Source organism: Rhinopithecus roxellana, chromosome 21 (genome assembly GCF_007565055.1).
Source record: "Rhinopithecus roxellana isolate Shanxi Qingling chromosome 21, ASM756505v1, whole genome shotgun sequence".
NCBI lineage: Eukaryota > Metazoa > Chordata > Mammalia > Primates > Cercopithecidae > Rhinopithecus > Rhinopithecus roxellana.
The window spans coordinates 77,895,989-77,955,289 of NC_044569.1; the positions used below are offsets into that span (position 1 = coordinate 77,895,989).

Here is a 59,301-nt window from a genome sequence, read left to right on the forward strand (position 1 = left end):
CAGGTGAAGGAGGCCTGGAGAGAAACAATGAGAGCAGAAATGAAGACCGAAAGGCAAAGTGCAGACAATAGAAGCAATTGACTATGGCTGTATTCAGGTAAACACTATAAAATTTAAAGTATAAGATGAGAGATTTAAGTAAGCTACAAAGAAAGGAAGCAATTAAGTATTTTAGCAATCAGTTCTATTATGCCACAAATGTGTAGCCATTAACATTATAAGATTTCTCTCATGTCACCTCCAATAAAACTGGGCTATGGATTCCCAAAGCATCTTATGTATGCTTCTGTTCAGCAAGTGGAAAAAAAAAATCTGTTGTTTTCTCCATTCCACTTAGCTTGGCGCCTCATGAGGGTAAGGACTGTATTCTATCCATCTCTGTAACCTCGGTCACTGGTATAGTGCAAGGAATATTGTAGGCCAAAAAAATAAATGCTGTAGAACTGGCCTGGTGATAACATATTACGAGAAAAAAAAAAAAAAAGCCTGAAGTTGCACATGGAATCCAAACACTCCAGTGGGATGGTGGCTAACCCACGTAGGTATGTGAGTAGAACAGTCTTCCAGAAGGGAGTGGAAATACTTCTGTGTCAGTGTGTTTGCAGCTACAAGGTAAGCTCCTTAAGAGCAGAGTTCAAAATTGTTTTGAACACAGTGCCTAGTACAGTGATGAATATGTAGCAATACTCAGAATTATCATGTATTTTTAACTTCTTCAAAACACAAGCAATAATAGCTTAGTCTCTTTCACCATTCTTATTTCATCATAAAATACTCACATATTAGATAAAGATCACAGTTCTCAAAATCATTTAAGATTTTCCCTTGTTCATAAACATTGTTTCTATACAGAGAAAGGCATAAAAAGATGTAATGCTGTTGAATTCTCATTCTAGAATTGACTAGAGAAAAATAATTAAGATTTCCCTTAGATCTAGTTTAAAAGAAAGGAAGGAGAGTTAGGCTGTAGATTATTTTGGTCAATTATAAACAAAATCTCTCTAAACATATAAAACTAAAACTACAGTTTTATTATAAATATCTTTTTCTCAGTGATTGGTTTTTTTAATTTTTTTTTTTTTCAATTTGAGATGGAGTCTCACTCTGTTGCCCAAGCTGTAGTGCAGTGGCACCATCCCAGCTCACTGCAGCCTCCCCCTCCCCAGTTTAAGCAATTCTCCTGCCTCAGCCTCCCAAGTAGCTGGGATTACAGGTGTCTGCCACCACACCTGTCTAATTTTTGTATTTTTTAGTAGAGATGGAGTTTCACCATATTGGCCAGGCTGCTCTCGAACTTCTGACCCCAAGTGATCCACCCGCCTCGGCCTCCCAAAGTGCTGGGATTATAGCCAAGAGCCACCACGCCTGGCCTAGGTTTTTAAATTTTAATAGTTACTTTCAGTCATCATGATTTCTGTTCACATCCTTGAGATCAATTTTGTGACTTCTCCTAAAATCAACGAATCTACTCATGAGTCATATTTCGTATTGCAAGCTATAATCTATTCATCTAGTCAAGGGATTGTCAAACATTTTCTGTAAAGGACAAGAGAAGTAATTATTTTAGGCTTTCTACGTCAACATGGTCTCTGTCATAACTTCTTAGCCCTGCTGTTGTAGAGTGAAAGGAGCTACAATTTATATGCAAATTTATATGCAAATACAATTTATATGCAATTTATTGCAAATTTATTTGCAAATTTATATGCAATTTATATGCAAATTTATATGCAATTTATATGTGTTCAACTGAAAGAAAAAAACAAAAACCACACAGTGGACCGTATTTGACCCAAGGCAATAATTTGCTGATGGCTACTTAAGTTCATTATTTTTACTTTTATTAGGAAAAATTTCAAATATACACAAAACAAAGAAAACCATATGCTATGATTTAGATTTAACAGTTGTTAATATTTTGTCATATTTATTTTATCTGTTTCATTGCTGAACTATCATGAAGAAAATTTCCATCATCATGACATTTCACTCCTAACATAATTCACATATCTGTAAAAATAGACATAATGTGGCCAGGCACGGTGGCTCACACCTGTAATCCAAGCACTTAGGGAGGCTGAGGAAGGTAGAACGCTTGAGGTCAGGAGCTCAAGACCAGCCTGGCAACATGGTGAAACCCCATCTCTACTAAAACTACAAAAAATTATCCAGGCATGGTGGCTCACACCTGTAGACCCAGCTACTCAGGAGGCTGAGGCACGAGAATTACTTGTTCTGGGAGACAGAGGTTGCAGTGAGCTGAAATCGCATTACTGCACTCCAGCCTGGGCAAGGAGCTAGATGCATCCCCCAAAAAATAAAAAGACATAATATAATATAACCTGATAAAATAGATCATACTTTTCTATAGTTCCTATTTAAATTTTCCAAGATATTCAATATCCCAAAATTACTTCTATAGCTCTTTTGTCCAAACCAAAAATCCACTTACCAACCAAACATTGCATGTGATTGTTATATATTAAAAAGAAAAGTGTCTTTAAATCTAAAATGCAACCCCCATCTCCCAGACATACGTGGATGTGACATTGACTCTTTGAGGAATAGTTTAATTTTAAACAATGTGAACAAGATCTACAATCAATATATCTCATGGGAATATTAGCACACTATAGAGGCAAAAAGAAAATTTTTATTCATATAATGCCTAACATATTTACTTCAATTTCTCCTCCAGTTTTAAGTTTTTACCTTTCACCTATTTTTTAAACAATTTGTAGAGTTCATTAGGATAATTTAGACACATATATAAAACTAGAGGTTCACATATAACATTAAAACATAGTTAACAGTAATTTACAGTATATTTCAATATAGCTACAAGAGAAGAATTGTAAGCTTCCCAACACAAGGACATAATAAATGTTTGAGGTGATGGATGTCACAGTTGCCCTGATTTAATCATTATAACAATGCATACAGGTATGCAAACATCACATGCACCCCAAAAATACGTACAGCTATCATATATCGATTTAAAAATACTTTATTGCTAAATGGAAAAAAAACACATTCCAGAGAATTTCTCTGAAATATGAATTCATGCTATGGATGCTATGTAAATGAAGGTGGATAAAACAGTTACTGTCTTTAGGCTTGAGAACTTCTAGATCAATAAAACGTGTTACTTTTAGTTAAATATGCAGATTATTTTGTTTTTCAAAATTACTTTTATAGAGGCTGATTATTTTGTTTTCTTAAAAGGTATTGCAATATTTCAAGCTAACAACAAATGTAGAAATGCAAACACTTAAGATACATTCTGGAGTTTGCAATGCCTTATTAAAAAGAGGAAAATCCTCTTCTCTAGAGAATTTTAGTCTCTATAGAGAACTTTGTCAGCTCACCAGGGAAATTCCAGACAGAAAAATCACCCCAAATTTCACAAAATTTTTATGAAATGAGAACTGTTGCTATGTACGTGCAGGTACACATACTGAACAACGTTCAGAGTAAAGAAAAGGAGTTCACTGAGACGGGAAAGAAGAAGCAACAGTGTGATGTGAGGTTACAGATGAGGTTGCTGGAAGAAAGAATTGAAAACAATGTGAATACGGAAATGAAACAGTTTGTGTTGCCTATGCTGTAAAGTATGTTAACTCATGGCATTGGGAAAGAGTACCACTAAGTCAGGAAAAGGGACAGGACCAACTGAGATAGGAGTACACGAAGGAAAACTAAGTAAATGTGCTAATTGAAAGCTGTAACAACGGTGGAGTTCTCAGTTAAGAAAAGGCATAGGGTAGATTGAGAGAGTTGAGTTTGTAAAAACTAGAAGGAATTAAATCTTGGAGTAAGAGAGAAGATAGACAACAAAAGTAACAATGTCTGCACTGTCCAATATGGTAGACACTAGCCACATATGGTTATTTAAACTTAAATTAAGCAAAGTTAAATATTCTTTTCCTTAGTCGTAATAACCATATTTTAAATCCTCAGTAGCCACATATTATAGTGTAAGTGTCTACCACATCTGACAGCATAGATAGAGAACATTTTCGTATTACAGAAAGTTCTACTGGATAGCACTGTTCTGAGGACATTAAAATGAGTAAGAAACAGAAAAAGGCAGGGAAGGAGGCAAAGGAGAGAAAGTGATTAATAATTTCCCTCTCCCACTGTGTTTAACATCGAAATGGCTCTCATGTGATTTCCAAGACAGACGCTGCTCTGCAGTGCTGGAGTTCTATCACACCTCCTCTCCAGAAAGCTGTTTGAGAGGTTGCTGCCTTATGAATTGCCTAGTCAGATAGGATGGTTGGAGCGAGGCTTTGAGTTAGAGGTGGAGTCAGGGTTGGGTTTAAGGAAAGGTAACTTAATGGATGAAGAAGGCCCCGTGCATGCCCTAGCATCATGCCCAGAATCCAAGGTACATAAACATTGGCTTGCCACTGGAAAGCTGCAAGAGTAGGTCCAGTTGTCTCTGGTGCCCAGTGAGTATTCTGTTATTCATGGTCAGACAACCTGATACTAATATATTGCTCAGACTAAGTCATAGGTTTATGCAGTCTATTTTACTTGACATTTCTCATTAGAGAAAATTGACCAGCCCATCTTTCTAAATTTTATTTATTTACATCTGCTATTTACAATCATAAGCATTCCTATTCACTGCAAATAAACATGGGCAGCCTATCTCCTACCCTCTACAGTCTATGATGGATAATATGAAAATTCAAACCACACATCTTCTTTGCCACAAATCTGTAGTGAAATGACAGCCTTCTTCTATAGACTCTCTGACCCTCAGAGATATTCTTCCTTTTGGAGACATTTTGAGTATTTTTTGACCATAATCAACATCTCATCAGATAGGTCTCTTGTTCCAAGTAGCCGTTTCAAACTCTGAGGGCATCCAGTGTCTATGAGCTTCCTGCCACTCACAATATTTATACTAGACATTGCCAGGGGAAGAGAAGAGAGTCCAAAAATATGTCCAAATGCTGCCTTGTAAAGGTTGCTATTTATTTTCACAAACCTCAGGGCTGCATTCAGTTTCCCATCTACATGTGTAGGCAGCCATTTCTTCAGTGTATTCCCTGTGTTCTAATTGGCTCACTGTACAGGTTCTTGGCTCTGTGCTTGGGAATTGTCATTGACTTTTAACCCACCTCACCTGCTAAGCAGCTTTCTGTGTTTCCATTAGTATTTCAGGCACCAAATCTCATTTTTAAAATTATTATCAGGATTTTAATTGGTAGTCCTCACTATTCACCCTTAATTAAGTTTAGTAATATTTAAATTTTTGTTTTATTGCATCTAAAAAAAATCATAAAGAAAGAAAAATAATTAGGGAAAGAAAATCATTCTTTCAGAGGGAAAATGGAGGATTCCTTAGACTTAAGGCTGGTCAGTTAATGGGAATTGTGACTTATGCAGAGGATCTAATAATTGTAAGCATCACGGTTTTACTTGTTTGAATTAATAACTTTAAAAAGGCCTCACTCGCATTAGCAAATTTTCCTTCTCTTAACAGCTGAAAATAACTGAAACTTTCCCAACATCTACTAAAATGGAAAGCTTGTAATTTTCTACTATGTCCCGAGGGTTTGGCTATAAACAGCAAATCGAATGAATAATATGAGCATTCAAGTTATACCTGCCTGTTGAATATGGGGAGAAACTAAACTACCTGTAAAGAAAGCATGGGGTGAGAAGCCCCCATCACCTGTATAACCCTCCATATTTCTGTTCACTTTAAGAGCCTGCTACTGAAAACCTTCAGTAAAGGAGTGAATCTTCCTTGCCCCATCGAGAGTTGCTTTTCAGCTGGAAGAAGGGTGTGTCCCCAAGTTTTTACCTGGGAGCAATGATGATCTTGTCAAGCATTTCAGTGAGACCAGCCCAAGTTTTTAGGGTGGGGATCCAGACTGGTTATACGTACCTTCAGTCTTTCTCCCAGAGGAAGGCAGAAACACCTCAAAGCCTGCATGTAAGAACATCTACTGAGAAATTATTTTAATCAGACACCAGCTGAGTGGGAGAAAGAAAAAGAACAGAGAAGAACAAACAAAACTCCCTTGGTCTTGGATGTAAGAGAATCCAGCAGAGATGGACTGGCGTTTCTTCAGAGTAGCTGCAGTGCTGTTCATTTTTCTGGTGAGTGGATTCTGGTAAAAACCCTTCACAATCGTGCTCATTGTAGACAAGTGAAAACTTTTTAGAAAATATTAGCAGGCATTATTTCTAACCTAAACCCATTTAAAATGTATGTTAATGACAAGGTGATTTTATGAACTAGATTTTTCAATAGCATTTCTCTCTTTAACTGAAGACTCAAGATCCTGCTAATGCACCAGTGTCAATTCATTGTATTACACCTCTGACATTGAAGTCATTGCTAAGTCATGCTGGGAAAATATTGAATTTAGGAAATTCCTGTCGCTAGTTAGCAGCACTTTGTGGTTCAAAATCTCTTTTGCAAGAGGGCTTTTAAACTAAATATCACAAGTGTGTCTGGGTTTTTAACCTAATTTTTTTTTTTTTTTTTAGTATCTTTGATAGTGGAATTACTCTAATTTTTAAAACATAAAAATGGCATCCACATAATTTAAAATCATAGCAGTTTGTGCCTGGCCTTGCTATCCAAATAAACTCATCAGTTGCATATTTGGTTAGAATCTGTATCACTAAATACAAAGCCCCACACTGTTTATGATTTTATTTAAAACATTTTTAATTTCAAAAAATGACAGTATAGGAGGTTTATAAATGACATATGAAGTGAAGAAGTAGCTACAATTAGAGAGTAAATATAACTATTATTACACTTGATTTTACTACTGGAATGTCAGTGATGACTGTGATACAAAAGTTGTGCACTTGATGGTCAGACGAATGTGATGAAATACTTTATCATTGCCCCCTTACATGTAATTCATTTTCTCTTTGTAGAGACAATACTAAGTGCACCACTAATGTATTATGTCAATTTCACTTTCAGTGAAAATTTGAAAATTGTAATCTCTCTCACAATAAGGTTAATGTAATTCAAAAAGGCAGGTGCCGAGTAAATTGCCCTCCAGCTTGGCAGAATGTGTAATGCTGTGGTTCACATTTGTTTCTACTTGCTTGATTTTTGAACCGGAATGTCGGGTTGGTATAATAAGTTAGATCTTTGATTCAAGGTATGCTGGTTAGTTTGAATTCAGTTTATTAACTAAGGCGGGACATAATCAGTGGATTTAGTTATAAATGAGCATCAGTAAGCTGGTGGCTTTACTTCCAAGCTTTCCTTCAAACATTAGTCCTATCCCATGCTCTTTTCAGTGGATATTTAGGATCAGTTGATTTCATTACTTAGGGTTTGGTAGGGATCACTGAGCATTATACAGTATGTCATTTGAAATGCAAGAGTTTCATATTGTCAGTAATCAAACACTTTGACTTAAAATTTCAAATAAATTTGATCCATTAAGAGCTATTATAGTTTTAGTTGATCAGCTTGTTCAGATAGGTGTACACTAACTTTCATAGAATCTCTAAGATGTACCTTGTTTCTTGACTTATTTATTTCAAATTAATTACAGCATATCAAATGTCTTTAAACAATCACTTTCTATTTAGTCATTCTCAATAAAATGTATCATCATCAAAATCGTATATCTTTGTTGAACTTTCTCTGGCTGTGCCTAGATTGTTTTGTTGTTGTTGTTGTTGTTGGTTTATGGGGTTTTTTTGGGAATGGGAGAAGAGGAGGTTACCTTATTTTATATTGAAATCAATCACGAGTCTCTCACGTGCCTTATGAAAATTATTTCTCAAATAACTTACACTATCATGAATTACAATGTTTCATTTTCACGTTGACATCATAGTTTTTTTTGAAAACATTTCACTTTCTAAGGTTTGGAAGATCAAAATTTATTTTAAGTACTGATTTTGCCACATGGGATAATTTTGGTAATTGTCCTTTGGAGTTTCCTAATCTGTATTTTTCTTTAAAATACTTTTTTTCTTCATAAAACAACCACCACTACAGCAAATTCTTTCAGTTATCTTTCTTCTAGTGTCATTATAAATGTGTGCTTTTACCAAAAAATGAAAAAAAATCTATGTAAAGTCTTCATATTCATCTCTACTCAAAGTCAGTAAGTGGGAACCTGTATTAGGAAGTGTATTTGTACAGTTGTTAAGGCCTTTAAGATATTTAAATTGGTCATGTCTTTTAAGCAAATCCACCTGAGAACTACCTGTTTGCAAGCATACTGTGTATTCAGCTCAATGCATCTGAAGGTTGTGAACCTTGTTCAAATGAGTGGGTTGAATCAGGGAGAACAAAGCTGGAGGAGCTGCTCTTACAGCAAACAAGATGGCTCTATGGCTAGTCTATTGTTCTGACAAGTCTCCTGGACAGACAAGAGGTTACACCTGCTATAACACTGCAAGTCAAACACATTTTGTTAATTCTGCATCTATGTTACTTTCTTCTTTTTGTTTCCATATAATCATTGTATGGAGTAGGGAAAGGAGTTAGAATGTATTTTCTCTAGGCCAGAGAACAATGTTTCCTATGCACCAAATAAAGGAAATCTGTGCGCATGTGTATGACAATGGTAGAAAGTACAGCATGGTCACTGTGGGAAAGCAAAACAGAGCCAGCGGGATCTCTATGGGTTTAATGATTTCTGAAAATTACTTGCAACTTTGCCAGGTCCAATTAGTCCATTTAAGTCGCTACAAATATGAAGATGTCTTTTTCTAAAAAGGTAAATTTCTACAGCTCACGCTCAAAGAACAGAGAAAATGACTTTCATCTATGACCATGAATGATCTGATTATTTTGGTTCATTATATTAACCATTTTCCCCCTCTTTCTAGGGGTTAATATTTCATTTCAAAACAAATAAACAAACAAACAAACAAAACTCCAACCCTCTGACCACCTGATAAACTAACTCCACAGTTTGAACTGAACTGAAATTCTGTAAAATATGAGCAGGAGTTTTTAAGAGTACTTTCGGCACTCAGGCTAAAATGCACAGAAAATAAAACACATTTCACGACATAGTTCCTAAACCTACTTGAAGACATCTTAAGTCCCCATAATTGCATTCATAGATGCCTAAAGGAAAAGAAAGACTAACAAATTAGTACAGACCAAACAGAAGGCCAGCAAAAGAGAGGGCTCTTTGTGCTTTCTTGAGCATGTATTATAGTGATATACAGCATAGAGATTCGTGTTTCAGTAAAATATTTTACAGAGAATGGAAGGAATATTTCTGTTCACCTATTCAGTGAAACTTACAAATTGCATTCAAGTATCATCATTAACAGTTATATGGTGTTCATAAAAGCTTTATTATTTCACTGCAGATTTAGGATTAGCATCTTCTGTCACCTTTACAGAAATAGGGAGTACAAATTTATCATCGCTCAATTGGTTTGAGTTGCCGCAAAGTAAAAACATTGTGTCATCCCTGTTTTAGGAAAGAGTGGAACCTAAAGCACTGAAGAATGCTGTCTTAAATCTGAAAGGCTGACCCTAGGAATAAGATTCACTTGTTTAACAAATGTCATCAGTCTAGAAATTATCTTATCTCTACCCAGAGCACTTAATTTCTGGTAACTCTTTCTCCATGACACATTCATCAAAGACATGGCTGCTGAGTATCCCTGTGTCCTAATAGACATTGCCTAACGTATCAGCAGGAGGCCTGCTCTGCCAGGCGTCGCAATTAGATTTATAATGCTCCCTCAACTCAGGGAACACCCCTGCCCAGTGCTGGGTCATGCCACCCTTGCTGATTATGCTTGATATGCAAATTCCTTCAATGGACTTAGACAGGTCAAATTTTTTTAAATGCCATTGGCTGCTGATCCATGCTCTTAATTGGCCTATGAGGATAGGGCACAGTTTTCCATACTTGTCTAATGAGAAATCATATCTCTACAAATTAATGGTTGCCTGTTGCTCGTAAAACTTCAGGACTGTAAGTTATTTGAGGGCAGGTTCTGTGTCTGATTTGCTTTTGTATCCCTTATAGTGCCCTGCACCAGTGCAAGATTGTTCAAAAGATGTCTAATCACACACAGCAGAGGTACCACAAGGAAATTTTTGAATAGTTTATACAGCTCTTGCCCCACACACTCCAAAAAATTATTACACTATTAAACATAGAAATAATAATACTGGATTTCCCCAGCATTTTAATAGTGTAGTATTAAATTCACTTTGCATTTCATAGAGGCTTACTATAATATTTTTAGGCCTTTAAAAGTATTCATCTAGCGTTGGATCCACATAATACACTTTCAGTATGTACTTGTAAAATACACAAACAAAAAGAATAAATTAGAGAATTCAACCCATTAAGGTGTTGTCAACCCCAGACTGATACCCTTTGTCAGAGCAGTACAAAGGAAATACAAGAGGAGGTTTTTAAATAAAGCAAATTGTGATATTTTAGCTTTGTTTCAAGTGCATCCTTGCGATGTATATAAAAGTTAACAATTACATTAGAATTGAATGCTTAACAAAAACTTAACAATTATGTTAGAATTGAATGCTTAGCAAAAAGTGACTGGGAAGACCATCTCACAATTGTTAAATGCAAGAGATTTTTAAAAATAAAAATAGCTTGTTACCCTCAAACCCATTTTTATTATGTGCAAGGAATCATGAACTTCAATATTAAAAACGTTAAAAATTACTGTAATTGGGGATTTATTAAAATTAGCCTGCAATTTTGTCTCCTGTAGCTTTTTAAAAGTACATAAATGGATTGGTTCCTAAAACAGAAACGAAGGGAAAACTCATTGAGGATGCATTTCAGGTGAATTATTTACTGCTTTCATAGAATTTTAGGACTAGAGGGGACTTTTAGTCTCATATACAGCTGAGGAAACTGAGGCACAGATTGATTTAATGACTTATGCCAACATCCCTATCCACCGGACAAGACAGCTGAGATATACTCAGCCTGACAACCCCTGTGTTCATCTCTAGGTAAATCTCCATCACAGCCTCCATAGCACACACTCCAAACTCATTTGGGAATCCAAACTTCTCCCTTAATTGCCAGAAAATAACCTCACCCTTACTCCAGGGACAAGGTCTAGGTCATTTAGGAGAGTATCCTCCCATTTCCCTTTCCTAATTTATTGATTTTAATCTCCATCCACCTCACCCTTACTCCAGGGACAAAGTCTAGGTCATTTGGTACAATGTCTTCCAATTTCCCTTTCCTAACTGATTGATTTGAATCTCTATCTTTCCTTGCCTTTGTCTTTGAGGTCCTTTCTTTTTCTGCCCGTTCTCTCCTGCTCTCCCCATCACAACACTTCTATCAGAATCTTCCTTCTGAACATCTCCTTTTAAGTCAAAATCTCCTCCTAGCTTCTATCTTAACTTTCGAAAATCGTTAGGTTCCCCTCTCTCAAAAAATGTCATTGAATGCTATATCTAATCCTACCATCTTGTCCCTCTGTTCCCTTTTATCACTAATATCTTGAAAAAGTGACCATCTTTATGTCTTCCTCTCCTCCTCTTATTTCCTAACCCCTTGCTGCCAAGCAAGTGCATGTTCCATCCCGCTAAAAATATTCTCTTGAAGGTCCCTCAGAACCTCAGGATTTCCTCAGAATTCACTCTGCTCAACTTTTTTACATTATCTCTTTCAACCCCATCTTTCTTTCCACTTTCCTTTTCCTCTGACCTCCATTATAATGCATTATATTTTCCTATTGTTTCTTTCACCACTCCTTCTCGTCTTCCTTTTTTTTTTTTTTTTTTTTTTTTTTTTTGAGACAAAGTCTTGCTCTGTCCCCAGGAGTGCTGTGATGCAATCTTGGCTCACTACAACCTCCGCCTCCCGGGTTCAACTGATTCTCCTGTCTCAGCCTCCCAAGTAGCTAGGACTACAGGCATGCACCACTACGCCCAGCTAATTTTTGTATTTTTGGTGGAGACGGGGTTTCATCATGTTGGCCAGGATAGTTTCTATCTCCTGACCTCGTGATCCACCCGCGTCGGCCTCCCAAAGTGCTGGGATTACAGGCATGAGCCACAGCACCTGGCCCTCTCCTTCCTTTCTTTTTATTCATTTGTTGTCCTTGTTCCTAGTTCAATAAATGTAGAAATTCTTCTAGTTTTATCCTCAATTGCAGGCTGCTTCTTGACTGTATCCTCTACTTCAGGAATTTCAAATTCTCACATGATTGCAACTATCATGCCTGAGCAGATGTACCTCAAATCTACATATCCAGCTTGAACTTTTGCTCAACTTTTGATCCATGCTTCCAGTTGCTGCTCATCTTCATCCAGGCATTATCTGACATCTCAAACTCAATGTGTTCTAATCTGCTAAATTCTATTGCTGTCTTGTTCCCAGTCCCACAGTTTAAAACTGCCATCCCCTGAGCTTCCTCCCTCGCTTGAACATCCCCATCCCATTTGTTCTCAAGCCCTGTCAATGCTATGCTGCAGTATCCCATGATCTTTCCCCGTCCATTACCTCTGCCTCTGCTCCAGCGTACCTCCTTCTCACCTCCAGCCTGCTTTGATACAGAGACCCTCAAGAGGTCTGTAATCACCGCCTCTTCCCACTAGTCCCACCGACTGTTGTCACTAATCCTACCAACTGTTGTCAGAGTAAGCTTTAAAATCACAATTTTATCATGCCCTTCCCACATCTAAGTACTTCAATATTTTCCTACTGCACACAGGCATGTAATAATAGAGCTGCAAAGTTACCTGTATAAAATTTAGTCTACTTTTGTCGTTACAAGTGAGGAAACTAAAGTTCAGAGAATTGAGGAAATATATTGAAGGTTTTCCAACTCTGTCAAGACTCAGATTTCACTATTTTGCCTTTGAAAGTCCAAGAGTGACTTTGTATCAGAGTTTATTCTAGACTCTGAACAATAGAAAATAAGCTTACACCAACCCACCACATTTTTAAGCAGACGTGGCAGTTTTTAGATTACAGATCCAATTGAGAGTCTGACTGTATGGCGAAACCTACTTGGTCTTCTGCCCAAGTTGTCTCTCATGGGAAAAAGAATGACCCAACTTCATAAAGCTGGAAATATTTCTTAGTCATCTGCATAGTTTTCCAAAGCAAACAGCAAGCACTGATGCTCCGATGCAGTAAGGGAAGTACAATAACAGATAACAGATGCATGCACAATTCTGCAGCTATGAAGAAATGGCTTTCAAACAGACAAATAAGGTATGCCCATCTCCCATCCCACACTCACAAACAAGAGAGAGGGAGGAGTGTTCATAAATTCACAGGTAGCAAGGAGCATGCATTTACATGAACATCATTTCATCATTTCAGTTCTGCATCCAAGATGGGTTCTACAGATAATATTTCAGTTATATGTTTTAAAATTTGGGTGATTTACTTTTCTTTTTTTCTTCGTGCTGTATTACTATCATTGTATGTAAATATTACCAATCACAAGGATAATAGATTAGTTTAAAATCAGAATTTTTCAAGTTCTTAAAGTTGCAATATAAATTCTTTGTAGCATGTTTTACTTAGTAGCAATTTACTTGAGGGAATAGGCTATCTCATATTTTATTGTAAAACCCACAGCTCAAGTGCAAATTTATGCTAAATTGTATTGAATTATATTTAGCCATAGGTTAATATCCAAGACTCAAATTTCCTCATCTGTAAAATGGAGATAGTATTAGTCATGACTACATGTATTTGTTGTGATGATTAAGTGCATAGATTTACATAAATACATAATCTAATACCTAGTTATTATTTAATAAATTATAAGAGTAATAATAATCACAATTATTAATATTAAATACACAATGGATATGTAATTCTCATAATAAAAACATTATCTTTTTACACTTCTCATATTGATCATAAATATTTATTTTCTGAATTATCTATCGTGACTTTTTTTAAAGTAGATACTCAGAGACATGGTTTATATTTTCCTTTATGATACAATTAAAATTATAAAAAGAACTTTTTTGTATTTTTTAATTACTACTCTTAGTATTTTTAAATGCAAACTATAATTTTCTTATATCAGTGATATAAATAAAATTTTTCATACTTTGCAATTCCAAATAAATTCAATTAAAAGTTGAAAATTTCTTATTTAGGGAGAAATACAAGTATAAACTAATAGTAATAAAGAGAAGAGTAAATTGAAAGGTAAAAACAAAAATTCTTAGCATCATCATCAGACCCAAGACATAAACCAAATCCACCTGCTATTTGGCTGATAAAATAATTTTAATGACTCACAAGCCAATGGTTTCATGTAATTTTTAAAGTAACTGGATGATATAAATTTTAAAGCATTTAATTAAAAAATAACTAGTGTGATTATCTTATTTTTTACAGGTGGTGGTAGAAGTAAACAGTGAATTCCGAATCCAGGTAATATATAACAAATCCATTTTTCCAAATTTTTAAACAAGAAAATAATTTGAGAATAACAATATATTTTCTGAAGAAAATGTATTCTTATAAGTAAAGTTCATATAATGCTAAAATTAATAGATTACCAAAATTACCAATTTTCCCAATTAAATATCCTCTGTTTCTGAGATTATATCCTCTTCCAAAAATCTCAGTGGAATTTGAATTACGAATTCAAATTAATATATACCATTTCTTTATTGCTGTCATTTAAGGTAAGAGATTATAACACTAAAAATGGCACCATCAAATGGCATTCAATCCGAAGGCAGAAACGTGAATGGATCAAGTTCGCAGCGGCATGTCGTGAAGGTGAAGACAACTCAAAAAGGAATCCAATCGCGAAAGTAAGTATCAACTCCAAAGTGTAACATTGAAAATCAGAATGGATAAAGTTTCAAAAGCAACTGTCTGTTAAATATTTTGTGAACATGTCTCACTGAGAAACTACAATACGGAACAGAACTATAGTCATCTAGATGATGAAAACTAAAACTCATAAGGAGTTTCAAATTAAGCAGGTGCTCAGACAAACAGGTAAACATTGACTCACCTCTTTGGTGAAATGCATACACGTGATCATGTGTTATTCCAAATTCTAGATGAAAAAATATCACTATTTTAATAAATAATTTGGCTTTCAGCACATTCAAAGGAAAATTTTCAATGTGTGCTCTTTTTGCCTCACAATGTGTTAGAATTGAATTCCTACTTTTTTGTTTGTTTATTAACATTCACAAGGTGCCCTCTCTCATACCCCTTTTCTACTCATTTTTCTGTATCTTCCTTTCTACATACACACACACACTCAGGAACACCCCCACAAATTCATGAACATACAGATATACACATCCACAGATACACACACAAATAAACACATACATCCACACAGACGTTCACGAAGACTCCCCACTAAGATTTGTTTACAGTCAAACTATATTTTATTTCAAAGAAAGAGTTCTGGTTTCTATAACCATTTATTTGCGTGGTCTCCTTCCTTTTCTGCTGATACTTCCTTCCCATTTTCAGAATTCAGAGCTTCCATTCAAACCCAGATAACACTTGTCACCTAAATAAATCTACTTTCTTTGAAAACTTTACATTGAAAAAAAAATTGAAGATTAAAGTTGCATGATGACAACATTGGTAAACTCCTTAAGAGGGCAAGCAGTTTCCTTCTGTAGCTCCAGTGCAAGCACAGACCCTGCAAATAGTACAAGATAAATTTTTTTTTTTTTTTTTTTTTGAGACGGAGTCTTGCTCTGTCGCCCAGGCTGGAGGTACAAGATAAAATTTTAACTGTTGAATGAATGAAGGTATGCATGATGATTGCATAGACTTAGATATAGTAGGGTGATATTTTGCTTTTTTTCTTGTTTGATAGAAGTAGAAATTGAATTTCTTTAATTACATTGTCAGTTACCATTGAAAATATTAGAGCTGTAATTGTTACTCTTATCTAGGAAAATAATTCTCCATTGTCAACATTTCCTAAATAACAAGGTCATCACATGTAACAACTCTCAAGAAAGCTGTCATATATCAAATATAGAACTCTATTTGCTTCCTGTAATATTTTTACTTGTGTTCCTTCTGCAGATTCACTCAGATTGTGCTGCAAACCAGCAAGTTACATACCGCATCTCTGGAGTAGGAATTGATCAGCCACCGTATGGGATCTTTGTCATTAATCAGAAAACTGGTGAAATTAATATAACATCCATAGTTGATCGAGAAGTCACTCCTTTCTTCATTGTAAGTGGACTTCATGTCAATATTTATGTTCATGCTGAAATTCTTCTCAGAAGCTCTTAGTCTCAGATCATACTTAATTTGATTTCAAGAATCTCAATATTTGGCATTTTTGGTTATTTCTTAATTCATGAGCATCCCACGACTGAAAAGAAATGCAAAGATTAAGAGAGAAGGAAATGTTTCACTTAAGTGTTAGCAAAAATGCTAATGTCTATACTGTCCTCATTGGCAAACTAGAGTATTTGTTTGGAAGGACAAATATCCAACTTTTTAATTTTTCATTTTTTTAAAATTCAGTAAAGAATGTTAGCTTCTTTTAAGTCTAATGTCAAGTAATGATTCTAGAGCTACTGCAGGACTGTTTTCTGAGCAAGTATACTTTACTATAAATTTGTATTCCTCAAGCTCACCTGAGCTCCGAATGCACCTTGAAAATTCATCCTTTCTTAAGTGAATCTCATTCCATTCTTTATAGGAGCTGTCACATAGTTTAAGTATCCTATCTCTTCAAACCCTCTACCTCATTTCCACTTTAAGCAGTTGACATTGTGACCAACTTCACGAAAAAGGCTGAGGCCATCCATTACAAGCTCCCATAATTATTTCTCTCTCGCCCAGTTCAGAAATGTTCTTCATTAAATCCAAAAGCAGGATCAATTGTTTGCTTTTTCCCACAGTGTATTCCAAGACATTTCCATCGTCCTATAATTACCAGTTACTTGGAGAATCATTCCATCACCTCTGTTTTACTGTCTCCCTTCTGCTGACTCCTTGGCTACTCCCATTCCCCTCTATCATCATGGCCAACACTTCTTAATATTAAAAATAGGAATAAAGAAACCCTATTTTGCTCCTGTTACCTCTTCTATTAAAACCCCATCAATCCATATCCCAAAATACCTTCAAATAATAATCGATATTTGCAGTTTTCACTCGCACTGCCTGCCTGTATTCCTCACACAACTTTAATTCTTTAGCCTTCAAATCCAAATCTTTCTTTCTCCCATCTGTACCACAATGATCCCCCACACACTTTAAAAAGGCATGCTACCCCGTTAGCTTTTCTTGGAGCACAATGCATTTTTTAAATCTTTATTTTTTTTTAGAGACAGGGTCTCATTATATTGCCCAGGCTAGTATCACAATGCATTTATATATGGAAATATGCCATTTTGTAAAATAGTACACATTACACTTAGGGACGCTTCAAATACAAATAATAATAATAATAATACAAACCCCCATGTAGCTACTACCTAGCTTAAGAATGCCACATTTGCTTTCCTTTAGTGACTGTAAGTAGGGCTTGTGCCTATGTTCTAGTTAGACAAATAATTCTTTTAATTCCCCACAGTGCTAGTATAATGCTCAAAGTAAGAACTTAATAAATCTGTGTTTCACAATATAATTATGTATCTTTTCTCTCCCAGATCTACTGCCGAGCTCTGAACTCAATGGGCCAAGATTTAGAGAGGCCGCTAGAGCTCAGAGTCAGGGTTTTGGATATAAATGACAACCCTCCAGTGTTTTCAATGGCTACATTTGTGGGACAAATAGAAGAAAATTCTAATGCAAGTAAGTAATGTAGTGGCTTCCAAATCACTCGTAACAGCCAGACACCTAACTGGAGACCAAACTATGTCAAATACACATCATGAACGTAACAGATAAACCATAGAAAATATGCAAAATAGCAAGTCTTTCCTTTCAACTATGGAAGCAGCTCCAAACTGAGAGACACAAAGCGTGATTCCAAAGCAATGAGGAGGATTTTCTCACATAACTCTCAGGCCAGCCCTGTAGAAGAGTCCTAACAAGAAATTTTAAAGGCATTTTGCACAGTGGTGGCAGGGGCATCGGGATGTGAATTCAGCCTCTCAGTCTAACTGTGTGGATGGGCAATCCCACCCTTTTCTGCTCATACTGCGTTCCCCCCTTCCCTCCTACCTTTTTAAAGTTAGCTACTTTAAAATCACTTATAGAAGTCACTTCCACACAAAACTTCATTTTGTGGTTTAACCTGTAAGTGATAAAATTTCTTGTGAATTCCAAAAATCCTACACTTTACTTTTATTCATTAAAATACTGTACCTATACTTCCAACTTTTAAAAATGTTATTATAAAAATGCTCATTAAATTTATACAATCTGGAAAGCAAAGGGGAACAAAAATCTGTTGTCTGCATTTCCTAGTACCATTCTTCAGAGGTATGCACTGTGTACATGTGTTCTATTTAGGTAAACATAAATCACATACTTTTTAACATAAATGGTATCATCTGTTACATACTAATCCACACGAATCTTTTTTTTTTTTTTTTTTTTTTTTTGAGACGGAGTCTCACTCTGTCGCCCAGGCTGGAGTGCAGTGGCGCAATCTCCGCTCATTGCAAGCTCCGCTGCCTCCCCGGGTTCACGCCATTCTCCTGCCTCAGCCTCCCTAGAAGCTGGGACTACAGGCGCCCGCCACCAAGCCCAGGTTAATTTTTTGGTATTTTCAGTAGAGACGGGGTTTCACTGTGTTCGCCAGGATGGTCTCGATCTCTGACCTCGTGATCCGCCCGCCTCGGCCTCCCAAAATGCTGGGTTTACAGGCGTGAGCCACCGTGCCCGGCCCACATGAATTTTTATATAAATATATTTTGAACATATTTCCATATCAGGACACCTAGATTGTTTCACTGCTTTCAATAGTTGCATGGAATTTAATTATATAAATTATATAAGTATATATAAATGTTAATTATCTAGTGAAAACATTTTAAAGGTTATGCTACAATGAATACAGGTGGTGGATGACAGATGTCTTGGAGCATTTGTAGGAAATTTGTATTTGAAATGGAGTTGGAGAATAGAGAACAATTCCAAAGTTATGAATGAGCACTGGCAGTTTTTCACATTTTCCAATAACCCAATAATCTTCATCAAAACTACTTATAAAATTAATGAAAAAGATAAGAGACAAGACAATGTATGTAGTTACACAAGCATTTGTTTACGTCTACTAATTACCTTACACTTGATGAAGGATCACCCAAAACAAAACAGTAATAATGTATATTTATCAAATGTGCATTATTCATTAGGAAGTTTATATAGTTTTCTCTTATTAATGATTTAATTCTCACACGAATTCAATGAGGATGGCAGTAATATCATCCCCATTTTTAGATATAGAAATTGAGGCCAAGATCATATAGCTAGAAAGTGTTGAGAAAGTTGGGAAAATGTTGGTCTGGTCTTATTATCATTTTGTTTTGCCACAGCATCCTTTAAAAAAGAAGAACAAATACTAGAAGAAGAAATAGCCAGAATAATACATTTCCTTTGTTTCCCAGTTATCAGCAATGTCTAGATTCCTAGTAAAATTTGATCTTTTTATTAGGCAAAGATATAGAAAAGAGCCAAGATATTCATGTGTTGAAGCAGTAGAAAGGTAAGACAATGAAGTCCACATCACATGGATCAACTAACTCTTAACACTTTTTTGGAAAGGTGATACACTGTACTGTAACAAAAATGTAAGTCGCCCATTTACAATCAATTTTCCTTGATTTCTAGATACACTGGTGATGGTACTCAATGCTACTGATGCAGATGAACCAAACAATTTGAATTCAAAAATAGCCTTCAAGATTATAAGACAAGAACCTTCAGATTCACCAATGTTTATTATCAACAGAAATACTGGAGAAATTCGAACAATGAATAATTTTCTAGACAGAGAGGTAATTCTTTTTCTTTGTGGATTTTTAGTCTCAAAGGAACTGATTCTAAAAGCAAGAATACTGAAGAGACAAAAAGATGAAGAAAATGATGTTTTACATTTTTACCTGTAGAAGTTTTTCACATAATTCTTTCATGTAAGAAATATTTTTTAAATGAAAAGGGATTTTTAAATTACTTTTTGTACTCTTTTCATGTAGTTAATTAAAATTTGCTTCAATTTAAGAAAGCTATATTGTGAAAGTACATGAAAATATGCCTAAGGTACAATCAAAAACTCTATTTCTCTAAAAAATGTGTTGTATAATAAAATGAATTTAGGAATCACTTGCTATATGTCCACATTTTGGTGAGTTACAATGCATGTGAGTATGCTGGAGGCTCCAAGAATATTTGCATGCTAAGTTCTCTTTCTTTAACCTAGCAGATCTAGGCTCCATTGACAACAGAACCCTTGTTTTTCCTATGTAACATCTATTGATAGCCCACCCATTCATTTACTTTGGGAAATGAACCACAGGATAAGAATGACGGATAGGAATTAAATGACAGCCTGACCAATCTTTTAATTTACAAATAAGAAAATAACTAGTGATTGTTAACAGAGTAAAATCAGCATTGTGAGGTTTCTAGCATGCTATGTGATTTCATGATTTAGTTTTAAAATATGTGCTTTTTCATTACTTTAAAAAATATTGTCTTTTAACAGAATGTTGCTGACCTAAATGTACATTAGGGGCATAAGTGAGGAAGCTTTATTTTCTGATGGTATTCAATTGATTTTGTTTTAATTATTAAAAATGACAATCTTCTTGCTGATGACTTTTAGGTTTAGGATAAATCACATTATTTTAATACTCTTTAACTATCTAAATGTTATAAGCTTCTAGGTTACCTAAGTCTCCCTTCATGCATGTTTGAAAATAAACATTAGAAGAAATTGAATGTTTACTTTTTTCTCTCTCAAACTTTCTTAAACGCCCAGTGTGGTTTCATTCATGTCAAAAGAGCTTTCATGGTAAAGCACTGTAAGAAAGGGCTGTCAGAAGGAAAGGGACTCTGCAGCCATTGGGAAGCCACCAGAGCAGATACTCTCAACCTGGGGTCAATGGAGAGACCTCAAGATGTCTCCATAAAACCCCCTCAATCATATCCATCATTTTGAATGAGTGTGCATTTTTGCATGAGTCAAAGAAAGCCTCCATAGCTTTTACCAGCTTCTAGAAATGTAAGCACCATTGAATAGAGTCAAGAATAGATACATCACCAATAACTCCATTGCCACAACCCACTACCTCCCAAAACACAAATCTATGTTACCTCTCTATATGCTTCTTGCCCACTCGGGGCTGATTATTTCGGCTATGAAATTTTCATGCCATAAACTTTTGGTAAACTTACTCTCTCTCCTTGAGATCATTCTAGTTTGTTTTACCCTTTATAAACTTTTTCAATGTCTGGGCATATTATTATTAATAAGAAATGAAGCCTTTTAAAAAGTGTTGCATCATTTAAATAATGCATGATAAGCATTATTGGGAATAATCACATGAAACCTGTGGATTTTCCATATTCTGTGTTAACCCTCCCTCTATGGTAGATTTATGTAAATGTTGAGCCAACATTTCAAAGAACTTTACAAAAGACAAAGTAAAGGCCGTCTATGTCAAGTGTGATATTGCTTGTAATATGTATTTTTAGCAATACGGGCAGTATTCTCTTGCTGTAAGAGGCTCTGACCGAGACGGCGGGGCAGATGGCATGTCAGCAGAATGTGAGTGCAACATTAAAATCCTCGATGTCAATGATAACATCCCTTACATGGAACAGTCTTCAGTAAGTATTTGTTCTTGGAATTAATAACTCTAAATGCACTATATTCTAAAACATATAAGAACAATTCTGCTTACAGAGGCACATTTTATGTTTACTGACATACAACCCACCTGTAGACACATAACTTTTTCTTGTGTTTATGCAAGAATATATAGATGTAAGCAATGAAAAATGAGATGAAAACCACAGATATCTTTTCTAAATAATGAATTTATCAACATTCCAGTATAACCTACTATAGTTCTCTCTTTCACACAGTTTGTGCTAAGAGTTTTCACTTCTTGTTTCAGTATGCCATAAGTATTGAAGAAAATACCCTAAATTACAAATATGCTCGAGATTAGAGTAATTGATTTGGATGAAGAGTTCTCAGCTAACTGGATGGCGGTAATTTTCTTTATCTCTGGAAATGAAGGAAATTGGTTTGACATAGAAATGAACGAAAGAACAAATGTGGGAATTTTAAAGATTGTTAAGGTATTGTGTAATTATCCTAAATATTTTGTTTTCTTAATTTTTTTTCAAAATGTTAAGCTTAAAATAAAATGATGCTAACATTTCACAAACTTGACTCAGTGAAAGAATAAAAATAAGTATGTTTTCAATTTATATTTAACATAAAGCTTTTTAATACAGTCTTTCTGCTTATAATCATTTTAGAAAAACAGGCATTGAATTTTTAACTTGAAACATGTTGTCAATACAGTACTCCCAAATAGATCATATAACTTGAAAACACCTTACAAAATGTATTTTATGCTTACAACAAAGTATGATTAATTCTTAAGGTTAATGTTTTAAGAATTTTTTAAAAGCATATTTAATAGGGGTTTTAAAACTGTGTCCATGTCAACATTGTAAGTCAATTATTACACATGTGGAATACCCATCATGTAAATAAAAATGTGTTTATTCCTCCAGTATGTTTTCATAAAGTTTAAATTAAATTACTATAAATGTAGAATTATCATACTCCCATCTCACTGTGGCTGCTGATCAAGGCTTATTAGGAACACAGATATACTGGAAATTTGGTCCAAGTCAACTGGTCCAGAACAACTGAATGCTCTTTTGTCCTCCCCATATTAATGGTCCACATTTACCGGCAGTAAAATTTCATGAGATGTGAGAAAAAAAATTTGCCTCCTAGGAAGCTGATGGTCAAGTTTCTCCCTGTGCTACACAACTTGCAGAGTCCATTTTTAAAATCTACAACAGCTGTGCATGGATTGTATATGTTTCATGCAATATGTATTTTCATGGTAAAATATAATCCTTATTTAACTATTTTTTTTCGGAATAGGCCTGGAAAACAGACTCTCAAACAACTCTGTCCCCATAAGAATCTGTGACTTTTTGCCTCCTGTGTCTTCTTAAAGTGTCACCATGCCTACAGCTTATATTTAACTTGAGACAGTGTGCAGGTGCTTTAGTTTATCCCTCACAGCATCCCTGCAAATTAGGTTATATTATTTCCATACCGCAGATAAAGACATTGAGGTTCCAAGAGAGCACAGAACCTGCGTAAGTTCTCATAGCTAGTAAGTAGTACAGCCAACATTTAAACCTAGTTTTCTCTAGATATGAAGTTCACATTCTTTCCATGATACTATTTAGGATTCAATACTGGGGAAATTGGAATCTAATCTATTTTGCCCCAACTATTACATTATTTAGAAAATTATTCAACCTATCCATCCTCAATATCTCTATCTGTAAAATGGGAATGATAATTGTTTGCCCAGAGATATCTTTTACTAAATCCTTTGTTATAGCTATATACATATATATATTATGTGTGTGTAATGTATATATACATTTGATTTTACAGCCATTCTTTGAATTGCAAATAAAACCAACATTAGAACAAAGATTCAAAATTTTAGCTAAATAAGAGAGTTCAATGCGTGAATCTCTATTTTTATCTAAATTACTCTTGTGAAATTTTAGAAAAATATATTTGGTATATATGGGCCTAATGGCATAATTGTTTGTGGATTTTATGTGTTGTAGATATTCATATCATTTTTCATAAAGAAAATCACTACTTGATTATTTTATGAGATAAATATTTCCTAGAACAAGTTGAAGAAAATATTTATTTATAGTATATATATTACATTATATTATCTGATTTGTTCAAAGAGTCACACTTACAGATGTGAAATTTCTTCTAAATAGTTCTTATGGATAAAACCATTCAAATGATTGAAACCCTAATATATTTGACCCATACTGTGTAATAAATAGCTACTTTCTGAAAAACGTAAAATGATTGAAGGTAAGATAAATTGTCTTTGCACTAAAAAATACATAAATTTGACTATCCATATTATTTTAAGTTTTTAATTTGTTTGGTGAACAATTAGAGCTCGTGTTATACGTTTGCAACTTTTCAACAATGAATCTAGGGCAATTGAATTGTTTCTTACTTTATTTGCACAAATTTACTTCAATTAAAGATTAAAAATTGTGCATTTGTGTGCATTTATGTTTCATAAAAGAAAGAGAATCGTATTTTTTTTTGCTATTATCAAAGGATTTCTCTTTCACCTGGAACATTTTCTCTTCTTATACTAAAACTATTTTACTCTGTATTTTCTAGCCCTTAGATTATGAAGCTATGCAGAATCTGCAACTTAGTATTGGTGTCAGAAACAAAGCTGAATTTCATCATTCAATTATGTCTCAGTATAAACTGACAGCAACTGCAATTTCTGTGACTGTGTTAAATGTAATTGAAGGCCCAGTGTTTCGTCCAGGTTCAAAGACATATGTTGTAACTGGTAATATGGGATCAAATGATAAAGTGGGAGACTTTGTAGCTACTGACCTGGACACAGGTAAACCTTCAACGACTGTTAGGTAAGAGTGAGATTTTCAACTCATTTTCCTTACATACTGAACTTAAGTACACATGTTCTTTTTATAGATTATAAGTATCTGAGTTAAAGTACTTTTCATTATTTTTGAAACTATCATTTAATTGTAAAAAGTACTATAAACTGTTCATTTAAAATGTTTAACTTAAGAAAACACAAAAATTCATGCAAGATGTAAGATGTTAAACTGTAAAGATGTGATATGTGAAAATAATACATCTCGAAAGTATTGACACTCCTGTATTTCTGTATCTTACTGATCAATTAGCTGATTACCATAGGCCATGATTGGTCCCTCAGAAGAGTTTATGGAATGATTCTCCAATTGCAAATCTGCCCAGCTTTAAATCAATTAGGTTTTATTAGCTCATTTCAATTATATTCTTCACTTTATTCAGCATTCAATATTGGTCAATAATGCTGGTATGAAAAATTAGTTATATTAAGGAAAACTCTGCCATGTCATTTTTTAAAACTACATATGCAAATATTTCTACCAAGTCACAAAAGAAAATCTGTGCGTGTACATGTACCTGTGTTTGCACATGTGACTGTGACAAGAAGAATGGGAGAAGCACTTTACCCACGCATTTTTTGTTGTTTGGGGTTTGTTTGTTTGTTTGTTTTTTGAGACGGAGTTTCACTCTGTCACCCAGGCTGGAGTGCAGTGGTTCGATCTGAGTTCACTGCCACCTCCACCTACCTGGTTCAAGCGATTCTCCTCCCTCAGCCTCCCAAGTAGCTGGAATTACAGGCACCTGCTACCACACCCGGCTATTTTTGTTTTAGTAGAGAAGGGATTTCACCATGTTGGCCAAGTCAGTCTCGAACTCCAGAGCTCAGGTGATCCACCCTCCTTGGCCTCCCAAAGTGCTGGGATTACAGGCTTGAGCAACCGCACTCAGCCCACCCGTGTGTTTTAAAAGTTCTTTCTTGGTGTTCTCCTCACATAGTGTGAGTAGTTCTGTTAGAGGTCCTGTCACACTGTACCATGTTGCTGATGAGCTCTCTTGTACCCCACAGGAGTGAATTCACTGAAGGTAGACCCAACCCAGAGCTTAGCAGAATGCCAGAGAGAAAGAGAGAGACAGAGAGAGAGAATTACCTGACCAGTGTTTGTTTCACTAATAGTAGACGAGAAGAAAAACATGGAAGTCAAAGATGAGAAGAGAATAGAATAGAGGCTCAAGGCAAGGCCATATTTTGGAATTCAAAAGAGGTCTTGCCAAGTTCTAGTGCATACGGGGAGGGCGAGTGGAAACAGAGGGGAAGTGCAGGCCAAGCTGATGCAATAACTTCTTTGTAAAAGAATAGTTTAGAATTAGGAGCAGCCCAGGAAATCCTAGGGTCTGGGTCTTCTGTAATAGTTCTGCTGCTACCTAAATCAAATGAAAATGAGACTGCAAGCATCAAAGGATTATTCTGACATCCAACTGGGCATAAAAGGACACTCCATCAGAAATGGGTGCTCAGTAATTTTTTTTTCTTTAATGTAAATCTGGATGTTCCCCTGAGTGGCCCCATATAGCTAAGCCTGCCTTGAAAAAAAATAAAGTCTCTAGTAATTGAAAACTATATCTAGGGGTTATAACTACTCACTGAAAAAAAAATACATTTTAAATTAAAATTTCTTTTTTCAGATAGCTGACATTAATCTGTATCATTTTCTTTCAAATACAGATATGTAATGGGAAATAATCCAGCTGATCTGCTAGCTGTTGATTCAAGAACAGGCAAAATCACTTTGAAAAATAAAGTTACCAAGGAACAGTATAATATGCTCGGAGGAAAATACCAAGGAACGATTCTCTCTATAGATGGTAAGAAATCAATTGACATTTTTATCTTTTCTGGAGAAAGCTGTACATACCTTAAGATAATAAAATTTTAATTATCACATTTTAAAGTAACCCCTTTCCAACAAAAGTTGTCACATTGGGCATTATAGCCTCTTATCTTTAACAACTTGAGGCAGTATAATTTAGTAGCGAAGATCGTGAGTCCTGAAATAAGACTAGATTTGTGTCTTCTACCATCACTTACTAGCTATAGAATCTTAGAGAAATTATTTAATCCATCTATAGCTGTTGTCTCTTTTTTAAAATGGAACAATAACAATATAGGTTTAGAAGGATGTGATGATAATGATAAAAATAGCAACAAAAACAAAACAGCAGGATTAGCATAGTTGAGCTGAAAGGACATGGGCTTTGATATCATATAGACTGAATTTAAACGTATTTCTGTTATATTCCAGAAATGTTTTTATTCACTTATTTCGAAAGTGTATAATTGAGTCCTAACTAAATGTCAGCCATTGTGCCAGATTCTAGGGTTACATCAATTAATAAAGTCAGACAACTGAGCTCACATCTATGTATAAAGATTACAAAAACAGCCTCAAATTATTCCCATATTTTTGCTGAATAATTCCACTTTCAATAATCTTAGGAAAAGTTTAAATATAACAAGCTGAATGCACAAGATGTTAATGACAGCACTAATAATTAAATATTGAAAACCACATCAATAATAGGCAACTGGGTAAGTAAACCATGGTCCATTTGATATAAAAGTATATAACCATCAGGAACTATGTTAATAAAAAGTTTATTAAAATACAAAAGAATACTTATAGCTTAAAGTAAAAAAAATGGAATGAACCATATGATCACGTCAGTGTAACATAAATAATAAGCAACCATTAGGCATTATAATTAAGGACAAAAGACCATTTTAAAAAATATCAGCGAGGGTTGTCCTTGGGTGCTGCTACCATGAATTTGGTTTCTGGTTTTGTTTTGCTTGTTTCTGTAATTCTATACTTTTCAAATTATATATAATATCCAAATTATATATAATGTCCAATTATAAATAATATCCAAATGTAAAGAAATAATCCAATAAATAGTATTACTATGACTAATAGTTATAATAATAATATAATAATTTAATTGATTTTTAAAACCGAGTCAAAAACAAGGGATGATTTGGCAAATGAGGAGAAATTATGGGAATAAAGACACTGAAATAAATATTGATGTAAAAAATAATTCAGTATTGTCCAACCATTACTACACTAAATGTCCAAAATATTTCTTCCATTTTGAACGTTATTACAGATGCTCTTCAAAGAACTTGCACTGGTACAATTAATATTAACATTCAAAATGTTAATGGAGATGACAGGACTAATACACAGGCGAACACTGAAGTTACCAATACTGGCAGAGAAGAAAGTACTTCTTCCACTGACTATGAAACCAGCACAACTTACGCTTCCTCTCAGGGAGGAGCTTCTACAAACCACAACGGAGAATCCATCCCATTGTTCTCAGACAATGTGCATTTCGGTCCTGCTGGCATTGGACTGCTCATCATGGGGTTCTTGGTCTTAGGATGTGAGTACTTTAGCAAATCCTATGTATATGTGTCCCCCAAAAACTGGTGGGGGAAGAGATACGTTTTCTGATTCTTTGATAAAACACATTTTACAAACTCTCATTTTGTGCAATTATAAAGAAATTTCTACGCTTGGCACTGGGTTTATAAGGTGAAAAAAATTAAACTTCTTGACCCCTTACAGGACTGTGGAGGATAAAAACTTATTTGCAATGAGTCTCAATGTAATGGGGAAATGCCATAACAAGCAATAGCTCAAATTGCTATTGCAGTGAAGAAGACAATCAGAAAAGGCTACAGAGGGGGCCGGGTGTGGTGGCTCACGCCTGTAATCCCAGAACTTTGAGAGGCCAAGGCGGGCAGATCACTTGAGGTCAGAAGTTCAAGACCAGCCTGGCCAACATGGTGAAAGCCACGTCTCTACTAAAAATACAAAAATGAGCCAGGTATGGTGACAGGTGCCTCTAATCCCAGCAACTCAAGAGGCTTAGGCAGGAGAATTGCTTGAACCCAGGAGGCAGGGGTTCAGTCAAAAAAGAGAAAAGAAAGGAAGGAAGGAAGGAAGGAAGGAAGGAAGGAAGGAAGGAAGGAAGGAAGGAAGGAAGGAAGGAAGGAAGGAAGGAAGGAAGGGAGGGAGGGAGGGAGGGAGGGAGGGAGGGAGGGAGGGAGGGAGGGAAAGAAAGAAAGGGAGAAAGAAAGGGAGAAAGAGAGAAAGAGAAAGAAAGAAAAGGAGAGAGAAAGGGAGAGAGAGGAAGGAAGGAAAGAAAGAGAGAGAAAGAAAGAGAGAAAGGGAGAGAGGAAGGAAGGAAGGAAGGAAGGAAGGAAGGAAGGAAGGAAGGAAGGAAGGAAGGAAGGCAGGCTACAGGGAAAGAGTAAACTCTGAGTTACGTTTTAAAAGATGAATAAGAGTTAGCCTGATGGACCAGAGAAAGGGAACACAACACAAGGGAAAAAAAACTATGTGCAAAAACCCAAAAGAATGAGAGTGCAAGGTACTGCAATGAAGAACTCCAATGTGCAAGAAATAAAATATGTGCATGACAGCATGGTGAAAGTTTAGACTAAAAGATAGGCAGGTCTCAAAGAGATTTTATTTATACTAACACTGTGTAGTATTAATAAAAGGAGAGTCAAATAGACCTAGGGTTAAACTCTGGTTTCTAAGCCTAATTGTCTGATTCTTCCGAAGGTCACCTAACCTTTCTGAGCCTTGTTTTTGTCATGTATGAAATAATACTTACCTTAAAACAATGCTTTGATGATGAAAAAGAAGTACCACACATGAAGCATTTAGCGTGTTCTATGGCCACTAGGGTAGCACTAGTCAAAGGTCTAGCCATAAAGGTAGAATACAGTGGATTCTCCAGGTGGCCTTTAACATTACCTTGAATGATGATAGAAATTAGAGCAAGATAAACCACATGGCACAGTCTTTGAGAAATGAGAACAGGACCTCTAAAGTAAGTAGGTTGTAGTCTGCACATTACAATTAAATTAATGCAAACATTGTCATTTTCAAATGTGGAATCAAAATCTTAATGTCAGAAGGTACCTCAGATATTTAAATCAAACACACACACAAAATATAAAGTCAGAGCACTTACATACAAAATATTTTTTCTACTTTCATTTTTCTTTGCACATGAACAGTGACAGATATTTTTTGCTACATTTATTTGTGAACTGGGTTTTCTCTGATTTTAAACAACTCATTTTTTTTTTGAAGTTTTCATCAACATTGGACTCATCTAAACAAGTCTGGTCATGGTGATAACATAGCTTAAAGCTGGAGTTCTTTTTCCAAAATTTAAAACATATTTCCAAAAAATGAAATTTCTACATTGACAAATAAGAGTTTATTCTTACTGGCTCATAATTAATTGAAGTAATAACTAGGAAAATTTCTATGAAACAGGGAAAAGGGAAAGAGAGAAAGAAAAAAGCATTCTCATCAAAATGAACCAAGACAGGAGGAAGGCAAAAATGCTAGTGAAGTGGCAGAATATAACATAAAATATATATGAAAAGAGTTCATTCTCTATTTGTTATGCATATTGATTACAACTTACATTGCAAAATGTTTAAATTTAATACTTCATAAGAGCAACTTAATTACCCAACTGCTGATTATCACTACTGTAAATAATACCTGACTTTCATGTTGAGATTTTTGTTTTTTGGTTTTTTTTTTTTTTTTTTTTTTGAGATTGAGTCTCGCTCTGTTGCCCAGGCTGGAGTGCAGTGGTGCAATCTCGGCTCACTGTAACCTTCGCCTCCCAGGTTCAAGCAATTCTCCTGCGTCAGCCTCCTGAGTAGCTGGGACTACCCGCGCGCACCACCACACCTGGTTAATTTTTGTATTTTATTAGAGACGGGGTTTCACCACATTGGCTGGGATGGTCTCGATTTCCTGACCTCGTGATCCACCTGCTTTGGCCTCTCATGGTACTGAGATTATAGGCATGAGCCACCGTGGCCAGCCTGAGTTGGTTTTTCATATTGCTGACTACCTCTGGGTACTGTAGTTAATAAAAGATTTACAAATTATATGTGGGCCTTAGAGTCATCATTACCTGTAGACCCAAAGTTTCCTCTAGTAGATTTTCAGAAAACCAACACATGGGCTTCTTCTCTTTTTTTCTTTTTTCTTCTCTCCCGCTCTCCCTTATTTCTATCCTTACTATCTTCCTTCCTCCCTAATTTACTTCCTTCTTTTTTCCTTTCCTCCTTCTTCACATTTTTAATTTACAAATTCTTTCTTCATCCATTTATTCAAAACCATTTACCAAGATTAGATTATATAAGAGGCTGATAATAAATAGAAAAATAAGAAAACTCCACTTGATTAACAACAGAAGACACTGCTAAGCAGCGTGATGTTTTCTATTTGTATAAGAGTTGTTGAAAGAAAAGACACCTGCATAGGGGGAAATAGTAGCCTCATAGAGAGTTGTTGGAAGCATGAATAAGATTTTACCGTTGAAATAAAGGCAAGCATATGTGAAAGGAAGAAAATAAAGATATGGAGGAGAGAACACAAAGGATCAACTATATTGCCTGACCTTTCATCTTTCCTTCTTCTCTCCTTTAATATTTTTCTAAATAATGACATGGAAAGATTAATTGGTTTTAATAATGTAATACTATCTGTAATTTTTTTTTTTTTTTTTTTTTTTTTTTTTTTTTTTTTTTTTTTTTTGAGAGAGGGTCCCACTCTGTCACTCAGGCTGGAGTGCAGTGGCACAACCACCGCCCACCTCCCTGGTTGAGCAGCCTCAACCTCCCTGGCTCAAGCCATCCTCCCAATTCAGCCTCCGGAGTAGCTAAGATTACAGGCAAAAGCCCCCATGCACGCCTAATTTTTGTATTTTTTGTAGAGATGGAGCTCCACCATGTTGCTCAGGCTTGTCTCAAACTCATGGACTCTAGCGATCCACCCGCCTCCGCCTCCCGAAGTGCTGGGATTACAGGCGTGAGCCACCATGCCAGGCCCACTATTTATAATTTTTAATACTATAAAACAAACTAAAATTGACTGCAGTCTAATATACAGAAGCTCCCATTTGCTTTGGGCTCTGACCATTATTCAGCTTGTATTCTGAAACTTTCATAATTTTAGAACCAACCGGAATTATATTAGGAATTCAAATTTGACCATAAAAAGTCAGGTTGTTTTGTTTTTTATTTGCACCAAGCGCTAATCTAGTATTACTATCCTTCCACCACCAGTGGTCCCATTTTTGATGATTTGTTGTGATTGTGGAGGTGCTCCTCGTAGTGCAGCTGGCTTTGAGCCTGTTCCTGAATGTTCAGATGGAGCAATTCATTCATGGGCAGTAGAAGGACCACAGCCTGAACCCGGGGTAAGTGCCACATTCTAATAAACAGCCTTTGGTAGTCACTGAAATTCAGTCTTTACACATGAACCAAGATGGCCACCATCACTCACAGTCTATGCTGCTTTTTGTGCTGAGAAAGCTAATGGGGAAAATGAAGAGGAATGAAAAGCACAACAAAATTAGATGGAAGTAACCAGGGAAGGTTTTCTAAGTGAAGTTCAAATTTTAAATGGATTTCAGCATTTCCTAAATAGTTTTTTTTTTTTTTTTTTTTTTTTCAGAAATCTGAGGTAATTTGAGAATAAACCAAATGTATGACTATAGAAAGATTACAGTCATTGGTCATTACAAATGGCAATGTTGTTTCCTGTCTTTTAGGTTATGACCACCGTCATACCACAAATACCACCTGATAATGCAAATATAATTGAATGCATTGACAACTCAGGTAAGAAAAAAAAATTGTTTAACAACTCAAATGATTAGGAAGTCTGTTTTCTCTCTTTGCATATTGTTTTTTGATGATCTTATTTTTCTTCAAAAGTGTTTACATCATTCTTTTTTAAATGAATAATTTGTAAACTAAATGGCAAAGAAAAACCTACAGTAATTATTATTCTTATATGCTGCATTTTTAAAATTTTCCTCAACCATCAAAGAGTACTTAGAAGATGACCAAATTAGGATCTCTATATATGCAGAAGTACTGAATTGTAACCATGAGTAAGTTTTAGTCAAGATTTTTAATTTGATAGAGCAAATTTCATTAACATACATACACACACGTATTTCATACACATATATACACTAATTCAAATTAAAGCACAACCCAACTAAAATAGACCTGTGCTCATTTATTGAGGCTAAAATCTTTATACACAATTAATTTAAGAATTCAAAATTGCTTTGACTTTAGTGGCTTATTATAACAAAGAAAAAAATTACACCCATTTTCAACATCATCACAAATATTACCTAAAAAATATTTGTCCAATTTTCTTTAATTCAAAGCAAGTAGATGAAACACTATGAAAATCTTTCAAAGCTCTCAACTGAGATTGTGTGCATGCGGTGGAGTTTCTTGTAGCACATGGGTAAGACTGTACAAATACAACTTGCCTTAAAACAGGAATCTAGACCAGTTCACAGGCAGAAACCAGGGAACAATTAGAATTTCACAGTAAGTGGATAACTACCACTATAATAAAAGAACAATTAAAATAACATCTCATATCTGTGAAAATAGTTGTATCACGTTACTTTTCTCAAGGTAAATAATACTATTGGTTAGCTTATTTTTCTCTTAGTCTTTTTAAACAGTAACCATTGTTTTCTACTTTAAACTCTAACAGGCATAGAAATGTGTATAACTTGTAGAACTGGAACTTATTCAAAGAATTGGACACAGTAATCTTTAAATATATTTCTCCACCTGATTTGTCCATTTTCATTAACAACACCAATGTCTTCTCACCTCAAAAGCAGAATCTCATTGTTAACTCACATTCACTAACATCAAAACAGTTCTCAAGACTTATCAAATCATCAAATCCATCAGTATTTATCTACGCATTTGTTCCCATTAAGTCCACAAACTTTTGCACAGATTTTGAACAAAGCACATTAAGAGGCACCAAGGACAATTGAAGCATGAAAAACACACTGTTCCCAAACTCAAGATCCTTCACGTACTAAAACCAGTGGATACATATCCCACTGACAACATTCATCATTCCATAGCAGTTCCACGGTCCCAGCCACCATTTTATCTCACCTACCTCAAATATTTCTTTTTATTTTTTTTAACTTAAAAAAGATGAAACACTTGACCAATTTGTGTATCATCCTGTGCAGAGGCAATGCTAATCTTCTCTGTATAGTTCTAATTTTAGTATATGTGCTACTGAAGCAAGTACCTACCTCAAATACAGTAACAGGCTTTCACTTACTCCTCACATCCAAGTGCAAACCCAAGATTCTTCATGAAAACCTTTCTCCTCACATACCCATGGCCTCCTTTCTGAAAGCCAGTGGTTCTCATGTCTTTTTCAGGATGTCCTGTGCTTCTAGTTACACATTGGGGCATTCTTACACTATTTTTTTAACTTTCAGAATTTGAGTATTTTTCTTCCAATTTCCTTCAGGTTGAAATCAAACTCTCTAGGGCATAGATTTTTATAAGTCCTCTGCAGCCTTCACTTCCAGCAGAGAATATAGTAATCTCTCAACAGATAATTATCAAATTAACAAATTAATAATATCATTTTGAGCTCAATATTGTATTTATATCTCATTTCTTTATGTATCTTTTTATTTCTTAGTTCACAAATGCATACCTAAATGAAAAAATCATGTATTATAAGGCAAGTTGTTAATTTTTTAGTTTATGATAGACTAAAGAAAATAAACTTAATTTGATCAACACTTTTAGGAGTTTATACAAATGAGTATGGTGGCAGAGAAATGCAAGATCTGGGAGGAGGAGAGAGAATGACAGGATTTGAACTAACAGAGGGAGTTAAAACTTCAGGAATGCCTGAGATATGTCAAGAATACTCTGGAACATTAAGAAGAAATTCTATGAGGGAATGTAGAGAAGGAGGTCTGAATATGAATTTCATGGAAAGCTACTTCTGTCAGGTAAGGTCCCTAGCCACATGTCTTTCTCGCCATCCATGTGCCCGCTGCTCTTCACCCCAAGCTTTCACTAATTCCTAAAGGGGCTTGGTCAAGAGTCTCCTAACTAGATTCTCAGCCTTTGTGTCCAACAATCCATGCTGTTAATTAATTATAGATCTAAAGCTCTGACCTGAGCACTTTACTCCCCAACTTAAGAACAGCCAATGGCTCTCAGCTCTCTTTTGTTCATGGCATGCAATCCAAAGTCCTTAACATGTTAATTAAGATTGCTCACAAAATGAACCCTTCCTCTCATCTCCAATTACTCCTTGCCATCAACTTTTGTTGAGCACCTTTTGCTGAGCACCTTTGCCACAGACTTTTCATCTCCATGCGTTTGCGCATCCTGTGCTTGCATCCTGGAATGCTTGCATCCTACTATGTCTCTCACAAACTCCTACCCATCCTTCAAGACCCAGTCCAAATATCACTCTCCCTCCAAAGTTTTTACAGTTAACCCTCTCATCCAAAATAGGAGTAATGTTTTCTCATCTCTATTTCTGCAGTACTTTGTTTACACATTTATAGAACCTATCATTGCTGAAATCTGTCAGTTTATATGTTTACCACCACTTTTAGTGTCTCATCCATATGTTCTCTACATTATATTGCCAGTACATAGTTCAGCTCTAGACACAGAGTCAATAGTTAATAAGAGTGGGATCAAGAGCCATAGTCTACTTCCAAAACATTGTAAGAATGAGCTGCAGGTGGTGGAAAGAGCATGAAACCTGGAGATGCAGCTGCAGGAGAATTAACTTTGCCATTCACAGGAAGAGATGTAATTGTCCATGGTTACACACCATGTGATACTCAACCTTCAGGAAGTTCCTGTCCCTGATACCAACTAGAAAAACATTTCTGTCCTTCTACATTCTGGCCTAAAATGGTTCATTAACTAACCTAGTGGTTGGTTTAAAGAGTGGCTGATATTTTTAAATAAAATATTGGTAAAAGCCTTCAAATAGCAATAGACAGTAATGAGACTTGTTGATAACCATAGGAATACTTATTCATATATATAACAAAATATTTTATATTATATTTTAATAACATAGAAATATCTTCCTTCCACTCTCTGATCAAATATCACTTTATCAGAGACCCCTTCCTTGATTACCCTATCTAAAAGAACAACACCCATCATTTTCTTTTTCTTTACCCTGCATCTGCCACCTCCTGACCATAGGCTTCTGTATTGTCTGTCTCACTCAAACAAAATGTAAGCTCTGTGAGAGAAGAACTGTACCTGGTATTGTTCATTATGCATAGCTAAGTTCCAAACACAGAGTGTCTGGCAAATAGCAAAGGCTCAATAACTTTTTTTTATATGAATGGCACAATGAGTTTGTTTCCTATAAGGTATTTCTGTTAACCTGAAAGTTTACAATCCACTATTATGAACAGCAAAGATGAAACAAAATCATATATGTCTTTGAACTTTTACTTTGAATTTAGAGAGATTATATTTTTTTAAAATGTCTTTGGTCACCTTTAATTTTGTAGAACAGACCCAGAGTCAAATTTTCCTGTTGCTGTGCTGAAAAAGCCATGTTGCAATAAAACTTCACAGAATCATCATATTCACTCCATCTGAAGGAAAGAAACAAAATCCTGAGTGAACTCAACTCGACTATGAACTACCTTTTCCAGTCAAAAAACAAAACAGCACATTTTTATGTCCTTCAAGTTCAGCATTTTTATATACCTCCCTCTAACTTTGTTATAAATAATTCATGCGTTTTTTTGTGTGTATGGTTTTATGTCCAAAGTACACAATTATAAATAAGTCCATCTAAGTAAATTTTTTAAATCACATTATTGGAATTATACTTAAAATAATTTTTAACCGAATTATTTCAAATAATTATAAAATGATTTTTAAAGCATCTCTAGTAGATGTTAGAATCTTGTTTTATTTCATTCCTCTTTGGAAATGCTCTGGAAGAAAAACTAATGATAAAGGCTGTTCTATTATTGCTAAATATGCATTTCTAATTTCATTTTCTCTTTCTCTATAAATTCAGAAAGCATATGCTTATGCAGATGAAGATGAAGGACGCCCATCCAATGACTGTTTGCTCATATATGACATCGAAGGTGTAGGTTCCCCTGCTGGCTCTGTGGGTTGCTGTAGCTTCATTGGAGAAGATCCGGATGACAGTTTCTTGGATACTCTGGGACCTAAATTTAAGAAGTTGGCAGACATCAGCCTAGGAAAAGAAATTGAATCATATCCAGACCCTGATCCTTTTTGGCCACCCCAAAGCACTGAACCAGTTTGCCTTCCTCAGGAAACAGAGCCCATTGTTAGTGGACACCCACCAATCTCCCCACATTTTGGCACTACCACAGTAATTTCTGAGAGCACCTATCCCTCGGGACCTGGTGTGCAGCATCCTAAGCCTATTCTCGATCCTCTGGGCTATGGTAATGTCACTGTGACCGAGTCTTACACCACCTCTGACACTCTGAAGCCCTCTGTGCACTTTCACGATAACCGACAAGCATCAAACGTGGTGGTGACAGAGAGAGTGGTCGGCCCAATTTCTGGCACTGATTTGCATGGAATGTTAGAGATGCCTGACTTACGAGATGGGTCAAATGTCATAGTGACAGAAAGGGTAATAGCACCAAGCTCTAGTCTACCTGCCTCTCTGACTATTCATCATCCTAGAGAGTCTTCAAATGTGGTAGTGACAGAAAGAGTAATCCAACCAACTTCCGGCTTAGGTAGTCTTAGTATGCACCCCGAGTTAACCAATGCCCACAATGTGATTGTGACAGAGAGGGTTGTTTCTGGTGCTGGCGTAACTGGAATTAGTGGCACCACTGGGATCAGCGGTGGCATAGGCAGCAGTGGCCTGGTTGGCACCAGCATGGGTGCTGGGGGTGGGGCCCTGAGTGGAGCTGGCATAAGTGGTGGTGGCATTGGCCTGAGCAGCTTGGGAGGGACAGCCACCATTGGCCACATGAGGAGTTCCTCTGACCATCACTTTAACCAAACCATTGGGTCCGCCTCCCCTAGCACAGCTCGGAGTCGAATCACAAAGTACAGTACCGTGCAATATAGCAAGTAGTCAGGACCCCAGCTCACTTTTTCATAGTCATTGTGGTTTAGATCCAATTCCCACCACTATAAAACTAACAACGTGATTTATAACGCACAACTTCGTGCTCAGGTCATCTAGAAGCAAGGTGAGAAATCACAATGAGAAAAATAAATGGAAACACAGCTGCTAGGGGAGAGCTCTCCTTAGCGTTCGTAAACTTTTTTCTTATATGAGGACTAAGGAACTAAAACTTGAGGCAGAGCCTTCTTTGTGCCTGAGTGGCGTGTAGTCTATCTCCAGCATGTAACTGGCCTTACGACGGCAATTGGCATAATTCTCCTTGCTCTGTTTTGCTTTTCCGTATAGCTCGAGCAAAATTTAAAAAGAACTAAATATGCAATATGTGTTCATGTCTGTAGGAAAAATCTAAAATGTGTGCCAGATGCCCTCAGTTTCACAGATAACATAAATAAAAATTTAAAAAAAATTTTTTTTTAAGTTTGACTACATAGTCAAGTCCACAAACCATCAAGCACTCCTCCTTAATTATTGCACTAGATAAAATAAATTTCAAATTAGGAAGTGTTTCCTGGGAGGAAACTTCCATTAGAGAGTGACAATAGGATGAGGTTTCTTCAGGGTAAACTAGCAACACCTGAGCCTGAATCTTAATTTGGGGTCTCAGTTAAATCTCCTGTAGAGTCGAGGATTCTTCTGATTCTAGTTTGTGTTTAGTGATAGATATAATCTTGATGAATATTGCTTACTGGTGAGGTTGAGGAATATCACACTCATCTTTCCCTTTACCACTGTGGTTTTGACTTAAGAAAGCAAAACTTCTAAGTTTACTTCTCGAATTGAAGCAAGTGAGGCCAGACATGGTTGTCATCACTAGTGGTAAATGACCTTCCAAGTAAGCAAATGGGAACTGAACTGTGTTTTCAGGTTTTGTTTTTAGTACGTGATGTTCATTCATATCCAGCTCTTTATTACATAGCTCTGAAGTTAAAATGATTTACATAGGCTGAGCTGTGGACAAAAAAAAAAAAAAAAAGCAGCAGCTTGCAGTATGCTTAAGCTTTGGGGAATTTTTTTTGTAAGGGGATTTAAAAAAATGTTTTTAGAGCATGTAAAATGTTTAATGGAGAAAGTTGGAAAAGAATTATTTTGTAAAGTAATACCATGCTAATTATTCACTTTTAGCACGTAAAGCAGTGGTTGCTTTAGCAAACCTCTGCTGCCCTTTTGCAGGGATCAATCAGGAACCTTTAACAGAGTTGGCAATATTGTATTGGTAAGAGTGAAATAATAATAGATAGCCTATTCCGCTAGTTTATCTCACCCCCTAATTTTTCTCACTAGTATAAATTTTAAATTCCTGATTTGATTTGTCAATAAGATCTTGGCTTATTTATGCTCTGATTTGTAGGTAGTGTCCAAATTATACAGTATAACATATTTTTCTAGTTTCAAAATTTAGTAATGTCCTATTTATGATATACCATTTCTGTGTGTTTGCTATATAGTATTACCCAATTAAAAATCTCTAAAAAGAAAGCATTCTAAGGAAAAGGTAAATTTACTATTGCATGGTTGAGAAACTTTTTCCTTTCTTAAATACGATGTTACTATAAGCTCACTAAACTGAAACTCTATATGACAAAATAAAATTAGAATAAAAAATTTGCCCTGGAGTTGTGAATTATATACAACTTTTAAAGAATTTACCCCGATTACTCAAATTTCCCAGGAAATTACAAGGCCAAAGAATATTTGACTTCCTACACTGGTCAAAAGGGGATAGGAGTGAATTATTTAACCTAGAGCTGTTTTGCTCTGTATAACAGCAGATAAGGCTAATATTTTAAAGGCCACAGTATACATCTTCTTTTAACTCGTAGAATACGTAAAATTTTGATAGTCTGTAGTATGCCAAATGCAGAGGTATAAATAAAGTCATTCAAAGGGAGTCTTTTCTTTTTCTGCCACTTAGGGGGCTACATTAAGGATGGGTAATCTTTCCAGGAATAAAGTCAAAAGGTATTTATTAAAATATACTTGAGTATGCCTGGGTCCAGGAGTTTTAAGGAATAGAAATAATTATTAATTAATTAATTAAGTAATTTATTAAAGGGAATGGTAGCTGACCACAGGAAACTTGCTTGCTGTTTTGATATGAAATATCATCACAAGCCTTTTCTTAAGACGTCTGATATCTTCCAGAGATATTTTTTAGGTTGTCTTGCAAACAACAAAATCGCTGTCTTTAATAACTGTTGCCGTTAAAATCCGATGGTTGTTAAGATCCCCCCAATTTAGTTACATTTGAACTCCTAAACACTGTTAAACGATGGAAAAACAAGAAAAAACATAGCCATATGAGTCATCTATCTTTCTTGGAAGATACTTTCTAACCAAACTTTTCTTCCAGGATTGCACATTGATGGGAAAAACAAGAAAAATTGAAGTATTAGTCATCTGTCTTTCTGGGAAGATATTTTCCAACCAACTTTTTCTTCCAGGGTTGCACATTGATTAGTCCTAAATTTTAAAATTAACTTTTTAAGACATCAATGATTTTAGTAGTTATTTAAAGGCATGTCATTTTTCAATGAACAAGCTTTGGACAGAACTTCATTCCTCTTTTTAGATATTTACTCTAGATCATATATATCATGTCATAGACCAAGAAGAGATATGGAAATCATTTTATAAGTGAATACTATAATTAGGATTCAAATTGAGTTTCAGATCAACTTGCTCTTAACAAAATGAAGAAGAAAGAGGTAGTAATTTAATGCTGTGTATGTATGGTTTGAAAACAAACCACAATGTTTATAAAATATCTATCTGGCTTTCTAAAGAGGGAGTCTTTAGTGGCAAAAATCAGTGTATTATAAATACTTTACCATTTAATATCAACCAAAATAACATCTCGAGCTAATTTTGATACTGAATTCCAGACACACCTGCTACATATTATTTACTTCTAAGCATGTTGCCTGATGTAATTCTATTTGCACTGAAAAATCAAAAGAAAAAGTACATATTTAGGCATATTTATATATCTTCATCTAGACATCTGTTCTACATTTGTGCATAAAGTTTTTAGCATCATAATTTTTATTCAAGAAAATGTTCTGACAAAATTTTAATTATATGTCTTCAAAAATTACATTTTTTACTCTAGTAAGTAGATGTTTTTAGTAATCTAGGCAATTTATTTCTGAATTTATACCAATGTTTGATTGTCATGGTACAAAACATATGACACCCTTTGGCTTTTGCTGAAGTTGAAAGGCATTATAATCTTTACCATAAATGCCCATGGCTATTTTGGAAAGATATTTAAAACCCAAAACAAACTTTTAAAAGCATTTGCCTCATTTTCCCTTGCCTATTTCATAAATTCCAACTTTTTTTTTTTTTTTACAATTTCTGGTATTTTTTAAGACCCATTTCCCATTGTACTAGGATACAGCAGTCCACAGTAGAGTGCTACTCTCCTTGAAATCAAATCTGTCTTCCACTTCCAGATTATTCAATTTATGTTAGGACAAATCTTGACAAGATCAACCTATTATCCATCAAATAATTTTAAAACAATGTGTAATCTTGTTTAATTGTCTATATTCTCTCCCCAGTTTAGCTGTATTTGAATTACTAAACACTTTATCATCAAACTGTACCTAGTCTAACTTATTTTTCTTTTGCTATCAGTTTTACAAGCATTTTAAAATTCTAATATTCATCTCTAGTGGTGTTTAAAGCAAGGTTCTTTTATTCAAGTTTCAATATAAACGTTTTTGGATTATTTGGGTGCTAGTTTCTTGCTTGGTTATCTGTTGTTGTTTTTTTTTTTAAAGTTGATTTGTAATTTCCAAAGAGTTATGCATAAAGCAATAAAATGATTAATATGCCTCCCTTATCTTTTCTGAATTGTAAGCAAGGGGAAGGTTTTAGATGGTAAAACCAAAGTTATCAAATCTAGTTATTATTATCATCCTGTATTGGAAGAGAGATAATTCTTTTATTTTCACAACGTTAAAATACGTTTTCATTCTCCATTTCCTAGCTGTCTTTTTTTTTAATGTGTACTGAGAAACCTACTCTCTGGACCACTAATTACAGATGCTAGAGCCCAGTCTTGACCAGGTGGTTAGCCCCACAAATGAGCAGATGATGAAAAGCTGCATTTTTAGTTTTTATTTGATACTTGTAGCATCTTTATACTTTTACCTTTCTTTCTTTCATACTCTGCATTTTTATTTTTGCATACACCAGCATTTTATTTCTTTTAAAGTGACTTTTCTTTTTTGACTTTTAAATCGTACCCTTTCATCTTTACTGAGATGCATCTCCTTTTGTTCTCCAATGCCACTTCCAGACTATTATCAACTTCATCTTGCACAAAATCTTACCTCTTTCAGACTCGTATGATCCTTTCCCTCTCTCCTCTTCCTAATGTCTCCACTTTTAATGAAGCCTCCAATGTCCTGCCCTAAATTCTTTTGTGACTTTATCAACTTCTGAAAGTGTTCATAGTAACTTAAACATCCACATGGATGAACCACCCAAGACCCGGATTCTCATTCTAAACCTCCATTTCCCCCCTCCACTCAGCTGCCATTTCCTTGTCATAACCTGCCATATTGGTACCTGGAATGCCTCAGTTTCTGCCTCTACAGCCTCTGACCATTTCCCTCTCATCCGTGCAGCTCATAGGCTCATGTTGTTGTCATTTCTCCGCTTTATCAAAGCTTCAGTGTCTTGACTCTCACCACTTTCTCACTGTCAGCTTCACCTCTCTGTCTAATCTAGCTTCATGAGTACAACTAGAGTCACTTCTTTGTGAATGCCTTCAACCTACTTTCCCTGCTTTCTGTCTCTCGTCCCAGACCTTTTGCCCTCAATCTCTGTCTCCACACAAACAGCCAAACAAATTATCCAAGTGAGCTGACGTTTTGAATATTAAACACTCAATCTCAAATCTCAGCATAACATCAGATACTTCCCTGAAATCCTATCTGTTTCTCTTATAGATGTCCCATCTCATCATACTAGATTGCTACTCTGCATCTTCTTTGTCCTCAAACCTCCCACACCCCCTCTTCCCTTCTCATTCTTTGTTGATGACCTAATCCTATTGTTCATTGAGAAATCAAAAGTCATCCATTTCAAATGCATTCATCTTCCTCTGCAAAACCTCCATATCCACCGGTACTTGCACCCATCTCCTCCCTCCCATGGGCTTATTCCATGGATTTGTGGCCTACTTATATGAAAACACAGTCCTCCAGTTCTGTTCAAATCAAGGACTTTGCTCCTTCCCTAATAGTATCTTTCCTATTCTTTTTCCTCTCTCTCTCTCTTTCTGTTTCCTCTCCTTCTCTCTCTTCTTTTTATCTTCTCTCTCTTTCCTCTCTCTTTCTCCCATCTTTTTTCTCTCTCCACTCTCTCTTTTTATCTCCTCTCTCTCATTCTCTTCCTGTCTCCTCTGTCTACTCTCTCTCTCTCTCCTCTCTTCCTTCCTTTCCTTCCTCTTGGTAGAACATTTTCATCTGCACCCCTCCTTGCAGCTAATGCCTCATTTGTTTGCTTGTTTCATCAAGCTTCTTGAAGTTCATGTACACATGCTGTCTTTTCTTTTCCATGTCCCATCAGACTTCAAAGTCCTCCCATCAGATTGTCATAATGGTCCTTATCAAGCTTGTCTAAGGTCTATGCATTGCAAGCACAAGGCCCACTTTTCTGTTCCCTCTTTCTTTACCTCTGGGAAAAATCTTTAAAAAGTAACCCTTCTTTCTTCCTTGAAACACTCTTGTGTCTTGGCTTGTGTAACACCATTCTCTCCTGATATCCCCTGTATTTCATCAGCCAGTCTTGCTCATTCTATTTCCCTTGTTTCTCATTTATCCAATCCAATGTTTGGTCCCAAGCCCTCTTCTCTTAACATTTTACACTGATTCTGTGAGACCTCATCAAGACCCCTTTTTGAATGTTCAAAATTAAACTTATGATTTTACCTCCAGAATTTCCCCATTCCAATAAATATTATCCCAGCTACCCCTTACTCAAGCCAGAAACTAAGGACTCCTTGATCTCATTCTTTCTCTCACTACCCAAATTTTATCCATTAGGAAGTTCTGTTTATTTTATAGCCAATATATATATTAAGCCATTTAATAATTTGTATTAGTCAATTACCACACTGCTATAAAGACACTACCTGATACGGGTAATTTTGCAAGGAAAGAGGTTTAATTGACTCACAGTTCTGCATGGCTTGGGAGGCCTCAGGAAACTTATAATCATGGCAGAAGGCAAAGGGGAAGCAGGACCTTCTTCACATGCCAGCAGGAGAGAGAATTACAAGCAGGGGAAATGCCGATGCTAATAACACCATCAGATGTCATTAAAACTCACCCACTATCATGAGAACAGCATGGGGGAAACTGCCCCCATGAGCCAATCACTTCCCTCCCTTGACACATGGGGATTATAATCCAAGATGAGATTTGGGTGGGGACACAGAGCCAAACCATTTAATAGTTTTAATCCTTATCTGTCACCATCCTACTGGCAACTGCCTCCTAGGTATTCTCTCTGCTTCCACATCAGCCTTCTTCAAACAATTTTGTATAGATGAACCTATGTGACCTTTTAAAATATTAATCAGGTTGAGTCAACCCCCCTATTTTTTTAAATTATACTTTAAGTTCTAGGATACATGTGCACAACATGAAGGATTATTACATATGTATACATGTGCCATGTTGGTGTGTTGCACCCACCAACTCATCATTTACATTAGGTATATCTCCTAATGCTATCCCTTCCCCCTCTCCCACCCCACAACAGGCCCCAGCATGTGATGTTTCCCTTCCTGTGTCCAAGTGTTCTCATTGTTCAATTCCCACCTATGATTGAGAACATGCGGTGTTTGGTTTTCTGTCCTTCTGAAAGTTTGCTCAGAATGATGGTTTCCAGCTTCATCCATGTCCCTTCAAAGGACATGAACTCATTCTTTTTTATGGCTGCATAGTATCCCATGGTGTATATGTGCCACATTTTCTTAATCCAGTCTATCATTAATGGACATTTGTGTTGGTTCCAGGTCTTTACTATTGTGAATAGTGCCGCAATAAACATATGCATACATGCGTCTTTATAGCAGCATGATTTATAGTCCTTTGGGTATATACACAGTAATGAGATGACTGGGTCAAATGGTATTTCTAGTTCTAGATCCTTGAGGAATCGCCACACTGTCTTCCATAATGGTTGAACTAGTTTACAGACCCACCAACAGTGTAAAAGTGTTCCTATTTCTCCACATCCTCTCCAGCAGCTGTTGTTTCCTGACTTTTTAATGATTGCCATTCTAACTGGTGTGAGATGGTATCTCATCGTGGTTTTGATTTGCATTTCTCTGATGGCCAGTGATAATGAGCATTTTTCCAAGTGTCTGGTCAACCCCCCATTTTTAAAGTTTCAATGGATTTCCAGTGAATGTCCCAGAAAAGCCTGCAGGGAGCTGTCTGATGTAGCATTTGTCCACAGTGGATGATGTTAATTTGCACTGTGATTGTTGTAATGGAAAAGTTGAAAAGAAATTAATTAAGGAAACGTTCTGGCTTTTGCAAATGATACTCACTCTGCATGAAACATTCTCCTCCTCACTTTTATATAGCAGCATCCTTTCATCCTTCAGGTAGCAATTTAAATATTATTTCCTCATATATTCTTTCCATTGTCAATGTTTTCACGTATTCATTCATTTACTCTACAGATATTTATTGAATTCCAAATAGTTATACCAAGCAGTGGTGACATGACAGTGAAAGATAAAGTCCTTCTCCTTGTAGAGTTTATGATCAAGATAGAATGGAGATGAGGGAAGTCTGACAATAAAGAAATAAACAAGTACATATATGGTATGCTAGATGACAGTAAATGATCAAGGGAAAAATAAAGTGGGATAATTCAGGAGAGGGATTGCAGGGCAGGAGGGACACACTTTTATATAGGGTAATTGAGGCAGGGTTCTATTAGAAAAGTAATATTTGAACAGAGATTTAAAGAACATTAAGGAGCAAGCCATGTGGCTATTTGGGTACAGGACATTTCAGACAGAGAGATATTCATGGAAGAGCAAGATCTCTGTGTGTAGAGAGATTAAAAGAAGGAAAGCAGCAGGAGGTAGGAGATCCCAGAGGAAAAGACTGAGATTGAGCTTGGCCTTGCAGGCCATCCTAACAAATTTATTCTGAATATAATGGAGAGCTACTGGGGAGTTGGGGCTGAGGAGTGCTTTGTTCAGGTTTGGGGTTGTTTGTTTATTTGTTTGTTTGTTTTGAGATGGGCTCTTGATCTGTCATCCAGGCTGGAGTACAGTAGCATGATCATGACTCACTACAGCCTCAACATTCTGAGCTCAAGAGATCCTTCCACCTCAGCCTCTAGAATACCTGGGACTACAGACATGAGCCACCATGCCCTCCCAATTTTTGTATTTTTGGTAGAGACAGAGTTTTGTAATGTTGTCCAGGCTGGTTTTGAACTCCTGGGATGAAGCAATCCTCCCTGCTTTGCCCTCCCCAAGTGCTGAGATTATAGGCATGAGTCACTGTGCCCAGCCTGGATTTGTATTTTTAAAGGAACATTTTACCTACAGGGTTGACACTTTGGGAAGGAAGTCACAAAAATCAACAAGATATGTTAAAGAGCTACTGCGATAATCCAAGTGAGTGAGTGATCCAACCACAGCAGGTAGCAAAACAAGTGACAAAAACAAAACAAAAGCCCTGGACAGATCAATTACAGAAAAAAAAAGTAGGGAAAAAGGTCACTGAGCAACAGATTAAATTTAAATCTCACTATGAATTGCCTTGAAAAAACTCAAACGTAATAAGTACAAATGGAGAATGTTAGGTTGGTCGAACAGTTTAGAAATGATGCCAGTTTCTAGTCATCTGCTTGGCTATTGAGTTCAAATAAGACAAATTCCAGCTGACCCTGAGAGAATTGCTTTTTCTAGTTTTACAAAGGAAGCCGAGCAACTTGGTATATCCCAGTCTGCGCCTGTTTCTCAGTCATACCTCTTCTTTCTTTAGCTCTTATATAAAACCTAGAAGGAAGAATTTCTGCCTCCAGAACTTTCTCTAAACTACTCAGAATATCAGGCTCTGATTCTTACCAAAGTTTGCATCTGATTGGACCCAGAATATAATTTGTCACATTTTTTCAAAGAAAAATATTTTGATCCATTCAATTTATTAACTGTGTGTCTCAAAGTATATGCCAGTTTCAGCTTAATAAATTATAGACATGTGATTCTTAGCTTGTTTTGATCACTGCCTTATATTGGGATCACCCAAATGCAAACTCTAAGACAGGATTACAGAGCAATTTTGGAAGGAGGTAAAGGAACCATTGGTAGGTAACAGGGAGATGAAACATGCAAGGGAAAGCTACCAATACCTATCAAGCTACCTATCAAGCCAGTTACAACCATGGGCAATCGAAGCTTAGTCCTCCTGGGAAAAACACTGGGAGCCACTGTAGTACATGCCATGTGGTTAAGCCATCGGATAAATAAGGGAGATAGTGTATTTATACATACCAGCTGCCATCAGTGAATAACTAAGGGCCACTTCTGGAAATAGTTAATTCCCTGCATCTGCTGCACAGGTGGGCAAAGAGGCTTTGGCATCAGTGAAGTGAAAAAATGCAGGAGCTGGCCCTTTGGGTGAGTGGGCACTGAAATGATAGGAGAAAAATACGGAGAAAGCCTTGTCAAGGTCTGTTAACAGCTATTGGGATATTGCGGCACTCTGGTAATAGATGCCACGAGAAACCTCAGAATTTGCTGACATGACAGGCCTTTCTTGAACATTTCCCTGTAAATAAGAATGGGTCAGATGCTACCATATTAATAGCTTGGGTAACAATGCACAACGGTGTAAAATAGAAAAATCTTCAGGTCCCTTGTGTCATTAACTTTCATATCATTTATGTTAATTAGATGCTTGCCCCCCATAGCGTGCTTACACATATAACCATTTTTCTACAATACATGACTTGGCTTTACCATTACAAACTTAGGAACGGCCTGAATAATTGGTTTTGATATCTACTGCCAGAGGAAAGGCTATGAATTCATCAAAGTCATCATTTTTTGTAAACATAACCCCAACATTTTAATAAGTTGTTACTAATAACATCATACCAATTTACCCACTCTCTGAGACATGTTCTTGCGCCTAGCTTATTTTAAAAGGCACAACAGACCAGGCACTGTGGCTCACGACTGTAATCCCAGCACTTTAGGAGGCCAAGGCAAGCAGATCATTTGAGGTTAGGAGTGCAAGACCAGCCTGGCCTACATAGTGAAACCCCATCCCTACTGAAAATACAAAAATTAGCCAGGCATGGTGGCGGAAACCTCTAGTCCAGCTACTTGGGAGGCTGAGGCAGGAGAATCGCTTGAACCCGGGAGGCGGAGGTTGCAGGGAGTCGTGATCATGCCATTGCACTCTGGCCTGGGCGACAAGCAAAACTCCATTTTTTTTTGATGTTGTTGTTTTTTGTTTTGTTTTTCTTTTAAGGCACAACAAAAAAATTACATTATATTGCCATTAGTTGGGTATGAAAATAATTAAATAACAAATGTTGAATTAATGTGTGATGCACAGAAATCAGCACAGCAACAAACAGAAACTTGTTCAGCACACGAATAAATGCAGTTCGTTTATACTCACATGGTTCTAAAACCCATCCTTGCATTGACAATCTATAAGAGAACTGACACCCTCGATTACAGCAAATTGCTTATCAAATTCTCACCACTCCAAACAGAACTACTTTTTCCAAATTGCTCATTGGTGTGATGGCACCTCTTTGAATGACAATATGACTACATTTTGTGCGATTGTAAAATGTGTCTCAGCCAATTATCTTACATGCATTTTAGGAAAAGATGAGCTATGTAAAAATTTAGACTTAACTAATTTTTAGTTAGAGCTGTAGGATAAAGAAAAAATGGTTTATTTTTACATAAACATTTTTCAGAGATTTGAAAAATAGAGTCCAAAAAAGGGATTCTAAAGTTGGGACAAGAATGTATCTTTCTTCACATAAAAAAAAAAAAATCATAGTAGCAGTAGAAATGTACTCCCAGAACTCTGTGAGATTGATAAATTAAAAAAAGTATAAAAGATCACCTGATAGATGAAATCAAACGTATGGAAAGATTCTGAACCGGCTGAACTCAAGAACAAGTGTTGTTCTCTGGCAGGATAAATGTAATTTTTCCCTCTCCTAGAGCAAAAATGTTTTACCAAATATTCCTGCAGCTTAGGCGAAGGGCATGTCAAAATGTCTACTCATCTTTGCTCTCTGTTCATGACCAGTGAATAATTTTTGAACTGCTACCTTGATTGCTAGGGCAAGCAGAGCAAGCAGAGGGCATCCTTTGCAGAGAGGATATGAACTTCAAAGTTATTTCCCATGAAAAGAGCTATTACTCACTGCAAATTAATAAATTAATATTTTGCTTTATACATCATCTTCTATAAACTTGACTGTTGAGAATTCATCACCAAGAAAACTAATCTGCTTTCAGTATAAAGACAAAAATAAACAGGAGACTGGAAAACTGGAATATAAGCCTTGCAGTGGGGAAACTCAAGACGAGTGACATAATTAATAGGTTTTATTATTAATGGAGCTCAATCCTCCTTAGAAAAATCCTGGAAGCCTTCTGGTTGGTCTTCTTTTACCAACACTTTTAGCAAAAGCCTAAAAGCCTTCCTTTTACAACATTATGGTTTCTGAAGTAAGGATAATGAATTCTTTTTAAAGATGAATAACATATTTAATAGTCATGAAAGCCAAAATAAAACTTAAAAATCAATATGATATAAAATTTCAAATACAGGGAGACAATTATCACAAATTATGCATTATGAACCAGAGTAGCAAACAAAAAAAGAAAAATTGTATTTAATGACTATCACTAAATATTAGATATTAATATGTGGAAAAAATCAAGTCAGGTCTATACCCCATACTATAGGTTTTAATAAACAGGTAAAATATGTAAACACTCACTAGAAATTCTGAAAAGTGGAACACACTAAAAGAGAATAAATTATGTGCTATTTTCTTTACATAAAAGTATCTAATTTAATCTCCCAAAATTCACTAGGGAGCGAAATAAGGGAATTGTAATTTAGAGAGCTAAGTTATAGAAAAAAAAAAAAAACCAAGTTAATAGTTTTGGAATTTGGAGCAGATCTAAATTTGTATATGTTTTAATATGCCTCAGTGACATAGTACATTTACTTTAATTATAAATAGGGATATAATTAGATAACTATTGACAAACTAGAAGCCATAATTAGTAATAAATAAGCTAAAAATATATATATTTTAGCTTCGACAAAGAGGAAACTGCCAAAGATGACAAAAATGAAGACATTGAGAATGTGCAGTAAATGATATCAGAGTCAAGACATTCTTACTTTACTCAGCTCTGTGAAACCAACAAATAATAAATAAAATAAAAATGGAAAATAACCCATCTTCACAAAGAGCCTAAAAATGGTTATTAACCCCTCTGCCCCAAAAACACGCATAACACAAATAATGTCTACTAAATACAGTAAAATTTGTATCCAAATTACTAACATTTAGAACTAGTTAATTTTCCTTCAGCTCTCTTTCAGAGTTGCTATTGTCTGAATGTTCATGTCCTCTCAAAATTAATATGTTGGATTTCTAATCCCCAAGGTGATGGTATTAGGAGTTGGGACCTTTGAGAAGTGATTAGCTCATGAAGGTGGAGCCCTCATTAATGTTATTAATGTCTATATAAAGTAAGCTTGCTTCATCACATTACCTGACTTCAAATTATACTATAAGGCTACAGCAACCAAAACAGCATGGGTCTGGTACAGAAATAGATACATAGATCAATGGAAAAGAACAGAGAACTCAGAAATAAAGCCACACACCTACAGCCATCTGCTCTTTGACAAAGTTGACAAAAATAAGCAATGGGGAAAGGATTTTCTATTCAATAAATGATGCTGAGGTAGCTGGCTAGCCAGACGCAGATGAATGAAACTGGACCCCTATCTTTCATCATATACAAAAATCAACTCAAGATGGATGAAAGATTTAAATGTAAGACTTCAAACTATAAAAACACTAGAAGAAAACCTAGGAAATACCATTCTGGACATTGGGCTTGGCAAAAAATTTATGGCTAAGTCTTCAAAAGCAATTGCAGCAAAAACAAAAATTGACAAGTGGAACCTAATTAAACTAAAGAGCTTCTGCATAGTGAAAGAAACTATCAACAGAGTAAACAGACAACCTACAGAATGGGAGAAAATATTGGCAAACTATGCATCCAACGATGTCTAATTTTCAGAATCTCTAAGGAACTTAAACAATTGAACAAGCAAAAACCAAATAACTGCGTTAAAAAAATGGGCAAAAGACATGAATGGACCCTTCTCAAAAGAAGACATACAAGCGACCAACAAACACATGAATAAATGCTCCACATCACTAATCATCAGAGAAATGCAAATCGAAATCACAATGAGATACCATCCCAAACCAGTCAGAATGGCTTTTATTAAAAAGTTTAGAAAAACAAAAACAAAAACAGTTGCTGGTGAGGCTGCAGGGAAAAGGGAAAGCTTATACACAGTTGGTGGGAATGTAAATTAGTTCAGCCATTGTGAAAAGCAGTTTGGAGATTTCTCAAAGAATTTAAAACAGAACCTCCATTCAACCCTGCAATCTCATTACTGGATATATATCCAAAAGAAAATAACTCATTCTAACAAAAAGACACATGCCCTTGTATGTTCGTCACAGCACTACTCACCGTAGTAAAACACAGAATCAACCTAGCTGCCCATTAATGGTGGACAAAGCGGGGTACATATACACCATGAAATACTACACAGCCCTAAAAAAGAATGAAATTATGTTCTTTGCAGCAACATGGATGCAGCTGGAGGCGATTATGCTAAGTGAATTAATTCAGGAACAGAAAACCAAATACCACATGTTCTCACTTATAAGTGGGATCTAAACATTGACACTCATAAACATAAAGATGGCAACAGTAGATACTGGACACTACTAGAGTGGGGAGGGAGGCAAAGGTGCAAGGACTGAAAAACTAACTACTGAGTACTATGCTCAGACCTGGATGATGGAATCAACCATACCCCAAACCTTAGCATCACACAATGTACCCATGTAACAACACGTACACCCTAAATCTAAAATTAAAGTTGAAATTATTTTTAAAAAGGAAAATGCAAATTTAAATTACAATGAGATACCACTACGTGCTTAATAGAATGGCTAAAATTAAAAAGTCTGCTATACCAAGTGCTGGTGGGAAAATAAAATGATATCTCAAGTTTGGAAAACAGTTTGACAGTTTCTTAAAATGCTGAACATGCATCTACACCATGAGCCAGACATTCTACTCCCAGGTATTTACCCAAGAGAAATGAACGTATATAAATCCGTACCAAAGATGTGTACACAAATTTTTATAGCGACTCTATTTCGGGTAGCCTCAAGTTGATAACAATGCAAATGTTCATCAACAGATGAACAAATTTAAAAAATTTTACTATACTTATACAATTAAATATTACTTAGCAATAAAAAAGGAATGAACTATTGATGCACAAAACTTAGCATGAATAGCAAAATAATTGTGCTCACAAATGTCAAACAAAAATGAACACACTGTGTAACCCCATACGTAAAAAATAAACTATACTTTAATAAATATATAACATAATATATAATTCCATAAAATGTAAATTAATCTCTAGTGATAGAAAACATATTAGTGTTGCCTGGGAATAGGGTAGCTGGGTAGGGTGGGAAGGAAGGATTATAAAGTTGCATGGGGAGACTTTTAGGGATAATGGATATGTCCATTATCTTGGTTGTAATGAACCTGGATGGAAAACTCCTAAACAAAATAGTCACAAACTGAATCCAGGAATATATCAAAAATACTAGTGACCAGATTTGTATTTATTACCAACAATGCAACATCGGGTTAACATTAGAAAATCTATCCGTGTAATATATACAGTAGTAGATTGAGAAAAAACATATAATCTTCCCAATATATATGACATGTTTGCTAAAATCCAGCATGTTCTTATGATAAACATTCTTAGCAAATTATGAGCAGGAGATTTTCTTAACCTTATACACAATTTATATAAAATCAATAAAACAAATATTATACCTGATAGTGGAATATTAAAGGTTTTCTCTTTGAAATACAGAAATAACAATGATGTTCACTATCACAGCTTCATTTAACATGGCATTGATGGTTCAAAAAGTAGGAGGGAAATGTTATAGAAACTGGAAGAAAAAGAAAACTATCCTTATTGTCAGATTAAATGATTGCGTAGTCAAAACTCCAAAAGAATCTTCGGAAATATCATTCAAATTTAAAATATGGGTTTAACAAGATTACTGGACACGAAAATCAAATGGTTGAAATCAATTGCATTTCTATCTGCAAGAAAATGTAATTAACAAAATATAACATTTCTACTAGCATCAAAGAAATCTCAAGTACCAAACAGTAAGTATTTAAAATGTCTCTGTAAGACCTTGACACTGAAAAATAATTAAACTGTATTAAATAAACCTTAAAAAAGAGATATTTTCTGTTTATGTATTCTAATACTTGAGCCAAAAATGAAATTTGATAATTCTTTCCAATTTACTTCAACATATTTTGCAATCCTAATCAAAATCCTAGTTCACTTGTGAAACAGATAGCTGATTTTAAAAGTACAGGAAATACAATTGGCCAAGAATAGCCAAAACACTTGAATGGAGCGAAGTAGGGGAACTTTCTCTATCAGCTATTAAGATTTACTACAAAACTATGCAATTAAAGTGAAATTAGCAATGACGTAAGAATAGGCAAATAAGTAAAAGGAAAAAAGGGATAGTATGCAACTTTAAAAGATACACATTTTTATGAACACTTATTTTTATTTAAATTTTTAATATCTTTATTTGTATATTATGTATTTTACGCACAGATTTTGACTTATGATAGCTGGTATTATAAGCAGTGCAAGAAACACACTGTTTTCAATGAATGTGCTAGGACATTAAGGTATCTATATAAAAACAAAGATGAAATTGATCCTATACCATTTACAAAAATCATCTCCAGGTAATATAGAGATGTAAACTTGTAAGGCAATATATTATAGGTACATTAAAAGCTTTCTTAAACAAGACATAAGAGCATTAACTATAAAAGAAATAATTGATAAATGGGGACTGAAAATAAGAGTTTCTAGTCATGATAAGAACTCATTAAAAAAATTTAAAAGATGAACCACAGAATGAGTTCAAAATATTTGTAATGCATGTAACCAACAAATAATACATGGATATGCATAACGTAGAGCACTAAAAATTATTTTTAGCAAAGAGAACAATACAGTTTAAAAAGGGGGAAAACACCTTAATATGAAAATATTAAATGTTCATATTGATATTTAATATTAATAACATTAATTAAATAATTTAATATTAATAGTAACAATTAATACTAATAACAAAGGAAAAAATCCAAATGACCAATAGACATATGCAAATTAATACTAATAACAAAGGAAAAATTCCAAATGACCAATAGACATATGCAAAGATGCCTAACAGCAATAATCAGAGAAATGCAAATGACATATAATACTCATCCTACAAACTGGCTAAAATTTAAAAGTCTAAGAATGCTTTTGATATTGGTGTCGGTGAGCAAAGAAAACTCTCCTTAAACTGCTGATGGGAGCTCAGTTGGTATTCTCTAGCAGGTTAAAAAATGTTAACTTATGACCCAGAAATTCCACACCTTGATACAACCTATGGAATTCATGTAAATTTACTGACATAAAGGAGACATGAGGAAGGAAGCAGAGATGATGTGATTGCTGGAAGAAGGACATAAGCCAAAGAATGAAAGTACCCTCTACAAGCAGGAAATAGCAGGGAGATACATCTATTCCTTAGAACCTCTAGCAGGAACAAACCTTGCCCAAGAGTCATTGTGGACTTCAGACCTCTAGAACAGTAAGATAATGAAGTTGTGTTGTTTTAAGTCACTAAGTTTGTCATAACTTATTACAAACTTCTGTATTGTAATAAGTTATGACAAATAAACTAATACAGAAAGCAGAATTGTTGATGAAAACCTATCCTATGCAAAAACATAATCATTATCAATTGCAAAAAATCTAAACAAATTCAAAAGAAAAAAACAAGTGAATTGTGACACATATGACAGAGGCTCATTTCTCTCATATACAAAAGTATATGAAAGAACCAGCATTAAAGACATCAGCAGCCCAGTGGAAAACCAGGAAAAAGGAAATAAATATTTCAAATAAAAAGAAATATAAATAACCAATATCTCTCCCCGGCCCTTGGCCCACCCCCTGAAGAGATGCTAATCTTATTCACATTAGAAAAATGTTCTTGACTGGGTGCCGTGGCTCACACCTGTAATCCCAGCACTTTGGGAGGCAGAGGCAGGCAGATCACTTGAAGTCAGGAGTTCAAGACCAGCCTGACCAACAAGGTGAAACCCGATCTTTACTAAAATTACAAAAAATTAGCCGATATGGTGGCAGGTGCCTGTAATCCCAGCTACTCAAGAGGCTGAGGCAGGAGAATCGCTGGAACCCAGGAGGTGGAGGTTGCAGTGAGCCGAGATTGCGCCACTGCACTCCAGCCTGTGTGACAGAGGGAGACTCTGTCTCAAAAAAAGAAAAAAGAAAAATGTTCTTGTTTACCTGGTGCCATTTCTCCCTGGGCCACCCACAGGGCCAGGTGATTACCCTGATTCAGTAATTCTTCAACTTCAGCCTGCCACCCCAGAATTACCTAAAGAGCATATTAAGAATGAATAATTCGGCCGGGCGCGGTGGCTCAAGCCTGTAATCCCAGCACTTTGGGAGGCCGAGACGGGTGGATCACGAGGTCAGGAGATCGAGACCATCCTGGCTAACACGGTGAAACCCCGTCTCTACTAAAAAAAAATACAAAAAAACTAGCCGGGCGAGGTGGCGGGCGCCTGTAGTCCCAGTTACTCGGGAGGGTGAGGCAGGAGAATGGCGTAAACCCGGGAGGCGGAGCTTGCAGTGAGCTGAGACCCGGCCACTGCACTCCAGCCCGGGCAACAGAGCGAGACTCCGTCTCAAAAAAAAAAAAAAAAAAAAGAATGAATAATTCTAGATCTCATCCCCAAAGATTCTGATTCACTAAATTTGGGGCCAGGAAATCTGCATTTTCTACATAATGGCCTAAGAAATATATTTCAAAAAAATACTGCCTACCTTTTGACCTTCCTATTGCTGGATTTCTTCTTCAGACATCCTGAGCTGACCAGATTCTATAGTCGAGGCAGCCAGATATATGACGAACAGCATCAAAGGTTAACCATGTACATGATACAACTTTGTCATAAGAGGGGCACTGCCAGAGTCACTGAAGAAGTCAGAGTGACATCTAAGTAATTATCACACTGTAGAATGGCTGCCACTGTAGTCATCGGGAGGCAGGAGGTAAACTAAGATGATATTTCCGAGATAAGTATGTAGCAAGTGTGCAATAAGTATGTAAGTAATACACTTTATTTAATATAAAGTTAGAAGCCTTACTATTCTGTCTCCACTTATTTGGAGTATATCCTATATCTGTGAAGTCACAGAGATAATCAACAAGGCATCTCTGTCAGGATGTAAGTATGATTTTAGGGTATAAACTAACATAATCTTTATGAAAATAACATAACTAAGAAACTGATGTTTAATCTCTATGATTTCTAACACCCACTAAATAACCTGGTTGGCCGGCCCCTTGTTGCCATACATAAGTTGCCTTTAATGAGGGGACAGGATGTTTATCTTCAGTGTGGTAGGTGAACAGACATGTATTCACAGCAATTACTCTAGGTCAAAACCTTGACAAGCCTTGCTTACCTTTTGTCCCCTGCTCCCCAGGCCCAGACTAATTGAAAACCCTTTGCTTGTGTCAGCTCTAGAAACAACTTGTGCTGCATTTGACCAGCATACTTTAGGACCATAAATATTTTTTAAATTTCCTTTCCCCTAACTCCTGCTTTCAAGAAATAGAATTGTCCTTGGATACTTGAATAATATCCAGTAGTAACCCTAGACTAGAATAATTTGATGGAAAAGTTTGCCCTAATGTCATTTCCACAATATCTTTGCCTGTATAAATTACATTTCTGTTTTTCAAAGAGAACTTGTATTGGTACACATTGAATTTCTTGCCTTCTATGGCATTGATTTGAAAAGTACATGTGTTAAAGCTCTCACTATATTCTACACAGATGTGATGTGGAGAATAAAGAAAGGTGTCTTGCTACTTTATACAACATTACAGAAGCATAAGAACAATAATTAAATATCAATAGCATCCCTGAAAGTCAATGTATGGTTTCATCTGAGCAAATGAAATGTCACTGGTTTGACATCAAAAATAAATACTATAAAAAAACTTACTAAAAAATATTCTGCTCATAGAACCAACAGTTCAGTAAACTCTAAAGTATAGGAAAGTCTTTTAAAGCTAATAGTGTTAAACCATCAACTATTTTGCCTTTACATAGATAGCTAATAATGAAAAGTGACTTGGTATTTATATAAACTGACTTTGAAAGAAGAGATGGAATTCTTGCCTGTCTTTGGCGCTAATAAACCATACAGCCTCTCTGGACTATCACATGGGTAGGAGAGAGGGAGGATAGGAGAGATTGGATTATATGATCTCTGTGATTATCTTTAAGCATTAATGTTTTGTGCTCTGTTTCTATAATGACTGATACTCTTCAAGAGAAACAGAAGTAGCTACTCTTTATCTACACAAGCTGAGAAACATAACCAAGTTTTGTTATGAGAATTCCACTGTAAAATCATCCCCTGTGGGAAACAGTAGCTCACGCCTGTAATCTCAGCACTTTGGGAGGCCAAGGCAGGAGGATCACTTAAGCCCAAGAGTTTGAGACCAGCCTGGACATTATAGCAAGACCTTGTCTCTACAAAATATTTTAAAAATTAGCCAAGTGTGGTGATATGCACGTGTAAACCCAAGTGCTTGAGAGGCTGAGGTGGGAGGATCGCTTGAACTCAGGAGGCAAAGGTTGCCGTGAGCTGTGATCAGAACACTACTGCACTCCAGCCTGGGAAACAGAGCAAGACTCTGTCTCCAAAAAAAAATTTTAAACAAAAGATCATTCCCACAAATCTCCAAGGAGTAAATAGAAATGAAATGATGGGGCTTCAGGTAGTCACTCCTTAGTTATTGAAGAATCTTTTAAATATGCTCATGATTATAATCTGTATTCAAATTCTGGATACCACTTAAATCAGGAGTTTCAAATGGAGAAAGCTAGAGGTACCCACATAAATGATCTAGTTACTATTTCTATTGCTTCCTGTTTCTTTTCTTTAAAACCCATCCTATAAATAGCATTCAGGTAGACAGAAAATCTTATATTTCTGAAGAAATCATCTATAGTGTAAACAAAAGGTAGAAACCTTTGTGAAATATCTCCTTCAAACAGAACAATAGAGAAGAATGTTGTTTTTCCCTTGTGAAAAGCAATATCACATAAGGACCTAGTGTTGTTTAATTAATTCTCTTAGGCAAATTAAACTATCTAATTCAACATGACATGAAATAATGCAAAAATAAATTACTTTATCTGTCTTCCAAAAATGCTAAAACTACTTTTCTCAAAAAAGTAAGCAATACTTAGAATACATTCTATTACCAGGGTCAGCCTTGTTTCTGAATTACAGTGATGGGATAGTGAAGACAGGAAGCAGTCTGCCTTTGAAATTCTCCAACCAACATGTATTATCTATAAATCAGAGAACAGTTAACTGCATTTTCTTTTAAGTTTATTGATGTTGCTGCCAGCCTGCAATTTTTGTATCAGGATACTCTATAACCTGTTTCAAACCCATACTAACAAAGGAAAAGGGAGACATGAAAAAATGGAAACAATATTCAAAAATATCCAGATCCCACTCAGAGCTTTTTTTCGTTAAATTCTCACATTTCCAACTTCAGTTTCTCCTTAATAAATGTTTGTGATGGTGTAAACAGCGTTCTTCACCCACACTATGTACTTTTTATCAGTGGTAATACCATGAGAAGTGAGAATGTTGTACTGTAATTACTTTAAAATGATTTTGTAAATATCATATTGTAGAGGTTTGACTGAATAAGCAAGAAAGAAAATGCCAAAGTATGGAAACAAACATACTGGTACTAGTTAAATAAGAGTTCCTTCATCTTAACTTTGTTATTTAAGAACATCTTTAAAATTGAGAGTGCAGTTCAACTACAAGACATTTTAAAGAGAGAAGCAGGAATCAACTGAATTGAGATGAGCTTCATTATTCTATCTTTCTTCCTATACCATACTTGAGGCCTGATGACTTTCAACAATGGCTTCTGCTAAAAGTATCATTCCTTGAAGTGGGTTCTGTAGTGGACATGTGTGTGTATGTGTTGTCAGTATATGTAATTTTGCTTTTACAATGTTGGCAGTAAGAAGAAGCCTTCTAATTTTATTCAGCATGAT

General features: G+C 35.6%; 1 protein-coding gene and 1 non-coding gene across 2 annotated transcripts; one reads left to right on the forward strand and one right to left on the reverse strand.

Annotated features, from left to right (window-relative positions):
* The first annotated feature begins 5,893 nt into the window (after positions 1 to 5,893).
* Positions 5,894 to 41,512, forward strand: DSG1 (desmoglein 1). The gene is given in 16 exon segments (XM_010380856.2): positions 5,894 to 6,120; positions 14,343 to 14,378; positions 14,636 to 14,767; positions 16,020 to 16,175; positions 17,606 to 17,750; positions 19,737 to 19,903; positions 21,603 to 21,737; positions 22,028 to 22,060; positions 22,062 to 22,214; positions 24,343 to 24,602; positions 26,300 to 26,439; positions 27,742 to 28,020; positions 31,751 to 31,884; positions 32,239 to 32,308; positions 34,292 to 34,500; positions 36,567 to 41,512. Coding segments are annotated over 16 exon segments (3,150 nt in total). The 5' UTR covers positions 5,894 to 6,072; the 3' UTR covers positions 37,620 to 41,512.
* On the reverse strand, positions 33,671 to 33,776 carry LOC115895615. The gene has a single exon (XR_004055795.1). It is a non-coding gene; the product is annotated as a U6 spliceosomal RNA (small nuclear RNA).
* Positions 41,513 to 59,301: the final 17,789 nt, after the last annotated feature.